The 55560-nt window shown below is 42.4% G+C and overlaps 1 protein-coding gene across 1 annotated transcript; it reads right to left on the bottom strand.

The window, feature by feature from the left end:
• Positions 1–15904: 15904 nt before the first annotated feature.
• On the bottom strand, positions 15905–36043 carry si:dkey-157g16.6 (uncharacterized protein LOC561837 homolog). The gene is made up of 3 exons (XM_036533572.1): positions 35991–36043; positions 34104–34246; positions 15905–17979 (listed from the first exon to the last, which is right to left on the bottom strand). Exons 2-3 carry the CDS (start codon positions 34126–34128, stop codon positions 15905–15907), a joined length of 2100 nt encoding a protein of 699 aa, XP_036389465.1. The 5' UTR covers positions 34129–34246; positions 35991–36043.
• Between the last annotated feature and the right edge of the window lie 19517 nt (positions 36044–55560).

The raw sequence follows: 55560 nt of genomic DNA, 5'->3' as shown, positions 1-55560 counted from the left end.
CAAAGACATCAAAACTATGAAACAACACAAATGGATTTGTGCAGTGACCAAAAAGTTTTAAGTTTCAAATCCATTTGTGTTGTTTCAAAAAACTTTTCAGGCTGATATTTGAAAGCTTTTCATTTTTTTCCGGTGTGAAAAGAAATAGGCTGTGACAACATGTACTTAATTACAAACCCTCGGTCATATGTTTTCAGGCATAAAGTTAAATAAAGAGCAAAAGATCAAATGAAAATTCTTTCTCAAAGATAAAAATAAACTGAAAATTGCAATAACTAAAATGACCACATTTGGCATTACAGATTATCTGTGAGGGTCACATTTGAGCTGCAGCGTGTGTGCGAGGGAGTTCTAATGAGGCGGTGTACGAGAGAGTGACAGGGCCTACTAAAAAGGGAGCTAATATTGACGTTGTGGGTAAATTTCTCAATGGTTATCTTATTTTGGCTAGGCAGCAGATGCCTATCGCTATTTCAAAAGCATTCAATTATCGGACGAACGATGACAATCATTGAAGAAATACAGTGAATTGATACATCATTTAGGCTGCATTTTCATCATGAAATATAAAATATAGTATGAAATATCAAACCTTAAAACTAGCCTGTGTCCACACTTTTTCTGAAGCTGCGGGGAGATTCTAGGAGCCAAGGATTCTAGGAGCTAGGAGCATTTGCTCGTAATTCAATTATGTGAAAAATGGACAGCTCATAGAAAAGTAGGGTACCGTGTGTAAGGACTGTGATAAAGTTAGCGAAAATACTGTGAAGTGCAAACTGTGTGCTGCAAATTTTTATTTTAATAACTTGACTTCCATGATGATGATGAATCCAAATGAAGAAACATCAAAGCGGCAAACGGGTAATTTCAGCTTTGCCGCGACGTTCCGACATAGGCCTACAGTGCAACCGCAAGCGAGCTAAAGTTTAATTTTGTTAACGGTTGTTTAAATGACGACTGTAATTCAGAATGGCTGTACTTTGATGACGTTTGATTTTTAAGGTCAGATAACGTCTGTCTCGGCCACTAAGGGAATTTTGTGGAATGTTAGCCATACCACTAGCAGTTTTTCTGACAGAGGAGATGCGTCGGGATAGTACACATTGCTTTAAAAAATGTTTATTTATTTATCTATTTATTTTTTATCGGGAATTTAGATAAAAATGTACCGATGACTGATAATCAAAAATTTGCAAATATCGGCCCCGATTATCTAACGACCAGATAATCGATTTATATACACTATATGGACAAAAGTATTCAGGCGCCTGACCACTACACCAACAGGGACTGTTATGACATTGTATTCAAATACATATAATTTAATATGGAGTTGGTCTCCCTTTTGCAGCAATAACAGCTTCCACTCTTCTTGGAAGGCTTTCCACAAGATTTTGGAGTGTTTCTGTGGGAATTTCTGCCCATTCTGTCAGTGCTCTGCCCCCTTAGCTGTGGTGTTTTTGTTTTTCCCTGTCCATGTGCTTTTGTTTTCCTTGTGTTCTAGCCCTGCCCCACTCCCCGCCTGGTCTCCGCCCACCTGATTGCCTCATCGCCTTCACCTGCCTTCCCACCTGCATCCCATCTCCTCGTCACCCCAGCACTATATTTTCCCTGCGTGTCTCTGTCTTGTTGGTAGTTCGTCACAGTGTGTAGCACCTGTTATGTCCCTGCCGTTGTTTCTGTCTGCGTGTTTTTCCTGTTCTCGACCCTGCCCGCATCCAGACCTTGTTTTTGCCTGCTGCCTTGCCCTGATTGCCTGATTGTCTGCCTGCCTGGTTTCTGACCCTGCCTGTTCCTGTTCCTGGCCCTGGTTTTGCCCACAGACTGCTCTACTGGTTTTGACCCTGCCAGTTTTGACTCGCTATTCTGCCTGACGATTTCAATAAAGAAGCTTGGTACCCGAAGCTCCCGTAGTCTGCGCCTGAGTCCTTGCCTGAGCCCTGACACATTCATTCTGTAGAGCATTTATAAGGTCAGGCACTGATGTTGAACGAGAAGGTCTGGCTCACAATCTCTGTTCCAGTTCATCCCAAAGGTGCTCGATGGGGTTGAGGTCAGGGCTCTGTGCGGGCCAGTCAAGGTCTTCCACACCAAACTCATCAAACCATGTCTTTATAGCCCTTGCTTTGTGCACTGGGGCACAGTCATGTTGGAATAGAAAAGGGCCTTCACCAAACTGTTGCCACAAAGTTGGAAGCATAGCATTGTCCAAAATGTCTTGGTATGCTGAAGCATTAAGATTGCCTTTCACTGGAGATAAGGGACCTAGCCCAAACCCTGAAAAACAGCCCCATACCATTATCCCTCCTCCACCAAACTTCACAGTTGGCACAATGCAGTCAGGCAGGTAATGTTCTCCCGGCATCCGCCAAACCCAGACTCGCCCATCTGACTGCCAAATAGAGAAGCGTGATTTGTCACTCCACAGAACACGTTTCGGCAGTGTAGCATAGTGGTTAAGGAGCAGGACTCGTAACCGAAAGGTTGCCGGTTGCCGGTTCGATCCCCGCTGGGCCGCTGCTGCTGTACCCTTGGGCAAGGTACTTAACTGACAATTGCCTCAGTAAATATCCAGCTGTATAAATGGATAACATTGTAAAGAACTGCAACCTATGTAAGTCGCTTTGGATGAAAGCGTCTGCCAAATGAATAAATGTAAATGTAAATGTAAAATGATACCCCTGCTCCACAGTCCAGTGTCGGTGTGCTTTATACCACTCCATCCAACGCTTGGCATTGGACTTGGTGATGTGAGGCTTGCATGCAGCTGCTCGGCCATGGAAACCCATTCCATGAAGCTCCTGCCGCTCAGTTTTTGTGCTTACATTAATGCCAGTGGAAGTTCGGAACTCTTCAGCTATGGAATCAGAGCATTGGCGACTTTAACGCACCATGCGCCTTAGCAGTCGTTGACCCCGCTCTGTGATTTTATGTGGCCTTCCGCTTCGTGGCTGAGTTGCTGTTGTTCCTAAACGCTTCCACTTTTTAATAATAACACTTACAGTTGACCGTGGAATATCCAGCAGGGATGAGATTTCACGAACTGTCTTATTGCAAAGGTGGCATCCTATCACAGTACCACGACTGAAGTCACTGAGCTCTTCAGAACGACCCATTTTGTATCACAAATGTTTGCAAATGGAGACTGCATGGTTAGGTGCTTGATTTTATACACCTGTGGCAAAGGGTCTGATTGAAACACCTGAATTCAATAATTAACAGGTGTGGCCAAAAACTTTTGTTCATATAGTGTGTGTGTGTGTGTGTGTATATATATATATACAGCCTATTACAAAAGAATTTTTGTATATTTTTTATGCATTGCTTCCTGGACAGCACATCTGGAATGAATCCAGCTGTGCAGGGTGAGGCAGGGGGTTGGGGCTGTTGGGCTGAGGGTTGGATTAGGGGGCTGGTGGGGGGGGGGGTGGCGGATTGTGCTAGCTGATGCTTTGGCCCTGGGGGTCCGAGAGTCCCTGACTTCAAAATAGGCCTGATTGCAAACAGCTGGCCATCCTAACTCACCCTGTGTCAGAGCTCTCCTCTGATGTCAACCTTGTCAGTATCAAGGCTGGGTGGGACAATGCAAAGGCAGGAACGATGGGGGTGGGGTGGCCGTGCCTTTCCCATGCTGCCATGTGCAATGTGATATGGGGAATGTACCTTTTATCCCATAGTTTATGTTGTGTATATGTTTCACATTTACATCCAGTAAACCCTGGGGGTTAGGGGTCCAGGATCTGATCCTAGACTTTATTCTCCACTGGTTGTGTCTGTTTTCATTCAGGAAGAAGAACTGTGCATTTGAGTGGTACAGAGGAGGTATCCACTGGCTCTGGCACTACCTCTCTCTGTGTGTCAGAAATTAAATTCATTCACACTGACTAGGTTTACTGTTTCTTAAATCCCAGAATGCTCAGATTTTTAATATATAATATAATAATGTCTCATTGTGGAACTGTACACATCCTGTCCCCGTACTGTCGCTATACTTGCTGTATGCACTTTTGTAAGTCGCTTTGGATAAAAGCATCTGCTAAATAAATAAATGTAAATGTAAATAATGTATAATAACATTTGTAGAGCACTTTTCAATTGCCTTTCTAACCTTACCTTTCTAAATATGACAAATGAAAAAAGGAAAAGAGGGTGTTAGTATTTGGTATTGAAGTGGGATCTAACATTAATTTGTCATGTATATTTTTAGATGGACCTGAGGACCTAATTCAAAAAACCTTGTAACCTCATTTTAACCAGAAATGCTAAGCAATTCTAATTGACCCATGTGCAAGGCAGTACATTTATGTTTGAAGTATACACATACTGTAATTGTAGCACACTCTGATGGCAAACTAATTGCAGTTTAACAAACGGGTTGTTTTCACACACAAGCTAATGTGTACTTGAATATCCAAGGGGCTTGGTGCTTGAAATCATCTTCATTTTCAGACATACAAGTACCTAGCAAGGTAGATTGAATGATGCTCAATGTATATCTGTTGGTAAAATCAGTTTACCATGGAACCAATTTCTGTAGTCTTTTCCAACTCTCCAGCATGGGTTTTGTTTAAATTGATAAGAACTGAGATTGGGACTTGCTGTGTTTGTGTGCTTGAACAGGGAATGCAAGCAGAGACTGTTTGGAGCACCGCTGGAATGATTGCATCATAAATTTGATTCTCATTCTTGGAGAGGGTGCGTGTTTGAAGAGAGGCTGCAATGAACAGACAGAATTGGCTGTTTTTTTTCACTGGAGTTTAAATATCTAAGATACATACAGTCACCAAAACATCTGCAATTTTACAATTTTTAAATCAAGACTAACAGATCACCCAATCATGTAGACACCCACATTTCCTTTGTTATGGCTACTAATGCATGAACTAAACTAACCACTGTGACAAAGATATTTCATGTGATTGGAGTCTGACTGAGAGAAATTGTGTGCAGTCAGAGCACAGTATGGTTCACAAGAGGTTCAGCATATTTTAGTCAGCTTCAGGTGCTTGGCATAGATACAGTTTACATTGAGTAAATACCAGACAACATGTATGACTCCATCTATTGTGAATTAAATAGAGTGACAGATATAGTTCAGTTGAAAGGTCTCCCTGGTAAATGGTGAAGTCACAGCAATGTCTCACCCAGATTCCAAGGGATGACATTTACTGTTTTAACACACTGACTTCCCCAAAATGTGCTGAATAGCTGCTGATTGAGGTATATATTCTGTCAGAGGAACATGGAATAATAGCAAACCTTTGCTCTGCCAGCCATCATGGGGGGCATGTATGTGCTAGTTTCACACCTCAGAGATTGGCATAAGGCCTTTACATTTTGAGCCACATCCTGATCACTTGGATCTGACTCCATACTGTGTTTGAGCACACTCAGTGACTCACTGCCCTTAGAGATTGCTGTTTCTTCTTCCTAAACACAGGCAGCACTCACCATATCAGAACTATGCTGAAGAAACCACTGACATCAGCATATTAAGTATTTTTTATTTAGTGTTTTTTTATTTGTAAGGAGGAATGACTGGCTCTTTTAACAATGCCTTATGTGAGAGAATGTGGGTAGAGTGAGGGTGCAGCAGGTGTTAGAACATGTTCAACTCTTACTCAAAAGAGGAACTGGAGGACATGCAGAAATCTCTCTTACAAGCTAGAATGTCTCCAACTACTTCCAGCATAAAGGTACACATGTACAGATCTGCCACATGACGTGCAATCTTTAATCCAATAGAAATTCTTACAACAAAAGTAAAAATAAATCTTACATTATCATAACTTTCATGATAGAAAGTAACAGATGTAAGATGTGCTAACTTATATGAGATGATCGCTAGGATGTTGCTAAGTGGTTGCTAGGGTGTTGCTCGGTGGTCTCTACGCTGTTGTTAGGTGGTTGCCAGGGTTTTACTATGTGGTCGCTAAGCTGTTGCTAGGTGTTTGCTAAGATATATTAGGTGGTTGCCAGGGTTTACCTAGGTGGTTGCTAGGAGGTTGCTAGATGGTTACTAAGGTACATGAGGTGGTTGCTAGGGTGTTGTTGGGTGGTTGCCAGGGTGTTGCTAAGTGGTTGCTAGGCTGTTGCTAGGTGGTTCCTATGGTATATAAGGTGGTTGCTAGGATGTTTCTAGGTGGTTGCTAGGGCGCTGCTGGATGGTTATTAAGATACATGAGGTGGTTGCTAGGGCATTGTTGGGTGGTTGCCAGGGTGTTGCTAAATGGTTTCTAGGTGGTTGCTAGAGTGTTGCTAGGTGGTTGCTAGGGTAAACAATATGGTCGCTGGGGCATTGCTAGGGCGTTGCTGGGTGGTTGCCAGGGTGTTGATAAGTGGTTGGTAGGGTAAACAATATGGTTGCTGGACGTTGCTACGGCATTGTTGGGTGGTTGCCAAAGTGTTGTTAAGTGGTTGCTAGGCTGTTGCTAAGTGGTTGCTCAGTGGTTGCTAGGCGGTTGCTAGGCGGTTGCTAGGGTAAACAATATTGTTGCTAGGGACACACCCACCTTTGGTAAGTGTTGGGTCACATGACCCAAAACAGCATATCAGGTCCCATGGCTATTGCTCAAATGGTGACCGAGTGGTAAGACTTTGAAAAATGAACTGAAGTGAATGGGAGGATGGAAGGAAGAATAAACGAGTAAAAGATGAGTGCGGGGTCAGTATGGGTTTCAGTGAGTGTTGGGTGGCATGACCTGAGCCAGCATATGAGGTACTATGACCGTAGGCCGAAAGGTGACCGAGCGGTAAGACTTTGAAAAATGAATTGAAGTCAATGGCAGGATGGAGGGATGAGTGAATGACAAAAAGATGAGTGCGGGTCAAGACGGTCTTGGGTGATTTGTCCCGAGGCAACATGTGAGGTATGGTGGCTATGGGGTGAAAAGTGACCGAGTGGGAAGGCAATGAAGTGTGAGGGGAGTGATTTTGAAAATGAATGGGAGTCTATGGGAAAAAGGGATGAAAAACAACAAAAACCAGAGAACAAGTGCGGGTACGGCTTAACTGTATACAAGCAACCCGACTGGGGTCAGACTGGATGGGTTACAGTTGGTTTGGGGTCGATATCTCAAAAACTGTGGGAGGAGAAGAGGGACAAAATTTGGTGGAATAAGAAGAAGAAAAAGGAGAAATATAGCTGCAAGCAGCGATACAGGGGCCAAGCCCAATCAAGGAATGTTAGCTGAACTTTGACCTGATGGTGGTGATAGAGGGTTGATTTGCTGACCACAAAATGAGTGGACAGCTGGGACTGTCCTCTATGAGTGTACCAAAATTCATAAAAAGCGGACGAACGGATCTATGGGCTGCCATAGACTCCCATGGCAGATGTATAATAATAATAAATATAGCTGCAAGCAGCGATACAGGGGCCAAGCACAATGAGGGCCTGTTGTGCTACAGTACCTCTTTCAGTAATCAAAAATCTGATTGATCTGACACTATGCCTCAACTGCTGTGAGGCATAGTGTCACTGTGCTCTGACTCAATTTTGGTGAAGATTGGAGAACATTTGTGGGAGGAGTAGCAGAAAGATTGTTTTCATTAAAATTCAAAATGGCAGTCAATCCAACATGGCAGACATTGAAACCATTATGTGAGTGTAACTTGGCATGACTCTCATTTCTCATGACTGAGAAAATTTTTGAGCGGTGTAGCGAAAAGACTGTTTTCATTAAAATTCAAAATGGCGGACAAGAAAATATGAAGGAAATGAAAATTTTACATCTGTTCAACTTGACATGGCCCAAGGAATCAAAAGAAAAAGGAATCATAATTCCATACTAAAGACATCAATAGTTAAGAGCAGAAATTCAATTATTTTAGTTATAATGACGCAAAACGTCTTGGACACTCTTAGAACTCTGTAGGAAGTCCATATACCAAGTTTGGTGTGAAGACACAAAAGCATTGCTGAGATATGACCTCACTTCCTGTTTGGTGTCTTCGCTGTCAAACTCATTTACATGTTACGGACGAACACTTTGGAATATCTAAAATATTTGGATAACTTTTGTGAGGCATGGTCTGAAGATGATATGTACCAAATCTGGTAAAGACATAATTTGTAGGAGGAGTAGCGAAAAAACAGTTTTCGTAAAAATTCGAAAACTGGCGGAAAATCCAATATGGGGGACGTTGATGGCAATGGGTGTGTTGGACTCGGCTTGACTGAAAGAATCTAGAAAAAAAAGAATTTTGAAAAAAATCCGACAGGGTCAGGAGTTATGGCCAAAAATGTTACCTGAACTTTGACCTGATGGTGGCACTAGAAGGCTTGATTTGCTGACCCCAGAATTTCATAAAAATCATACAAACAGATCTGTGGGTTGCCATGGACTCCCATGGCAGAAAGTATAATAGTAAAGAATTCTAACAATTACAATAGGTGCCTAGCACTTTCAGTGCTTGGCCCCTAATACTGTAATAATAGGAAAACTAACAAAAACAATAGGGTTCCCCTTAGGGTTGGCCCCTAATAAAACTATCAGATAACAATAGTTTGCTAATTAATTAATTGTGTCATCCATCTAACAGAGCATAGGAGAACTGGGTCTGAGTCTACCTCATGCAGAGCCTGCTTCTTACATAGGAATTGCATCTGATGCAGAACATACTACTGCAGAACAGGGGTATAAATATGACACATCCAAAACATGAAATAACAGAGAGAGAAGAATTATTCTAGCCCTGTTAGCTGTCACATACTGACACCAGCAAGCTGTTGGGAGGAAAGGAGACATATACACTGACTGATATATACATGTCACCGTTGGTTAGAATTGAAACATTGTGCAACTAAGCTAATGCATATGTACATGTGTGTGCACATGTGTGAGCACCTGATTGTGTGTGTGTGTGTTTACCTGAGAATGGGTATATTATTGTGAGTGTATGTATGTGTGTGAGTGCTTGATTGTGTGTTTGTGGGTAGTTTTGTGTGTGTGTTTGTGTGTGTGTGTGTATGTGTGTGTTTGTTTGTGTGCATGTGTGGATGTCTGATTGTTTTTGTTTGTTCAGTGCTGCACCCTACCTGAAGAGGGGTGCTGATATAGCAGAGTGGGGAGTAGTGTAGGAGGTGTGATCTACAGGGCTATCATTCTCAAAGAGGAGAACTCACCATTTAAGTAAACAAGGCGGCTGGCAGCGTCATTAGTGTCCTTTATTACCCCATTACCCCAAACTCTTCTCGCCTAATTACCTCCCATTAGGAAGGACAAGAGAATAATTGACTAACTTTCAGACAGGAGCCTTTCTCTGGAGCGCCTTCGTTATAGCGGTGGGTGGGGAGGCATCTGAAGGGCATGGTTATGGCCGGGTAATCACAGACATATAAATGGGTCTTTAAAAACTTTGCGAAGATTCTTAATTTCTTTGAGAGTTGAAATTTTCCTCACTCAGAGACAAGGGCTCTGGATTATTGGGTGTTTGAGGCTTGTATTTGTGTTGGGAACAGCACAGATTCACCATTCTTCCCCTCATTGTAGATGAGGTTTAAAGAACTACACATTGTTCGTTCCGTTTTCTGGTAGCAGTATCGAGCATGTAAGATTTAAAAACGATTTCCAGTTAAACTGGAAAGTGCACCTCGCCAATGACAAAACCAAACGAAGCAACACATCAATAACATAATATTTGAAAGAACAGGTACCGGCGACTACAATGGATGTTAAAAGCTGACGTTGTTAAGCAAATCTGTCGCTGAGCACAAACTCCCGGCAGCGGTCTGCGATCATTACGGACCAAACCTACAACATGCCTGCAGATGGAAAGCTTGCAGAGCTATTTCACTGGATAAAAAAAGCAAAACAGAGCCGATACTGGTAATGATCGACGAGGCGATCGATGACAAAGTATAGCACCAGGACGTATTGTTTTTAGAGGAAATCAACGCTATGTTATTAACGTTATTATTATTATTATTTTAATAATAATATCATTATTATTAAAAATGTCGACAACGCCACATGCCTCTTTAGTAACCTTCTCCAGTAAAGCGGAGCCTGTCACATTCCCTCATACACATACAGACACACGTCAAAAGCTAGGGATGAGGAAATAATTTACTTTTTTTTTTTTAACTTAATTTAAAAATCAAAATAATGCGCTTAAAATGATCGTACATTTGCGGTAATTTGGAATCATTGGATAGGGTGGCTCGGCAGTTTGTGCTCTGATCTGCACCCGACAAGTCGGTGTGCAATAGCCAGCTGGCCTACCATCTTCGCTACGTCGGACATTATATTGACACAAGCGCAAACTTGTAGCAATGTCGCCGCTTGTGGTAAATATACATATGTTCAGGTACGTCATGACTACGTTTACCAATGTATGTTTGTTAGCACTATGCCAGTCAATTGGTATTTTAGTCATTTCTTGCACTATTTAAGTGGAAATAGCATTCAACTTTGTGTTGCATTCAAGAAAACCATCCAGATGTAGGCCTATTTTCTAGTAGTTGCATATGCCATCTTGCTAAAGTGTAGCAATTTCCAGTGACCCAAAGTAAGATTAATTTATTAGTATGTAAACTTTTGTTATTGATTTTGAAATACAGCATCAGATGACATTTATAAGTTATGAAATTGCTGTTCATTTTGATTGAAGCCATGAAACTTTTGATGAACAGCAATGAAAGATGAACAGTGCTGTGGGAGACCTGAGGTTTCCTCACAGTAATGCACACTGTGAGAGCCATCGTCTTGGTGGGGATAACCCCTGCAGATGGCAGGATGAGCATGGGGGCATGAACACACTGCTCTGTGCAGACTCATGTGCAGAGTAGGCTAATCAGTCTGAGCTTTGAGGCTGAGGTCACTCTTCAGTGGGAGGTGGCAAGCAGATTGCACATTGATAGTACAAAGAATGTAGAATGTAGAATGTGCCCCTGGCACTGGCGCTCTGCTCAGACAGAAAGGCCTGGATTCACACCTCTTTTGGTGTGTACAGCGTAAAAGAAAATATTTTGAGTTTAATCATAATTCATGTTGATGAGTATGTGCATGTGTGTGTGTCTGTATGTGCTTTTGGACAGCTGTTCTGCCTGTGGGGAAAGCATAACTGTGGACACTACAGTGTCAAAAATAAGTATGGACCCAGCCTGCCCTCAGCGCTTGGAGGACTGAGAATGTGCCGTGGCTCTCCACCGGCTCTGTGCATTCCCTCTCCCAATGTACTAATCCTTCACCGCCAAGTCAAGAAGTGTGCTTATTGAATTAGGGTGTTTATGACACAGGAAATGATTTTAAAACATCTGACATCTGTGGAACGATTGCCCTTCGCCCAGGGGCTGGAAGGATGAATGTCAGGCCTGGTCGCGAGCACCACAGTAGAGCCGTGCATGTTTATTAGCTCATTAATTAACAGGACATCGCTAGCACAGGCTGACCAATGGATTTGGATGTCTAATACATGGTCAGATCTGCTGGCTGAATGTAAGAGCAGTGCTGTGAAATTATTCTGCTGTTCAGTCTTTCACGAGTTTTGAAATGTCTTTTTTTCCCCAATTCAAAACCGATTCTTCCATCACACAAGAACTAATACACAGCTCTCTGGACTGTCAACACGGAGGTGTGCAGTGTAATAAAGAGGAAATTGTTTCAGTAAGTTTGAAATATCAGCGTACAGAAGAGGCTCCAGCACGAGGTTTAAGCAGCAGTGGTAGTGGATTAGGAATTGGTCTTAAAATACAGACATTTTAGGTTTGGGTGGTTATCCCAGGTGGTTATCTGCTGTCTGCAAGCTGTATCAATGGGTGGTGAAAACATAAGTTTAAACCTGGTTTAAATACTAACTTGCAGTTGGCCCTGGTTGGGGGGGGGGTGCTTCTCCCTGAAATGGGTCTGTGGGGACTTTATGTGTCCATGGCACCACGGGACTTAAATCTCACCAGCAGTTCAATTAGTTAATTAACCCTGAGTGAGTTCACTGATCCTAACATTCAGGGACACTAAAATAATGAGAGGGCGAAGAATGAGGACACAGAATGAAGCACCCTCAGGTGATCATTGTGTTCCCCCACTCTGCACAATTGCAGATCCTTCAACATGAGGTTGAGATCATCAGCACACAAAAAGAGCCCAAAGAGGCCTGAGTCCAAGAGTGACATAATCTCTTTAATTACGTGTAATACTTTTCTCTTAAAATAGTCTCTTCTGAGGTAGACCATTGCAGTTCAAGAACATTATCATTATCGTCATTATTTTAAAACAGACAAAAACAAAAGACATGAAATAAATACTTTCATGTAAATTATTTCGCAAAAATGAGGTAGAAATGGTTACAGAGAATGTACTAGATACAAGAACATAGGTACTGTTCTAATAGAGTAAAAACAGCAATTAAACTCCATTCTGTTGGACAAACTGTTTCTACTTTCTTAGTACCTTATATTTACTGAATTTACAGTCAAAATAATTTACAAAAAACCACCTTTGTATATTTGTAATTGATTTCAAAATGTCATAGAGTAATGGTGCATGGAAGATGAGCAGGCATTGCTTTCTCTCTTCATCTCTAGTGTGCATAGACCCTTACTTATATCTTCGTAATTACATTATTTCCCAGACTAGGAGAATCAGGTCAGCCACACTAAAAGCTCCTGCCTTTTCTAAACGATCTTGCCATTTGACATGTCATATGGGACAGGGACTAGTGCACTTAATTGGCCTTAAGATAAATGGCAGTACTTGGTGATTTTTCAAATAACATTGGACAACCTGAGAAAAGGCAAAAAACAGGAGCAGCAAATTGTGGTGTTAAATATCAGATAGAAACGAGTCAAAGTGGGATGAGATTTTGTGTACATGATAAGCCTTACAAATAAGAAACTTTTTGACTCATTTCAGAAACAAAGTCCTCTGATGCTTAATGTAAACCAGGTGATTCACTGTTTGATTACATTTTTTTACAGTGTAAACTATTTGGGGATTTTGTGTTCTAACTAGTAATATGTCATATTAACATGTCCTTTAACATCACATCTAGGTTTTCCTGCCACAAAACACACCAGTTCTTGTATATACATTGCTTGTTTTTGTGTATTAGCAATGTAAACCTGACTGCTTAGAAATACATCTGCTGCTTGTTTCCTTCAGAAAATCTGCCCTCTCTACCCTACTCCTTCCTCCAGAGAGGAAGTATATGGCGTATATGGCTGTTTCCAAAGCAGGAATCAATATGTGCAGCAGGGGTCATTTGAATTGACCTGGCAGTGTGGCATGAGTGAAGTCACCAGCTGTACTTGGTGGGCTCAACAGTAATATAGGGTTACTGGACATCAATCAGGGAGGCAGAACTCCAAAAGGTTCAGTTTGGGGAGGCATTGCACACCACATGGCCACTGGTGCATACAATCAGGCATAATCTATCAAAAGGGGCTGGGAAGTAGGGGGCAGGGCTATAGGGGAGGAGGAGAACACCCTCTGTTCCACCTAAGTACCTCTTCCTACACACAAAGTGATAGAGAGGCATAATGCTCTGGTCTCAAGATAAATGACAAGATACTTTTTGGTAAACATTAAATGCAGAATAATCCACATTGGCACATGCTATTTCTTATGGATTGTCCACATGGTTGGAGTGGGGTGGGGAGAAAGGTAAACAGACTAGTTTCTAAATATAGGATTGATTATTTTCAGTGATTTGATTGGCTATTGGTTGCATGCAGATCATTGCTGATTAAACATCTTGGTCTGTCTATAAGACTGTGTTCAGGGTTTAGACAGAGGATGGTAATTTTGCAAGAGATGGCATTAACACATACAGTTTTTCATGTATGTCTCGTATGTATCTGTGCACACATACGTCTTGTACATATGCTATATATTCTATATAAGATACACAGACCTATGCAGATAAGATAAACAACACAGATAAACATGTGATCATCCATGACACTTTCAAACAATTTGTCCAACAATATGAAGCTTAATAGATCTGCCATCTACACATAATGAGGACAATCATAATTCCACCAAAAATCTACAATAGAAAGAAAAATGCATAAGGAAAACAAAAATATGTGTATATGTAATTAAAAAACATTGGATTTGTTGCTTCAAATATCCTTTGAAAAATACCTGAATTACATTCAATGTACAGTAAGCCTTGGTAGCAACTTCAAGTTTTGTTTTTTTTTTTTTTTCTGGCAAGGTGAGATCACAGCTGTAGTGTGTGCACAGGCATGTGTCAGGTCTATGCCTCTTCACAAAGCTCAGTACTAAGACCCTAAGGTTACATACATTCAATTTAAATTTCTGAGGTAAAGAAAATCTTCCTGAGTATTTGAAAAAAGACTACATATCCTAGCCAAAAAATAATAAATTCAAAAGAAAAAGACACCCAGAGACCTGAATGGCCTGTGTTTCAGGGCTGAGAGAAGATCCTTCAGGAAAACTGCATCAAATGTGGAATGTGTGATAGATTCTTCAGGTACATGTTTTGTGTGATGGTTTCATTGCTGGGGTAAAACTTCTTCGCTCCATCTTGCATAATGTGTATCTGCTTGTTCTATACCATGAAAATTTTGGATGTATTTGATGGTGTTTCATAAGTGGTGCTTAACTGGGTGATTAACAATGATTAATAATTTTTATCTCTTACAGTTATCAGTAAAATGTATGGTTATTTGTTGATCTCTGGAGTTTTGGGCTGCATATGACGCCTTGCTGCATGCCTGCTGGGTGACAGTGCTTTCGCTCCATCTTGCATAATGTGTATCTGCTTGTTCTATACCATGAAAATTTTGGATGTATTTGATGGTGTTTCATAAGTGGTGCTTAACTGGGTGATTAGCAATGATTAATAATTTTTATCTCTTACAGTTATCAGTAAAATGTATGGTTATTTGTTGATTTCTGGAGTTTTGGGCTGCATATGACGCCTTGCTGCATGCCTGCTAGGTGACAGTGGTTTTGAAAAGAATGCATGAATGAGGTCACAGGGTGGGTTGTATTAAAGGTGAACTCAGGTCAAAAGTGAAGACTTGACATGTTTCAAGCATCAAGCATTTAGAAACTGGTTGTGTTCGGGGTTTATACGATGTGGTTTTGAATGCCCAGCCCTGTGTGAATACTTGACATGTATCAAAAATGATCTTCAATTTCATCAGTTTTAACTTTTAACAGGAGTTCTCCTTTAATTCCATTGGATCGGTCCTGGTGAAAATAGTCAGCTTTAACTGCAGTGTCAGTCTGGAGAAAGGCTATGCTCTGAACTGCTTCTAAAAAGGGCAGATGTGACCATTTTGGGAAAAAGACAATGGAATCACTGTTCTTTTTTTGGTATAAAATATGATTTTGGTAGATCCAATGGCCTTTTCATTAGCAAAGGATAACCAAGGCCAGCATGACAAAATAACTGTTAAAAGCAAAAAAAAAAAAAAAAACAGGCAATGCCTCGGGAGTGGAAATAAATAGGATCCTGAGAGTAGCAATAATTTGGGATTTTTCACATATCTGTGATTAGCCATAATCTAGAATAGTCACACATTTAACCGCTTGCCCAGTCCAAATGTTTGAGGATCCAGGATCAAGGCTAATCTGATATGGTGAAACACCCCTAAAAGTCATTCAAACATGCTGTCAAATCAGCCCATGGACCACCTTCCAAATCTTTCAACCAACCACCCCACACACCACACACCACCCAAAAAGGTCCTTTTTCAGCTCTTTGGGAAAAATAAAGTTGTATGTACATTTATGAGGTGATGTGGTTTAACAGATTAAATCTAGCGTGGCCTCCTTACTCATAACACACCATTAACCATTTTTATCTTGTTTTTGGCTGCAACATAAGTACTAGGTTAAGAGAACACCTGCACAATGACCTCTCCCAGACTCTGCACAGGGAGCGGGTAGCAATCACGCCGAGACCTCCTCCCCTCTTCTCTCCTCTCTCATTGGCTGTGCACCTTGCTCCACTCCATGCAGGTGTCAAGTTCCTTGGCTGTGGCGTGTGGCCTCACTTTGCAAAAGGCGTTCTCAAAGTCCTTGAAGGTGGGGGGTGTGGTGGGGTTGGGCAGGCCATGCATGGGGGCAGGGGAGGAGGCAGAGGCGGAGGCGGAGGCCTGCTGGCAGAGCTGCAGGAGCTCGGGGACGGAGAAGCCCTCGGTGCGCTGAAGCACAGCGCCCATCTCGCACTCACTCAGGCAGCAGCCGTGTGGGGCCAGTGCCTGTAGGAGTGCCTGCCTGCGTGCCCCTGCGTCTGGCAACCCCACGTAGTAGCGCTTGGTAAAGCAGCGGTGTGCTGCCTCCTCCAGCAGGTCAGGCCGGCGCGTGGTGCACACCACCACCACGGGCCCGGCCACACCCCCCTGGGCTGTCTCCAGGTAAGACCACAGCTGCTGCCGCAGCCCCTCCTCCTGCAGCGCCTCCAGCTGGCTGATCAGCACCACACAGGGTGCCCGCGCCCCTGCCACCAGGAACAGTGTGTGCAGAATCTTCTCTGCCTCCGCCTTCCATTTAGAGGTCAGGGCGGTGCTGCTCAGCCGGAAGAAAGTGGCGCCCAGCTGGGAGGCCACGCACCGGGACAGAGAGGTCTTGCCCCCGCCCTGTGGCCCGAACAGCAAGATGGTTCTGGGGGGGTGGCGGGCTGGCCCGGGCCTCAGCATGGGCCACAACAAGTCTTCTTCTAGGGCAGACTTCACCTGGGTTTGTCCGAGCAGCTCACCCCATAGCGGAGCAGGGTTGCGGTCCTGCAGCTCTCCGGTGACCAGCTCCAGCAGTCGGGGGTCAGCGCTCTTCAGTAGCTCACCTGACTGGGCACAGGGGGCGGGGAGCTTGGGGCCCAAGTGGTGCTGTGGGTAACTGTGCTCTCCTCCTCCATTCTCACCCGTCATCCTGGCGGGGGGGCTGTACTCACTCGCCCCGCCATAGGGGGGGGACACCAGAGGCTTCAGCCCACTGTACTTCCCCAGCTCATCCCGCCCCAGGCCAGACTGAGAGGGGGGCTTGCTGCGTTTGAAGGCCTGTGAGCCAGCGCGGCCCGTCCCAAATCCATTGCTGTGGCACTCCTCTTTGTTGCCCATGCCGTAGGGCGAGCCCATGCCAACCTTGGAATGATCGTATCCATACTTCCTGTAGCGGGAGCTGTCCCCCTCTTCCTCCTCACCTGTCATCTCAAAGGCCTTTCTCTTCAGTGATCCCCCTCGCTCCGTACCCCCAAGGTTCTGATTTTGGTAGCCGTAGCTGCCTCCCACCACTGTGGGTCGTGAGGGCAGGGGGGTAGGGGCAGCCAGGCCAGAAGGAAGGTAAGGAGCGGAGGGGTGGGTGTAGCTCGGAGCCAGGCTGGGCTGGTGAGAGTAATTGCTGGGAGGGTAGTTGTAAACCGGGCCGGGGGGCGTGTAGCTGGGCACCAGGGTGGTGGCGGGCTGCAGGGGGTGCAGGGAGGAGGGGGGAAGTGCTGAGCTGGGCTGGGGACAGTACCCAGATGAGAGGTAGGTGCCATTGTAGGCTGGGGGGTAATCATGGGAGGGGGGGGCACTGCATGAATTTCCTGCTGAATACCCTGGGTCTGAGAGGGAATTATTCACTACTGACACACCACCTGTGCCCAACACGCCTGCTGCCGTGCCCACCACCTTGGCCCCTGCCAGGCCCTCATGCCCAGAGGGCGGGACCAGTGGGTACGCCCCCTCGGTGCAATGCGACAGGGGCCATGGGTCCAGCTCACTCTTCTGCCCATTGAGAGCACTGAAGGCTGCGGGCTCAGGGTAGGTGCCCACAGTGGGGCGATCGTAGGGTGAGTCGAGAGTGCTGGAGTACTTCTCTGCATAGCGCTTCAGCAGGCTGGAGGCGGTGAGGGCGGAAATGTCCTCGTTGGCCCAAGCATAGCTGTAGCTGCGGTTCCGGCCAGCATAAAGATCGGGCTTGTGAGCCGGGGAAGAGGTAGTGGAGGAAACGTCCAAGTGCTGCTCAGGCCACTGTCTGACAGACTGGGCATGCTCCGGGGTCCAGTGCATCTTCAATAGACCTGAGAGAGGGACAGAACACTTAGAAAACACAGGGCTACGCCATCACTCACTACCACAATTCATAGGCAGTAAATGGGAGCTATTTTACCCTTCATGGATGGAAAATGCTGGGTTTTGTGTTGGGGTTGTAGAAAATTCTCTTGTGTTTTGGGGCTGTGGTGGATTCTGTTTTAGTGTTGAAGTTGTGGTGGATTCTATTTTGGTGTTGGTGTTGCAGTAAATTCTCTTTAGAGTTGGAGTTGTATTGGATTCTGTTTTGGTATTGCTGTTGAAGTGGTTTCTGTTTTAGTATTGGGAGTGGTGGTGGTGTTTTAGTGTTGGGGTTATAGGAAGAACAGATGGTGTTTTAGCAATCTGGCTGAAAGAATGAAGGATGGTATTTCGGTGTTGGGGTTATAGGAGAGACAGATGGTGTTTTGGTGTTGAGGTTGTAGGAGTGACAGATAGTGTTTTGGTGTTGGGCTTGTAGCTTGTATCAGAGGGATTGCTTTTTGCCCAGAGGAAATGGAGCCAGAGCTTGTGCTGTTCCCCTGTCTCTCTCCTTCTCTTGGATGGTGGTAAAATCACAGCGCTTGCATCTGCACCTCTCCCACAGGAGCTATTGTTGTCACCCTGTGCATGTACTGCTGACCCCTAACCCCACCCCATCCGTGCACTCATTCTCCAAAAACCTCAGGGGCCTTCAGGCCAGAGGGGGGAGGGGAGGGAGAGGGGGGGAGGAGGGGTTGGGAGGGATGCAAAATTATGCTCTATTCAGTGTTTCCCATTGAATATTGAATATCAAGGGACTGGAATGCCTTTTCCACTGGCCATCTCCAACACTGTGGCCCTGCGGTTCATTACTATCGCTTCATGCCATAGGGACACAGGGCAGAGAAATGAACATCAGGGCACAAAAATCCCTCTGCAGCTTCATTCCCTCGATCTCTCCCTGTCTGTCTCTCCCCCCTCCCCCATGTCCTGCAGAGGTCACAGCATCATAGCCTTGTTTATTGTTGTTGGTTTAATGAGTCCTGCAGCTCAATGCTCAGCTCTTTCTTGAGACAAGTCTTTAAGTGGTGAATGAATCAGAGGGAGCCATTTCCCTGCTTTATCAACAAAAAAGCAATTTCGGACTTAAATACTTATGTAATTGTAAGATTTTAAGATTGATCTTAGGAACCGCACTGTAACAGGGGATTACTGTTGTGAGTCTGTGTGTACATGTGTGCATGTGCGTCTGTGCGTGAATGCGTGTGTTTGTGTGTGTGTGTGTGTGGCTCAGGGATTGGTCATTTGAAGAGGTTTTTCTGATTGCTCTGCGCTGCGGGTTTAGTGTGACATTCCAGGCATAGCAAGGCATTATTGGACTGTCAGGACTGGGCCTGGGGTGAGGAGCAGAGTGGAGGAAGGAGTGGTAAAAGAATAAATGTCATTCATTCACATGTTTTTCCAGTTCACCCTTCAGGAAGAGAGTGAGGAACTGGTGTTTATACATCTGTCACTTGGTGCTTTGATTTTTTTATAAAGCAGTTTTAAAGCAAAACTCAACATTCTACATGTCTTTCTTTCCCTCTGCTTTTCTCTCACACTCTTCCCTGTCTCCCTCCACCCACCCATGTGTGTGTTCAGATTATGCTTGCTAATTCTTCAGTAAAACCGCACTGGCAGATGGTCACTGAATTATCATCCCCTTCATATTCAAATCCTGCTCCACAAGCTCCCAGATTCCCCACTTATCAGGGGGACTCCGCCCACCATCTCTGCAGCTTTAAACAAATGCAAACACATGCCCAACATACCCTGGACTCCCACAACGCCTGACTAGAAGAGTTTGCCATTTGATTTAGTGCAGGTGCTGCAGAGAGTAACAATGAGATCACCAGTCCATCTGGGCATTGCAGAGCCATAGAACTGGTTTTGAGGACTAGTTCAGGGGGCTGGTTTGAAGGACTTGTTCAGAGTGCTGCTTTAGAAAGACAGCTTGGGGAGCTATACTGGAGGGCTAGTTTGTATGGCCCAGTAATGGAGACGTGTGTGACGGAGATGGATGAGAGCCTAGGGGGCACTGCCGACTTATCAAGCTTGACACACACTGTGGTGGTTTTGAGACTCTACAGAGGTCTAGATCTTGACAGCCATTGTCATACCTGCTGATTTGGGTATGAAAGGCAGTGTGGTATCCTGCCCCATTTTATTGAACAGGACCAGAAGGTTGCAGGTTTAAGTCCCAGATAGAGCAGTGCTGTTCTGCTTTTAAGCAAATTACTCAGTCTCTCTGGTAAATATCCCGTGATATAAACAGAAAACCTGTGAAATGTAAGATATGTACAATAAGTTACCCTGGATACGGATGTTTGTAAAGGGATCCAAACAACCAATGTGTAGTGATAACTGTGTTCTTATTTACATTAATACATTTTACGCAAGTTATTCTGGATAACGCATTAGAAACAGGTTCAACAGCACACTTACCATAGTTCTGTATGCACTGTACCCAATACAGAAAAACCAAAGAACTTTATCATGGAGATATGATCAATGAAACTTTGGTTAGAGTCCACGTGAAACATCTGGGTCAGTTGTGACTCAATTGTTCTCAATTTCTCAATTGTTACTGAGAAACTGTTTAGGTAAATCTGATACGATGACAGGTTTCTGCAGAATGTAGGACACAGTGGCCTTGTATGTGAGCTGGTTTTACCCTACAATCTTGCCCTCTCTATTCTTTAGAGAAAATACCAGGAGTGCCAGAGAAAAAGTCAGGAACCCCACAATAATCTGGATGAGGCCTTAATCTGCAGCACATCAAGGGTTAAATCTGTCTGAACGCTTAATTAATTCCGCATACGGCAAACGATGGCCAGATTAGAGCAGTGCAAGCAGGAGATTGCAGATAGACAATTAGATCCCTCTTGAGGGACTGGGGCCTTGTAATCAACAATGATGATTCTCATAATCACAGAAGATTAGAGCTAAAAAAAACAATTGCAAGAGGAGCCGAGAGAATATGCTGTTGTATCCCTGTAAGAGATAAAAGTGGGCTGTCTACAATCATGCCTTCTACATATCAGCAGGTCATACTACTTATATAGTGATCACAGCATGAGGAAAAAGGGCCATACACAAGATGTAAGACATGATACTAAAGTAATTACGAGGGATGGTAACAGAAGAACCATCAGGGCCATTTCTCATCCCACCAGAGCTCAGGATGGGTGTGCTGCAGTGCCACGCCCATCAGGCCCTAGCCCTGCCAAATCTGTCTATAGGCAAGCTAAGGGGAGTCAGTGCAGGGCCTGACACACAGAGATGCATTGCTGCTTTAAGTAGAAATTATAACTTAGGGTTTGAAGCAACACAGTAGATATTCCCAGTGCGAAAGCACTGTAAGACCCCGCCACAGACAGCTGAGAGAACTCTGTCTCAATTTAGGACTTGGGACCTTGTCTAAACTCTCAGCATCCTAAGACTTACCCCAATGACTGTCCCATAGCTGATGTGCTTATATGCCCCTGGGAGACACATTCATTCTTAAGTTTATTGATCCTTTATTCATTCATCTGACCGACTAATAGCAATATCTAAAAAGTATGTTGTATTTTTTCTTGGAATGATTTCATTCCAGTCTTGAATATGCTGCTTACAATACAACAGGGAAACCCTTACACATGCACACACAAATGCACACACCCACATACACAGGCCTTGTTCAGATGCTTTTCTCTCTTCTATATCCAAAGCATCCTCACCGGGGTCGGTGTAAATGGGGCAGGTTGGCAGAGTGTCACGTCCGGGGGGTGTGAGCATGTGTGTCCCAGGCCCACAGAGAACAGATGTTTCTCACTGACAGTCCCTCTGTCTCCGTGAGAAATGGCCATCCAGCAGGCATCACCTTCCTCCATTAGCCACCCACTCCGTGCTCCAGAGACAAAGGCACAGGGATCCTATTGTCACAAGTCTCCCTAATTATGGAAATCTGGCTAATCTATTCTGTGGCACTTTGCTGACAGCTTTTGTGCAGGCTTGTGATTGCTGAGGGACTTGTGTGTGCCTCTCTGTCTGTGTGCATGTGTGCATGTATGTGTGTGTGCCTCATGTGAGAGGTAAAGCCAGACAGAACCAGAGGTCCTGAAATTTGAGACCTGCAGGAAGCCCGCTGGAGCGAGGGACTCCATATCACTGCTCCCCTGGGGGTCCCGTGTCCCTTCCCCACTGTCTTCCTGTCCCCAGGACTATAATCTACATGGATGTGACATGCCTTTTGGGCTGGCCATCTATTAAACAGGGCAGATTGTCAAGAGGCTGCTTGTAAACAAGAGCTGGCTGAATCAATCCAATCAGGAGATGGGCGTCATAAAGACGCCCCTCACCCTCACTGCCCCATTCTTCCTCCACCCCCCACCAGAGTACAAAAGAAACGACCCCACACCCAGAGCTCTCACCCCCCACCCCAGCAGGCCAGTAACAGTGCTTTTTTTATGTAAGGGTGTACTTACACTAGGCGATCCGTACCATGCCCGAGAACGTTTGACCCTCAAAGTCCAGTTCGTTTGACTAATGTGATCGCTCCGTACCGTGCCTGGGTCTGCTTGAAGATGTGGGCTCGGGCACGGTTCAGTTGGACTCGGGCATGGTACACATCAGTGTGATCGCTAACCATGCCCGAGCACGGCACTCGAGCATGACGTCAATGATGCGACTGTCCCATTTAACAAATATATCCGTTATAGCAACAGTTAGCTGGATATCTGTTAGTTACACGCCCAGTCATAATAAATCCTTTAAACCATCATTTGATTAGCTAGCTGAGATATAACAAGCTGGCTACCTCCAAAATGATCTTTGATTGGTTTGTTCTGTATATCTATTCCTAAAAGTAACTCTGTGGATCCCCACATTAGCTTGATTACTAGCAAGCAAAATAAAACTAACCATACTTTACATGGCCATGTAAGCATTGCTGTTGTCAGGGGCTTAGTCAGAGTATCACAAATGAAACAGCCAACCTGTTAGTAAGTAGCTAGTCTTCAACAATCGTTCAGATAGGTAGCCTGTTAGCTCACTAGCTATGTTTGTCAAATCTATCACTAGATAGCTAACGTTAGCTCCCCAGCCAGTTAGCATCGATTATGCAATGCAGTGATTTTCAGTTAATCGTGCTACACGTATAAGAAGATTTTTATGGAGGCAGCTGACGTTGAGGGAGGAATTTGGAGCTTTACTCGCGACTACAATTCACATTCATCAATAAGGTGAGAATCAGACCCGTTATTAACTCAAATATTCTTGAATGAATTGAAAAGTGTACTATTCAAGTAGTAATAGAAGATGTTTGTTGTTGTAATGATGACAGTAGCGCACACACAAGTAGTAGCCCTAACTGGTTAACATTAGCTAACATTATTGTGATTAAGCTACTGTAATCTGACACAAAATATTGGCCTGTCCTTTAGCATAATGACTGAAATGTCAGCTGCCTCCGTAAAAATCTTCTTGCAGCACAATTAACTGAAAATCGCTGCGTTGCATAATTGATAAATCTATAAGGCATGTGAAAGGGCCGTGTGTCACCGTGCCCTAAACAACTCCAAATAAGCCACAAAGTAAGTACAATCATGAACTCCATTGTGCTGTGCGAGAGCACTCTTCTTCAACAAAAAAAGTCGCATCATGATGATGTAAGCATGCTTGGGCCCGGAATGTTAGGTGCAATGTGAGCACAGGCCGGTGGGGGAGTGGGGAGGGGGGACAATCGTGCTCGGGCACGGTACAAGGCAACCGGGCCTAGTGTGAGTATGCACTAAGAGTGAGCGTCAGCGCTGTCCTTTGCCCCTTTTCCACCAAGGCAGTTCAAGGGCCGGTTTGGAGCCGGTGCCTAATCTTGAACCAGTTCTTCGCATTTCGACAGCCAAAGAACCGGCTCTCGGCCAGGAAAACTGGTTTGACAGCGGCACCAACACTTTGCTGGTCTAGAACCAACAACTGCTTACGTCAGTGCCTGGGGGCAGGATTGTCGTGACCAACAAGACCAACTAAAACTTTGTGACCACCATTTTTAAAAAAAAACAGAGCTAGTGTAGTGTCTAGTCTGCCTAAAAAGAAGAAGAAAATTTTATTTTTCAAATGTTTCACCTTGTTGCCAGCCAGCTATGTATTTCTTAGCTGTTTAGTGAGCTACTAATTTCTCACATCAGTATTACGAACATAACATTGATGGCTAGCTAGCTAGCTGTTGGTCAGCTAACATTACCCAAGCAGGCATAACTACTAATTTCTCACATCAATGTTATGTTCGAAGTTCGTAACATTGATGTGAGAAATTAGTAGCTCACTAAACAGCTAAGAAATACATAGCTGGCTGGCAACAAGGTGAAACATTTGAAAAATAAAATTTTCTTCTTCTTTTTAGGCAGACTAGACACTACACTAGCTCTGTTTTTTTTTAAATGGTGGTCACAAAGTTTTAGTTGGTCTTGTTGGTCTTGTTGGAGAAATTAGTACCTATGGTTGCTTGGGTAATGCACACAAATGCGATGGACCAGTCGTGTTTGGATGCCAATGTAGGCTCGCAAAGCCAGGAGCAACACTTGACGATGACGATGATGTAGTCCGCCATCGTTATTGTGCTTGGCGCTAGCGGGAAAGTGGAGACATATACAGACATATATAGTGATGTAATGACGTGGCTCTATGGTGGCTCTCTAGCCTGTGGAAACGCAAACCGGTTCTTAGAAGGTTTGCAAATTGAACCAACTCCGAACTGACACTAACACCAGCCCAGAACTAGGACCTAGTTTGCGTGGGTGGAAAGGGGGTACTTGTCAGCTGACATTGGAACTGCTTCAGTTCTTAAATAATAGGGCAGAACAACATCCTAATCTGATGAATTTGGCCCAGGTGATGATGGTCTGATGTCAATGCTCAGGGTGCTATATGATTTTCACAAGCACCATACAAGAAAGACCTCCTGTATTGCTACAAATCAATCCACAGTGTTAGCCATGTTAAGCTGAAACGCTGGGATTTCAAATAAAATAAATAACATCACAGCACATTACAGGTAAAGGAGCTGTCCAACAATATGGCTTCACCTTCCAAGTCAGAAATGGCATCAGGATACAACCTTTTGGTTGGCGGCTTAGACAGAAGCTGAAAGCTTTGCTAAGGGTGGAACATGGTAGATATCAAGGTAAGGAGCATCCAGAGACACATCAAGGCTCCAATACCAGGTCTTTCTAAGCACAGAGACCGAAAGCACGGACGCACAGCTCAAGGCCCCCTCACTTTGGGATTGATAAGTTGCCTTGTCATTTGGCCCCATTTGGGAAAGCCAGCTTTCATTCAAGCTGTCCTCCACTCTCAGTGAGTCACAGCAGCAAGCCGTAGCAGCAGGGTCAATGAAGTAATTAAGAGCCAATTAGGTGAGTAAGGCCAGGGTGGAGGTTTGAAGGGCTTCAGTGGAAATGATTTAAAATGCAACCATGACTTACAGCACTCACAAATCATTTTTACTGCTGTTGCTGTTACAGGGTTTAAATGCCTGCCAGAACACACTTGCACACTCCCATAGGTACACACACACACACACACACACAAAAAAAACAATGACAGTGATGCTCAAAGTTGCTTTCTTCCATTTTCTGTGAAACACTACTGGGTGTCAGATCCCCATTTGCCCCTGCTGCAGACTTTGAGGATTAAATGGTCAGGATGTGTTAAACCAGTCGGCCCAGCAGTGCTCTTAGTTACTGCCTCCTTGATAAGTCATAAGCCTGCCTATCACAACATGGGGAAAATACAGTGCACATGTTCAGCAGTATTTCCAATCATCATCACCCTGAGAAAGGCTTTTACATGGAGTTAGCTACATTACTCTCAAAGGTCAGTGGTATGCATAGTAAGGACACCAGGAATAATTCTCTTATGAATAATCATTTGGCTGTAGACCCATGCTACCCAGAGGTAACAATGCTTGTGTGATCACTTTAGAGCAGTGTGTTTAGAAACAGCTGTATGTTTATATCTTTGTTGTATTTCCATTTTAAATACATATCCCCCTATTCCTTACCTACTCTCCTGTTCTTGTTGCTCCTCTGACATATGCTTAATGGGTCTTTATATTTTCATGTGAGTTGTTCTGGAAAATAACATCAGTCAAATGAATAAATAGGATGCAGGTTGATATCTTGGGAGTGGCATAGCTATATTACCAATGAGCAGTTTAACCTTAACAGCATCTGTGCATATACTGCTGCATGAAAACCACAACATCTAACAATGTAGCGTTGTGAGTCACCCTTGGTATAGGGCATCGACAAGCAAATGAGTGAAAGCAACTACAGCAATGACGGTCACACTCCTCTCTTTTACTTAGCCACACCTGTGCATACTGCCAGACTCAGTGCAAGGGAGGTGACCACAAGGAATGTGATGGACACACCTTTTTTCACCCTAAAGTTAGATTATCTGTTCAGCTGATGTGAAGATTCATGCTATAGTAGTGCAGGAGTATAAATCTAACAACCCTCATGGACCAACCCACAGATCCACCCTGAAAGAGTGGTCAAATAACTGCAGTATGGCAAAAACAGTGCAAAAGCTGTGGTTATCATGAATGCATTGTCACAGGTGAATTTTGGTCAGAACATTATGTCAGACAGAATGGGAAAAGGCGAGACACATCTTGATTGAACAACACTTCTGTTGCTGCACACATCCTCACTCTGAGTGAGGGGGGCCATAAAGCCAACACGAGGACTTTAGTCCCCTCTGAACACAGCCTCTGCTGTTGGAATGCTTGGAATTCAAACTGGGGTCTATTTCTGAAGAATACATCCTGCAGAGAGAGGTGCTACGACTGCAGCCATCCTGCCCTGTGCGAGAGTGGACAGACCTGCACCAATAGAGGGAATGTTGGCTGTGTTTAAGCTCCACTTAATCACTGCCACGCTCAACTGACAAAGGTGGTCTCACGCTCACATTATCAGCTTACTTGTATTCATTTTGAAAAATTGTATGGTCAATAATTGTTGGTGGGGAGGTTCTCACGTGAGTGAACAGCCCAGACCTCTCAACTCCCCCAACAGGCAGCTGCTGGAGCTCGTGTTTCAGATGGCCGAGGATAGATCTCTGCATATTACAGTGTCTGTTGCACTCAGGTTTGATGGCACTGATAGTCTTTGCTACATTAATCAGTATTCTGAGGAGTGTACTGCTGACAGGTTACAGTGGAGAATGATGAACTGTCTAGCGGTAACCCTTACCGGAATTTCAAATAATTTGTCTTTGCTTGCAAAGATCTTATCTCTGTCACGAGCATGGCTGTTTGCTCTGGAAAGGAATGCCATTGGACTGTCATTTGGAGACAGTGGACATTATTGCAGCCAGGCCCAATATAACTGTGTACTTGAGTGTGTGTGTGTGAGAGAGAGTGTGTGGCATGTGTGTATGTGTGTGTGTGATGTGAATTTAGCAGAGATAGAATGGGGGTGCTTATAGCTAGCAGTGGGTTCCCCCGGCACTCTCCCTCCTGGAGCGCATGATTAATACTCTCATATAAACAGGAACACTTCAGGAGGGTGGCACTGCTCGTATCTTTGGTTAAAATAGGACCATAGTGGGTGAAATAGGGGAAATGTGAAGTGATTTATGAATATTTTGGTCACAGCAATGCCTCTGGTGGTTAGCTCAGCCTTTCATGACCCAGTGGACCCCTGAAGTGAGAAAACACAAGTTTTTCTTTTGAAAATGGCCACAGATTCACAGGGACTTCACAGTCACTTGAAATGCTGCTGCTGGTGGAACTTTCTCTCCCATGCATTAGTGACCAGACAATTCTGTTGCCGACCTGACTGTGCTGTGCTATTTTGTCTCCCCAACATGTGCTCTCTGAAAATGTAGCGTTTCTTGGGGTACATTCCCTCAGATGGCATGGCAGGCATTAGGTGTGAGCCTTTCTGCATGGTTTGGAATGGAAAATCCCTGTTACTGTGGGCTGGGGTAAAAGGGTGTAAAGGGTGAGCAAGGTACTTAAAACTGAACTACCACTGTAAATATCCAGCTGTATAGATGGACAATTAATCATCCGAAGTTACATTATTAATATTTAGCAGACACTCATCCAGAGAGGCTAACATACGTTACAGTTTTTTTACAGTGTTATCCATTTATACAGCTGGATACTTCCTGAGGCAATTGTGGGTTAAGTACCTTGCCCGAAGGTACAGCAGCAGTAGCCCAGGCAGGAAATGAACCAGCAACCTTGCGGTTGCAAGTCCTGCTCCTTTACCACTATGCTACACTGCTGCCATTGCGGTGGGTAAGAGTGCCTGCTAATAAAATGTAATGCAATCTCTGTATCTCCTTCCCCTTTTTTCAGCCTGTGGCCCCTCAGCTCTCTCCGCCAACCAAACCAGCAGTGGAGCTGTGGTTATTTATGGGTTATCACACCTGCTGCCCATAGCACTCCCACACCCTGCTGGTCCTGTCAACCTGAAATGATTGTGAAACTTTCAGAAATGCTCTGCCCTCCTAAGAACCAAAAAGCTCTGGAAATCACTGCTGATTTGCTGCATTACTTTCTTCCAGAAATCATTTGCACTGCCCTGCCTCGCCATCAACAACCAATCTATCCCAATGATTCAGTCAATTCGTTCAACTTCATTTGACACAGCGCTTTTGACAAAGATGTTGTTTCAGAGTGCCTCACTGGGTGTGTTTCATAGAAACAATGTAAGTTGCAGTGACTGTAACATGGCAGGAAAGAGCAGCAACACTTTGATAATGTAGATAAAACCACTGACATTAGAAGCAGTTAATTAGATGCATTTGAACTATGCTGGTCTATGCCTGCCATTGTTGACTTGTCCTTTCATTGTGAATATTCATAAAGGCCCAAATGTCAATGGTGAGTTAAACAGCACAGACAACACCAGAAGCTCCTATTGCAAACAGGAACCTCGTAGACATGGAAGCATGGAGAAATAACAAACCACAGAGCTGAGTGTCCAGTTTAAGGGTCTCTATCAGTCTCCCTCTCAAATACTGGGGAGTGGAATAAGGCAAGCTAAAGCCCCAGTGATCTGCATGTGATCCATGAATTAGTACATTTCCAGTGAAAGTCATTCAATATATAAGAGCCTCTCATTTTAAAAACAACTTCCCCCATCCCCCTGTGCTGGTTATTCATGTCCAGAAATGGCTCACTCCCCTTAGCCCCCTCCTTTACCCCCTACCCCCATTCCCCTTCAGAAAGAGGCAGGGGCTCTCTCTTCCGTGGCTGAAGGCTGGGCTTGGGTCATTGTGTCCACTAATATATCAAATAACAGCTGTTCCGAGGCCCTGCGAAGACCAATCACCTCCCCCCTTCCATCTGTCTCCCTCTTTCCTTCTCCATCTCCCTTTCTTTTTCCTTACGTCTGTCCCCATGTCCCTGTCTGTCCATCTCTCTGGTTCCCATCTCTCAATATCTGTCTTTCCCTCTTTACCCTCTGTCTGCATCTTTTTTCCCCTAACTCTTTCCCTCTTATAACTATCCTTCTTTGAAGTAATCAGGGATTCAAAATGGCTTTATTAGATTGCAGAGGTTGTCAAGTGTTGCTGAGGCATTTTAGAAATAAACATAGAACACTCTCTACTCCCTCTTTCAGAATAAAACAAAAGGGCAAGACTCTCTCCGCCTGTTTCTCACTCTTTCTCTCCCCTCCTCTTTCTTTTGTCTCTTTTGTTTTCTTTTCCCTTTGCTTTAATTCACTTCAGCGGTCCTAAATTGGCAGGGAAAAACCATAGTACCAAATACAAATATAGGACCACATAAAACAGAAATATATGCATACTAATGATTATGTCTACATATACACAACCAAAATGAAAATAATATATAAAAAGTATCAAAATAAAATAGATCATCAACAATCCTATGTTATAAAGATTCATAACACAAATGCTCACAGTTTCTTTCTCTCTGTATCTTTCTTTAGTTCAGTTATCTGTTCCCTCTGACTGTGTCCGACTCCACTCTCCACCCCCTCGACCTCTTTATTGTCTCAGAAACTGTGCCAAGCCTCTGATTTTCTGTGTGTAAATTCACACCAACTGCCCAGCACAATTAAACACTGTTTTCATTCAGGCTGAGGAGGTTTCCACCTGAAATTTAAAACTGCCTACATGCCAGAGGGCAACCACCTTGGCCTCAAAAGGAACAAATTAAACATGGCTGTGCTTTATTCATTTATTTATTGATCTATTTGGCCAGTGACAATTATACAATTCCTCTACCCAGTTATTAAGACTTCATGTTGCAATGCTTTGGCAGTCTTTGTGCCTGAAACCCCCGTAAAGGTTTATACTCAAAACCTGTTCTATAATTACTTAATTGAAATCTTAATTGAAGTAGAGTTTTTTTGCACAAGGACTTCTCTATGATGAGAGTTGTGATACATGAAGATGGGGGGGGTGGGGGGTGGGGGGTGGATGCAGCTAAATCTGTCACTCGAAACTCTGCCCCCTCACAGTGCACAGTCGTGGTCCCACACACAGAACTTCCCCTACACCCTCCCCACCACCACCACCAGCCTTGTCTTGCAGGCTAATTAAACCCCATTCACACCCCTCACTAACAACCTCCACTCTCATTCACATAAACACTTCAGCCAGTGCTTGTGTTTATCCAAACGCCTGCTGCCCTGTCAGAGGTGCTTTTCCCCGCTCTCCCTGTGCCAGAATGTTCCCCTCTTTGTGTTTCATTCCAAGCCCCTTTTAATAACCTAACTGACGCCATTGCAGCCCCCCCAGTCCTTGGTGACCACAGGCCCTCAGGAACCAAGTGAAGTAAGCTCATTTAGGGGTCTTTAAAATCCACAGGGTTTTGGCGCTCCAAGGGGCATGCCCCATATATTTGTGTCCATGTGGATCCTGCTCCAATGACGGGGGGTGGGGATAGTGGTGGGGGGGGGGGGGGGGGTAGGGGCGTTCAACGAAACACAAGTTAAGGCTGCTGGCCTGGGACTGATTTAAGAGCCTGTTTGAAGTGCAGATTACAGATTCCTCAGTCTAAAGTCCCTACAGGAGTATCCATGGCTTTGGGAATCTCTATCGGATTTCCTCTCGGGTCCAAAGCCGCCACATCTCAGCTTGTGGTCCCCTGCATCGTGCTGGACAGGCTATGTACAGCATATGTGAGAGAGACAGTGTGTGTGTGTGTGTGTGTGTGTGTGTGTGTGTGAGACTGTGAGTGTGTGAGGGTACTTGTGTGTGCATTTGTCTGCACATGTGTGTGGATGGGAGTGTATGTGGGTATATGTGCATGTGTAAGTGTGTGTGTTGTCTTTCAGCATGTATATCTGAGTGAACTTTGTGTACTTGCATGTGCTGTTGTCTGCACATGTGTGAGTAACTGTGTGATTAGCACTCATTTGTGTGTGTGTGTGTGTGTGCATATGTATAGATGGATTTTCATGGATTTCAAACACTAGCGCTGTAGAAACAGGAGTCAAGATAGCATGCGGGAATACTCAGCCCTACTAAAAAGAAAATTCTGACACAGAGGTGACATTCTTCACATGTATGGTACATAAGCACACCCCTGTCTGCTGTGCTTGTGAACAGCCTATGGTTATTAACATTTTTTTGGAAAATGAAATCCTGGTGTGTGACACTTTGGGTAAGAGAGGGAACTTCCTGCATCACAGCTGTACATGTACAAAGTACATGTCAAACAGCCGTGTCTGAGGTGACATAAGTTGTACCTCCCAATGTGAAAACACTTTTCCCTATTCCACAGCAGTTTCTCCTGTAACCTCCATGGGGACTAAACATGCCAGAACTTTCCAACACATAAAGTGGTGCTGAAGAACCAGAGGTAGATGACTCCCAAGACCTACATATTCAATGCCTTTGATAAAATCCCAGCTCTCAGTTTGTGATTAACACTGCATAGGAATGGCAGGCAGGGTGTTCAGATTATACTGTAGTACCAAACATTCCATCAGAGCATTGTGACATTCTCAGATAAAGGGTATACACTCCTGCCACACATGAACGAGACACTAGACACTAGACCCTACAGGCTTTTCTAAAAGCATAAACATAAAAAATGACTCAAAAGTCATGCTTCAAATCCCTTTAGAAAAAAACACTTATCGTCTCAGAATACTGGTGTCAAGCAAGTTTCCTATCCAGGAGAAATAATATTTCTATGAATTTGCACTACTGAAACTATTATTAATTAATAGCAAAATTTGGTTGCAGTCTGATTGAGGTTGTCCACAATTTTAATGGCAATCTTAAACATTTAAATAAAGGATGTTTCCAGCTAAACAACAAAATTAAACAAAGATCTTGATATTTTAATTTCTTTAGGGAAAAAACAAAACAAAATGTAATAATCTATCTCTGCTGCAAGTTTCTTTTTATCCATGAGACTCTCATTTAGCTACCTTCGAAGGTTTCACCTCTTCAAGTGCATTGTTTCTCTTGCAAAGCAGAATTCAGAGTAAGCAACTTGTATGCTTTTCATAACATAAGTTCAGTCATTTCCTCTCCATCAACATTGTCTGATGCAATTTTTGCTTGGACCTTGTTAAGCAATGGGTAGAAAAAATGACAACAGATAGGTTTCTCTTCCACATCTTATCCCACCTACCTAACAAATCACGCTTCACCTGACCAAATCAGATCCAGAAAATAAGTGCATCAAAACAACGAACTGAGATTACAGTTAAAAATATATTTATATCCTTTACCTTTAGCTATCTTTATTGACAATGTTTTTTTTGCTCCAGGTGTGAGAGGGTCATTGACTAAGAAAAAATGTGGTTGGCTAAATATACCAGAGCATTATGTAGTATGACCACTCACCCCACAAAAGAATGCTGGCCATGGCATCACTCTGACGGGGGAGGAGGGTAGGATATGAATATGGACCCCACCCCTGCCTCCTCCTGTTACATCTTACTCTAGTCAAGCTTATTTCCATGACAAACTGGACTGTTATTGTTGGCTTCGCAGGATCTTGACTGATTTTCTGATCAGAACGGATTAGATCTGATTAGAACAGAGGGAAAAGGCAATCTTGCAGTCCACTTTGTTTACATTGGTCATAATTTGGAGGTCCTAGGTTATGACCAGTGCATTCACATGATTCAGCTACTTGCAGGGGAACATTGGGATCTTTGTTGTGTTTTATTTTTAGTAATTAATATTTTATTTAAGATAATATTTTAATGAAGTTGTTTACACAAATCTGCCTTTTGATTGAGACTAAACAAAGCAGCCCTATAAACCATGCACCTCACTCAATAAGTGAGTGGCTTCCTCAGTGGCAAGCGGCAGTAAAGACATTTTAGCACTATAGGACAAAAAGGCCAGCAAAATAATTACAGCTGTCAAACTGAAAGCTTGTTCAGTTCTTTTTTTTTTTTTGAAAGCATTGAGTAAATAAAGTATTCCAGGGCTGAGTTTTGATTGGCATTTAGCAGACACACTTATCCAGAACAACTTATATCGGTTACATTTTTTTTAACATGTTACCCATTTATACAGCTGTATATTTACTGAGGCAATTCTGTGGTGAGTACCTTGTCCAAGGGTACAACAGCAGTGCCCCAGGGAGGAACCAGCAACCTTTCAGTTACAAGTCCTGCTCACTACCACTATGCCACCCTGCCTCTCATACCACTGCACCCAACCAATACCCAACCAATACCAATCAAATTCATGGATTTTAAACTAGGATCACTACAGCATACCATCTCCCTTTCTCTTTCTCTTATGCAAAGCTACTTTGTGTTTGATTGGGTTTAGCTGAGTTGGGCTGGCCTAAGTTCAGTTATGAGGTGTGTTGAATTTTGTGTAGCAGTATCTCTGACTCACACACACAAAATACGCGCATATGCACACAAGCTGCACACTCACACGCTAACACCCACGCACGTATCTGTTCAGGGCACTGAACTTACACAGTCACGTGTGTAACCAAACAAACAGTAGTCTCACACAGGAGCTAATTTACATTGAAACACCCCTAGCTTTCAGCAGTGATGCACTCCAATCAAAATCCAGCTTTCTCAAGTCCCACGAAAAACAAATGTTTGTTCTACTGCAGATCCCTGAGTGTAAAGTGCTGAGTGAAGATTTAACTTACTGTAGGGGACAACAGGACTCAGCATTATGCACAGCTTCTTTGTGGAGATGGTAGTTTCTCAGCAGTGAGCCCCAGGTCAGCATCTCTCCTGCTGCACTCCATAGCTGACCTGGGTTCCAACTAAGACTCCACAACATTCAGCCCTGGAAATGAAAGCATGGGGACACCACTTAAAGTGCTGCACACCTCTCGATACAAATGCTCACACAGGCATGCATACACAAACACACACACACACACATAAACGCATACAAATGCACATATTTACAATCTCTCCTAATGAAGAGATTCTCCTCTCCTCAAAAAAGTATTGATCAGAGGCAAGGCAACAGCAGACTGACCACAGACCAGAACAGTTCTACAAAGGGCTTTCTAAATCTGCCACACAAAAAGCTTCTAGCTAGCATACCATTGCATAGCACAGAAGGCAGAAAGGACATCACTTTCCTGATCTTATTCATTACACTCTTTTGATGTGTACATGATTACAACTGCAAGAGTTTTACCTGCATCTATGGCGGTGTTTGAAATAAATTATTATTTTTAATGATAATTAAGAGGGATTATGTTTTCTTTTCTAGACACGTTAATACAGTGTCATGAAAGTGTCATCTTTTCATATTTATGTTATGAAATTATTAATACTCCATACAATTCAACAGTTCACCCACCTCATATTTTCTGTGAGAACAATAAAGTCTTACATAGTTATATATATTTGCATTTGAAATGCAAATATATATTTATATATATATTTGTTTGTATTTGTTATTTATTTATTATTGTAGTTATAGTCAGTGAAAAGTTAAAACATTCATCATTAATAACCAGCCTTTTTTGTGCATGTAAACCTTAAAACTGACTCAGCACACATGTGGCAGAACAATAGTGTACAACCAAACTATGCCCACTTTTAGGATTTTGTAGAACAATGAAAATAGGTTAATAATTACTGCTCAACTACATTACTGTATGCATATAGTGGACTGAAATGAAATGTTTGCTTTATTATTAACAGTAGGCAAGCTAATTAGTCTTTAATTCATCAAAAGAATACTTTATTTTTGAAAATAATTTTTAGATTTTTTAAAAGTTGGTGGACTGAGGACTGAGAGCACTTGCAAACATTTATATTACGAACTGAAATATTGCAAATATATCAATAAAACTATGTACATTCATATGCATGCCAAATAGTCCAAGCACTGAGATTGAATGAATGTATTTTGACAGACAGACATACACTAACAGCACTACTGGCCACTGAAGAAATTACTTTTCCACACATGAATGTGTTGGAAATACAATAAGAAAATATGTGTGGGTTAAAAACAATGACTACTGCTTATGTTTGGGTTTCTAACCTCAGAATATTCTAAGCACACCTTAACGAACACAAACCACAAGCCACAGAGTCCCACAGAAACCATGCACTTTTACACAGGGTTTGTTCTGTCCCACAGCTTGTAGCCCACAGCCTGCATGTACAACTTTTCACCAGAGTCCAAGATTTACAAAAGAAAAAGGAAAAAAAGACACCATGCACAACGTGTGCGGCACACAGAGGCAGCTGGAACTCATCAGCATGCAGAGAGAGAGAAAGAGCAAAGAACAGAGGGAAAGAGAAAGAGACACACTGGATCACGGAATGCACAGCCCAATGGAGAGGGCTTTCTCTAAAAAAGCCTAGTGTGAGTACACCCTAATTCTGCAACTTTAGAGAACAACACAAAATGTGAAAGCCCCTACTCCCCTCACCCCACAACCACGCATATACACACGCAGATACACACTCACATACATGTATACATACTTCTACTGCAAAAAAAAAATAAGGCAGCCTACGCAGAGAGCGGCTGCAGAGGGAAGGGAGACGGCTCGCCTTACCGCTTCATGCCTGCATTTCTGTAAGATCTGGATGCAGAATAATCCCCAGTGCTAGAGACAGGCTGGTGCTGTGTGTAGTGCTCTGATTTTCCTTTTTTACCACATATGGGACCCAGTGCTCTCTCTCCCTCTCCCTTACTCTCCTCTCTAAGTGACAACACAGCACACAGAAATCCCCTCCCCCATCACTCCCATCCCCCCTCTCTCTTTTTGTTAAAACTATTTAAGCGGGGGGGGGGGGGGGGGGGGATTGACCAATCAGGCACTGAGCAAGGGCTTGTATCCCCTCGCCTGGCTAGAGAGGGGGGGAGGAAAGAGAACAGAAGAAGAGGAAGATGTGGGAATTTTTTGGTGCAGTTTTCATTTTCATTTCTTTGAAGCTTCTGTGGTTTGTATACACAGGCATATGCTAACATCTGCGTTAAAGGAACAAATATAATGAAGACGTATAGTCATGATGGGAGAGGTTGAGACTCATCTCCAGCAGAAAAATAATATATCAGTACTTTGTACAAATACTGAAGGGCAAACTTTCATTTCAGCCTTGACACAGTGTTGACTCTCCTGTGGCTTGAATTACACGGACTGTCCTCTGTCTTAGTCCCCCGCACAGTGTAAATCCCCTCTTATTCTCACTGGCCATGTTTGCACTTACAATCATTTTGCATTATTTATCAGGATTATTTTGTAAATGTTCAAAATACAAGACTGTAAAAATAAAGAAATACCAAATAAAATATACTGAAGAAGTCAGAGTTTGATTACAAATGAGATGGAACATATTATATCATACATATTCATCATAACAGAATATCAGTAGGAATTTAACCATCAAACTTAGTCTGTTTGGATTAATGAGTTTAATAATTATAGAAATATAACTGTATACTGTTATATATTGTGAAAGTTCCTGGCTTTCAACAAAGATGTTGAGGTACAAGTTTGAATAGGAGTGGCAAATGGAAGCCTCAGAATGCAGAGGGCAGCATCAGATGTATGATGTGTTTTGTGATGTATCTGCATGTCATGGTAGGAATGCAACTGTAATCAGCAAATGTCTGGTTGAAATAAATAAAATGAAAAGCATTACTGCCCAGTTATGCAACTGTTAGGCTAATGCCTCCATGATGGTGTGCCTATGCATGTTCACATTGTTGCTTATTCCAGTTAAATGTCTGCTTGTAAAGGATAATTATAAGTGACATATTTACAAATGCCTTTGCTGAAGGAACTTATCTGGAATACTGAATGCACAAATTTGGAATTCTCAGACTTTTACATAAACGGGATTACTGTGTTCAGAAGTGAAACTATACAAGTTTGTACACCTCATCAGACCAGGGTTTGCTGTTCCTTCACTCTACATGACCAAAGATCCTTGCTTCCTGTTTTTCTGTCTCACCATACTTTCCTTCAGCCCCTGAAATATGGCCCTGGCCCATCTACAATGCTGTTTCTCCAGCTTGTTTAAGGCCCTCAAATGAATAGACATGGCTTAGAGAATCACCATCACTAAGTGTACTTCTCTTACAACAAATAAATGATCAGCAACAGATGTGTGTAATAAAGCACTAAGCTTATGCTAACTTCATAATGTCAAATCTAAAATCAACAGCATTTTTTTTGTTTTAAGCAACTAACGAGCAAAAAAATTTACAACAGTATCCCTGCAGTAGGGCGTGCTTCTGTACCTTTGTCCCCACCCCCTTCTGGTGATGAGGCAGGCCCTTGACCCCACCCCTTTCATCCAGTAGGGGAGGCCCATGCTACAGACCATGCCTCCTCCCTGCCACAAGGCAGTATGTCACAGCTGTGCATCCATTTTTAGATCAGTATGGTGTGTTGCATGCCCACATTGGCTCCTCGCATTTCAGCAGGCTATAAACACTCCCAACAACTACCTCGACCAAATCTCCACCAAGTCACTATGCAATTTATATCCTGGCTACCCACACACCTGTGTACATACGCACATGTACACATACCTTTTCATACCCTAAAAGGCATGACTGAAAATAGAGGGAAAGGCTATGTATGAAATTCAGACTTGGAAGAATCCAGTAAATGGAATGCACTGCAGAAGTATTCCTGTTCAATTTCTTCTGGAAAAGGCAGAGTACTCTGCCCTCAATCCCGCCCACAAAATGGGAGTAAATATGCTTGCCAAGGGAATCTCAGATTTCTCGACTGAAAAACATCCTTGGTCTTTTCAATACATACAAAGTATTTCTCCCTGAAGCAGATGTTTCCAGATACATGTACAGTAGAATAGCAGATCATTCACTTGCTTTGGTTCACTGAATTTTGTTACAATTCTTGTTTTGCAATTGTACATGAATAAACCTAAATGTATTCCTTTTTTGAATATTCAGGATGTAAGGAGTTGAAGTGTTCAAATTCAACCGAAAATAAAAGTGCTTGGTACTCACCATTCACTTGAAGAATTGAAGAATTCTTGCCATAGTTCTGTCTTCACCTGACTGTGCTTGTCCAGGCAGTTAGGTATTTGTGTGAGCTATAAGCACAAAAACCTTTTTAATTTTTATTTAATTTTATTTTAACCTTTATTTTGGATCAAAAAAAGTTTCTGATATGTCTCCCAAAGAGAAGACTAGAATAGGAAAAATACAATATAGTACACTTTGTCATACAAAAACTCTCTCCCACTCTCACACACACACACACACAAACATTTACACACCCAAACACACTACTGGAGTTGGGTGTTTTACTTGATTGGAGCTGGGGCAGAATTTGTTCACTGTGTTAATAAGACAGATAGATAGTTTAGAATGTAATATGCTGGTGTGCAATTTGGGACACAACCACTGGTGTAACTATTGATGGTACAGCCAGGCTCAGAGGCTGTCAGGGGCCCATATAGGATGGTGACTTTTTACTACTTCACTATTTGTAGGTGGGCCCTCTCACACATTGACTGTTTCACACAGTCTTCAAAGTAACCATTCAACAATATCACCAAGCTTCCAATATATACCACCTTCCCACCTTGTGTATCACATTTACGGTTTTGATTTATAGGCTTTTTACATGTATTTTTATTTGTCCTTATTAAAATGTTCCAAAACTACATGTTTTATTAAAAATAAATATGATTTCTATCCCCAACTTATTTCATTTGGTTGCTTTCTTCTCAAAAGTTACGACGGAAGAAGGCTTGCTGGGAAACGCTAATTTGTTTGTCCCATGACCTTGCTCCCTGTCATTTGTGACAATTTGCGTGGCATTTATCAATTTAAATTACATTAAATGCTCATGACACATCACAGCTTTTGAGGTCTGTGTTCTAAATGTTATTGTTCATTGCACTCAACCTAACCTAAAAGTTTATTGTCAGTAATTTAAATCTAACTAAATTTAGCTCCGTTTTATAATTTGAATTTTGTGACACCAGAAAGCTATATTGTGAAACATTTAAGAGAAAGCTTTGGGATAACTTGCCACTTAATTGTTCAAATTGCCATCCTTGTTAGTTAAACAACCTCATGCTGTAGCTTTCGCAATAGCGCACAAACTACAGACAATCTGCGCTGTTTTGCGAGCATAATCATTTACTCTGTTTACTCATTGGTGCCAATTATTCTGTGAATTATTTGTTTTATTGTTAATCAAGGAGGATAAAGGGGAACAGGTTGAAAGTAATAGATTTAAAGGTAATGTTTCAACCTCCCCTGTTTCCAGCTCACCAGCCGCCACTGGTAGGAATAAATATGGAGGGCAGTGTATATGCAGAAGTATCCTTCTAAGTCATGTCCTCTAAATTTCTACACTGTGGAAACTCCATCTTTGGCATTTTAGGTTTATGTTGATAACTGGCTGATGGGGGGATGCGTTGGGACTGTGGAAAAGATTACAAGTGGAAAAAACCTCACCACAGCTCCCGCTGTGTGTGTGTGTGTGTACATGGGTTTGGAGATCATGTGGTTTATTGCAGGCTCAGTTGTTTATTGTTCTAGTTCTACCTCTAGCAGACAACTGAAAATTGGGGAGTTACAAACCAGCCTCAAACAGAGGCCTGATGGTATGGTATGAGGATGGTATGATCACAGGCGGTCGCAATGAGAGATCCCCTCTGTGTAGGTGTGTCACAGTGTCAGTGTATGCATGTGTGCAAGTATGCATATGTATGTAATGTATTTTAAGTCATTTGTTTTCTTTTTATTGCCTTGGTGCAAACTGCTACCACTGTCCTGATATATGAATAAAATATGAATAAAAGGTGTGAAATGTCTATGCGTGGCAGACAGCTGCTGTTAGAGCTGGAAGAGATCTTGTAGGGCTTGTGGTCTTCTCTCCACTCCGGCAGGTTTTTGGTCTTGTTCATGTCTGCTGCCAATCCACAGCGTAAATGTGTGACATCATCAGAACAGAAATATAAACATTCCATATCAGCCATGCGTGTTCATCAGGGGCCAAAGAAAGGGGTCAACACATGCCCACAGAGGCCACAGAGCCTAGACTTTCATGGCCTCCAGTCTCATCAGTTTAAAAATCAGGTGAACATGAAGCCACATGCACATTGTATCTTTTGCATCGTCAGAAATCTGTCAACAGAGGTCAACAGTGCAGGTAAGTGCAACTTTAAACAGCATGCAGCTTTGCAGCACAGAGCTCTATTGATTGAAGTGGCTGCATTTCCCCTGCCTTCTCCTGCACAGAATTATAAGAAGAGTCTGAAGACTGCCGGTTAAAGCCCTAATTAAAGACAGAGGTGAGCTAATTCACTTGAGCTGCAGGGCTGAGCATGGGTCACAATGACAGGTCTCCTACACCACACCCCCCCCTCCACAGCTTTTCTCCAATGCCCTGACACAGCACTGCATGCGTGTGTGTGGCTGTGAGCAAGTGTGTGAAAGTGGCTATGTGTGTGTGGCAGTGTGTGCAAGTGCATGTGCATGTGTGGGTGTGTACATTAATTGCAGAGTTGAAAAGATTTTAAAAAGGTTGATTTTAGTTTAGGTGAATAAAAAAGTGGCATGCAAGAAAACCACCAAAATCATCCCAAGAAACTCAAAGTGACAAAAACAAAGCTGTGACTAATCAGTTACATAGTTGTGAAACAAAACTAAATGGGGAAAATGCGCTAAAAGAGAGAAAAAAGAACACAGCAACACAACCTACACATTCTCCCAGTCCCATTGCAGGATATTCCAGTGGTATAGCATTTCCTCTTGCTATATAAAATTATATAATGAATCAGAGTCGGGCCAGAACAAATCTAATAGGGGGGCATTAGGGTAACCGCGGTGGGGGGGGCACAAACTGCCGTTCGAGAACTCATTCTATGATGTAAATGCTTGATAATATGAGTTTGCCGTCAACAACCAACACACCAGCCCAGTTCCAATTTCAAAACATGCTGCAAAGTTCACACACACACACACACACACACACACACACACACACACACACACACACACACACACACACACTGCATCTACATCTACACTGCACAAAATATAACCTACGTGCAAGCCACGTCTTTCTCTCTCTCTCACACACACACACTCTGCACTGTGAACGTCATTACAACGTCATTTGAAATAGACTATATCTATCCATTTCTGTTCGAAGTGCAGTATGATAGTTACTTGCTCTCACTGAAACATATTAGCACCAAACGTTGTCTGCAGCGTTATGCATGCGTATAACGTAATGACAACAAATCAAACAAATCAAACCAGTAGCATCAAAGTACCAGACCAATGAGCATACTACTTCCCCAAATGTGACCTTATGCAAATATGTGTCAGTACTCAGGCCTCCTAGCTGTTGTTTTTGGTTTCTCCCCATCTGTCATCATGGTCCATGTGCTTTTGTTTGTTGTTTTTCCTTGTGTTCCAGCCCTGCCCTGCTCTCTGCCCTGCCTCCGCCCACCTGATTACTGTGATCATCTCCACCTGCCTGCCTGCGCACCTGCTTCCCATCACCTCATCAGTCTAGCCCTATATCTGCCCTGCCAGTTCGTTTGCCAGTTCGTTACAGTGTTTTTTTTTTTTTTTGTTTTTTTTTTGCCTGTCTTGTTCCCACCTGTGTTTTCCTGTTTGGATTTTCTGGTTTTTGCCTCACCTTGCCTTGCCTGTTCTTCGACTTTGTCTCTGCCTACCATTCTGCCCTGCCTTCACGGTTAGACCCTGCCTATTCCTGTTTTTGACCATGCCTGTTTTACGATTGCTTTCTTGTCTGACGATTCTGCTAATAAACGCCTGGAATCTGAGCGCTTGTGGTCCCCGTCTGAGTCCGTGCCTGAACCCTGACAATATTACCAAGAGGGTGTGTTTTTTTTTTTTTTCTTATTTTTTTCATTTAGCGAAAAGGTTTTCACTTTTAATATGATAAATATAAATGAATTAATAAAACGACAAAGGCCTGGCCTACGGGGGGGGGGGGGGGGGGGGGGGGGTTACAATAACACAATAATTTGGGGGGGCAAGGCCTGCGAATGTCCCCCCCTTGATGCTGACTCTGTAATGAATAATGATGAACAACAACTATGAAGATGCTCAAGGGAGCTGAAACCTGATGTTTATTAAATAAATACATCAGTGACAGGACCTTTATGTTTATATTCATGTGATTTCTCTCCCAGTTTGTTCTGAACAGAAGACCAGAGTAATGCGCGAGTGGTGGACCGCTATCCTTTTGCCTGTAACCCTATCCGTCCAGCCTACTGAAAACTGGGCTAGCACATTGTGTTTGAATTCGGTTACAGGCAACACTTCCTTGCTGGCTGATGTCAGGAACTCCAAATATAGCTGCAGTCACAAGCTGCCTGGGGGCAGCCATAGGGCACTGGCAGCTAGCCAAATCCTGCCTTTGTGTTTATGGCACAGTTAAGAGGCACAGCGACACAGGTTCGACTGGGGGGAGCGTCAGAGCTGCGCTTCCTCTGGTGGAAAAACAGATGGAGAGATAGAGACGAGCCACAAATGAGAAAGAGGAGAGGAGTGACAGAGAGAGCGGGAGAGAGACTATTGCTTTTGCACTAGACCGTACATCAGTATGTAAATTATAGTCACCAAAAATGTTGCTAGTATATCATGTATTTCACATATGCAGCTCTGCTTTGGCAGTACTGTACCTTCTGATTTCATGCCAATTAAGCACAATCTGAAGCCAAATTTTACAGATACTAAGAGAATTTATTTTGAAATTAAAGTCAATTCACTCACAATCATAAAAATCAAAATAATTTAGGTAGCATGAGGTTGTCCAAAGCATACGCTACTCAAGAGATAAATACAGACACCAATCAAAGTCAATCATGTCTGCCCCCTCTATCTGAGGTTTCAGAGCAAAGGACGTATGAGAAATTGATTGCAATGATCTGAGTATTCAATTAAATCCATATCTGTATATTTATTTAAATAATACCTGCCTTGGTATTTAGTAGTCAGTTGTTCTTGATGGGTTAGTAGCCAAACTAATATAAAAGAAAGAAAAATGATCAAAGCTGGGATATTGCATTGTTTGGATTGGCACAGGAAGTAAAACTGTGACCAGGCATAGCATTAAGAGGAAATTACTGCTCATCAACAGAAATACAAGGCAAAAAGGAAAGTGTTTGGTTCAGCTACTGATTTGGTGTCCATCTCTCCGGGCTAGGTTCTCCCTGTGTTAAACTTTTATTAGTTGATACACCTTGCAGGCATGAAACCAATTGGAAGAGACATGTTATATGAATGAGACTCTGCTATATGCCAAATACGTATGCATATATTTTCTGATGCCATTTTTTTTTTATTATCCCAATTATTCCAATTAAGAGTGAAAATCCATTGCTTTCACAGGCAGGCTGATGCTACACACATGCGTGCTCACATACACAATTACACACAAATGCATACAGGTAGTCACACATGCACACACATTCCCACACATGCATATACGTGCCCGCACACGCACGCACGCACACATGCACGCACGCACGCACGCACGCACGCAGGCACGCACGCACGCACATTGTGTCATTTGTCAGATCCTGGCATTAAGTTCTTTTTCTTTGGTTGGCTCTGTGCATACTGTGGAACAAACCCCCAGTGATTCTAAATACAAAACAAGATCCATTGACAACTTCCAGCGTCCTACATACATTGTATGCATATACACTGCGGCATATTTCCTGAAGCAGCACAAATTTGCGTCTGTTTTATAAGTGTATTTCAGTCATGTTCCACCCTGGACTTTAATCTACAACCCTCTGAGCCTAGGTGAGCCTTCCTGATTTCTGATGTCTGGGTTAGAGGACAGCAGTGTCTGAAGGACACGCTTCCTTCTTCTGTCTCTCCTTAATTTAATCACTGTGACAATGTCCCAGTGCCAGTGGCCCAGTAATCCCCCTATAACTGAGTTCACCGTCACCCCCAGCCATTAATAATTTATTTTTCTCTACAGCAGGAACAACAGACCTGGGGAGGGTGCCTCCATTTTGGTATCACAAGCATTTCTGTAGCAAAGCTTAATCTTTGATGTGAAAGATCAATGCTTGTTATAAAAGCAGTATGATAAAAGTGGTATGGTATGGTTAACCATCAGCTGAATGTGTTGACATGGCACCTTATAGAAAGGCAGAGAGAATAGTTGTTCCGGGATTCTACGTAGAATGAAGATTGGGTACAATCAATTAAAGCATGTATTTTTGCACACATTTTATCCGTGTACTTTTGGTCATTTCTTGCTATGATGGTTAAAGTTCTCTCTTTGCTGGTCTCCATTTTCCTGGGCAATAGAAGCCTGGATTCATGTAGATGTAGAACCAGACAAAATCTATATAATGCATGTTATGTATGATGTCTTAAATACATACATTTGCAGTAATGGCTAAACGAGTGAAAAGCCACAGAACCTAATCTTATCCAATCATCTAATTTTTCCACATAGACTCTGAGAGCTGCAAGGTGACCAAATTTAATCACTCCAACAGCCAAAATTACTGTGCACTAGAACCACCTCTCTTTGGTGGACTGTAATTTATGATTGATAATACAAATTAGCACATTTTACATGAATGCATGCAGACAGACAGATAGACAGACAGACACACACACACACACACACCAACAGTGTTAGTCAGACACAAATGTGAAAAAAGCACACACTCCCACATGCTTGCAAAATTAAAAAAAAACACATTCCCATATGTGCATTCCTTCCCCACTACTGCTAAATGCACCCATCCCACACAAACAGCTTTCTCTTCTCTTCAATCATTAGCCCAGGTTGAGACATCAATTAGTGCCCATGTCCATGGGCTTCCAAGGTTAAAATGTACAGCTGAATGATTTTCAATCACACACACACACACACACACACACTCACAGAGTGCCCACTCATGCCTGCTCACAACAATTCTGTGCAATTTAGAGTATCTACCCTTTACACTGTCTAATTATGTCACGCTCCCTTCCTTCTCTGGAATTACACCCTCTCTCTCCTCAGGGCCCCCCTCTCCTATTTGGTGTGAGTATATTACAGAGCGGACTTAGGACACAGTGCAAGGCCTTGGCTTGCTAAAAGGAGGAGCAGAGCTGTGTTGCAGAGATGGTGTTTGAATGTAAATTGAGGGGGTGGCATTCTCTTTTCCTCATTTGTTTGTTATTATTTTTATTTGCCAGATTCTCTTAGCCAGAGTGACTTGCAGAGTAACTCGGTGTTACAGGAAAGCTCCATCGACAGTATATGATAATTGAAAAAACTTCATGAGGCCATATGCTGTATATTTAACAGGCAAGCCAATGGGGTTATAGCACTGATGACTGTGTTTTTGCCACAGTGCCAAACATATGCACGCATACACACACAAACACACACACCCACACATGCTCACACACATACACAAAAGCACAAACACACACACACACACACATAATACACACATGCATACACACAAGCACAAACACACACACATATACATACAAAGACACACACAGAATGAAGTGTGTAACTAGAATTTGGGTAGGAGAGGAATTGATTATGTATGTTTTTTTTTTTTCCTGGGGGGGAGGGGTGGGGTGGTGGTGGTATAAAACAGTAAAGCCCAACCCCAGGGCTCTGAGTCTTGGGAGAGTCTTTATTCCACAGCTCAGAGAACAGAGGCCACACTGCTTTAATGGGATTGAGATTAATTGCTGACAAATACATATTCAGCAATCCTCTTTCTTTTCCCCTGACTTTTTTATGACAGTGATTAATTGTTTACTGGAGGCTGCCTGCCATGCTGGGAGCAGTGTTTTTTGGAGAAGGGGGTAGGGTGGGGTGGAGTGGGGGATGGAGAGAGAGGAAAACAGAAAAAAAGGAAAAAAGAGTATTTTCCTGGTGTTTTTTTTCTCTTTCTAGATGCTCCCAGTAACTCCTCTGCAAACACAGTGAATACACATTGATGGATCTGCTACTGGTTGTAATAAGCACTTGGACAAAATTCTTCTTAGTGCTTTCCTCAGAATAGGAACCACTTTAATACATCCTTGCGTAAACCAAGCATTCATCTAACTGTAATTCAAATTGTTCAAATTTACATTATTTTGATAATAGCACAATGACCAAGGAAACTGAGCTTAGAGACTTTCAGTTGTTTTATGTCATGCTGTAATCATTGCCAAGTTGTGTACTGAAACCTGCATTGTGACTGAACCTCCCAGGAATGGGAGAAAGCCAGCCCTGCATTTTTACTATAGCACACTCTCATTCCTCCGCTTTTAATGTTCCCCATATAAAGAGCTGAAAGATCAATGCTTCTGTCGCAAACAGCATCGTCTGCATTGGTCTGCAGCCCAGTGGGAGCCCCACCCTCTTCCCCTTTCTCCAGTGGTCAGCTTTCACTGCAATCTTCCATGATATGCAATATTGGAGTAAAAACATGCTCCAGCAATCCCAAGAACAGTGCCATAACCCCACTGGAGCAATTCATTGTGCATGTCCTCATGGCAGACTGTTTTCACAGTGTAATATTATCATAATTTTTCTGTTATCTGTCCACCCCCACTAAACCAGACCAGGTTAATGAGACAAAGTAATCTGCCATTTCTTGTCCTTTTTACCCTATTCAGCTGCTTGAATTAACAACTACTTCAGTGCCCAGAAAAAGTGGACACAAGCCTTGAATGCACCATGTTCAAAAAATATCTGACTGTGAAAGAAACATCAATTTAGCTCAAAAACTGGCTTCAGATCTTTTGTTTAACAAACATGGCATAAGGCTGGAGCATCTGTGTCACTGAGGACCATAATCTGTCTTTAAGTCAGACAGAAATAAGTCTCAGCAGTGACACACTTTTTCCTCCCCGCCTCCTCCCCGTCCTTACAGAAGACAGCAACCACTATTGTTTGTCTCATTGTTATTAGTAAGTTCTGTTACAATTGATCATACCAATGCATGTGCATTCATGCTACTTTAGCTCTGGCCTGAAATTTACTGCTGCAGACCGCATTCTGGTGAGCATTGGAATTACCTGTTGTAGAGGTAGAGTAGACACAGCAGAGCAAAGCGAAGAAGAGGTTGCTTGGACCTCCACTGAGACAGATAAATGCTCTTGATAGAGCAGCCAATGGGTTTAACGCAGGAGTTGTCACAGGAGTGAATAATGGGAATGCTTTTAACAGCAGCAGACCCATGCATGGAAAAGCCACATCTCAGTTTATCCTGGTCTCTGTGGCGTGAGGCAGACTGATGCATAGGTAATCCCTTTGCACAGGCTGATCACACACAATCCCGGGCTGGCAGGTGACCTACAAACGGCGGCACATGCCAATTTAAATGAAGATCAACGTACAGCAGTTGACTTGCTTTTACACAAATGATGTGATAACATTGCCTTTGTGCACATTACAGTAAATCATATCAGTAATAACAAAAATATATTCAGAAGTCCAGTCACTTTGGCATTTTAAAAATGATAATTATCTAGTTGCCCAGCAAATGTCCTCCCCTAGCGGAAAACTACTCATTGTATATTTTACATTGTACCCATTTATAGAGCTGGACATTTGAGTAAATCCCAGTTCATGTGTACACCAGCACTGACATACCCAGGATTTGAACCTGCACCCTTTTAGTCACAAGGTGATTTCCTTAATTTCTTCACACATGACCCCTGATGCTATGATGTGTTTGTGCACCAGATCATCTGATTATCCCTTTCATACAAGGACAGCAATCTGTTGCTTGGACAGCAATCTGTCCTTCAATTGCAGCCACAACCAGGATCTGCAGAAAATCAGACCATACTTCTCCAAATACACAGCTCAAGTTGTGATCCAGGCTCTCATCCTGTCACATCTGGACTACTGCAACTCACTACTTGCTGGCCTCCCGGCATATGCCATCAATCCATTGCAGTTTATCCAGAATGCAGCAGCCCAATTGATGTACAGCATCCTCAAGCAGGCCCATGTGACACCTCTCTTTGAGTCCCTCCACTGGCTACCAGTTGCAGTGAGGATCAAGTTCAAGACCTTGCTACTAACCTTTAAGGGACTTAATGGATCAGCCCCCCAACACATACAGGACATGATCAAGGCCTACAAGCCAGCAAGAGTGCTGCGCTCTGCTATTTCGGGGCGCCTGTGTGTCCCGAAATACAAGGGCAGCATCTCTCAAACCCGCCTCTTCTCAGTACTGGCTCCACACTGGTGGAATGAGCTTCCTCTTGAGATTCATGCAACAGACTCCCTGGGCTCATTCAAGAGAAAGCTGAAAACTCATCTTTTCAAGCTGTATCTCTAGTATACCTTGCTCTCTATCTATCTCTATCTATCATATCTATCCCTATTTTCTATAAAAAAAAAACAGGTTTAGCACTTAATTCAGTATCTTACTGACTTCTTGTAATACTTCCCGATAGCTACTCTTAGCATAGTGATGCACTTATTTGGAAGTTGCTTTGGGTAAGAGCGTCTGCTAATGTAATGTAATGTAATACAAGATTACATTGGTCCGCAATAGCACAAGATGATGCACTGAACAACAACAAAAGCCACTGTTAACTACAGCAATGTAAATTCACAAAGAGAATGATTTTTATGCTATCATAAATATCCTTTTTCCAATCCATTTTTCATTACTGCTATTATTACTGGTAGTACAAGAAGCAGTGGAAGTAGTAATATTTGGCACATGCCCTTATCTACAGCAATTTACAGAACACAGTGATTTACAAAGACAAACAAAGAGCAGTGATTTAGGGTGCACTTTAGAGTACTGGTGACTCTTCCTTGCATTTCTTCCCTGATTCTTTGGTGACACCCATTGAAGAGATGAGGAAGAGATGCTAGGGAAAAGTAGGAGGTGCCTGCCGCAGTGAGAGAAATGGAACGTCCTTGTTCTACTAAGCTTCAGTAATTTTGTATGATGTTTATCAGTAATCCCTTCCCTCTTCACAGAGCATATGTGTTTTTTTTACATGAAATGTATAGTTAATTTGTCTACTTTGCAAGCAAAATTCTTCATCAATAAAATGGAATTTTGTATTCAACACCAAGTTATAATGTCATTGAGACCAGACAAGCAAGGACATCTTGTCATGTCTCCTACAGAAATGGAATCTTTAAGGTGGTGACCAGTTATCAATTTCAAGGTCACAGATGATATAAAGATGTAGGAATTGAGGAAAGGACACAACTTAGCATTTTTGGGATGCAGCCTGAAGTGTAGACAGGGGCATGTTGTGGAATCACTCTGGAAAAGATAGAGAGGATTCACAAAGCTAGTGTAGACATGCTTTGCCTGAAGTTCACAGGATTGTGTGAACAGCACAGAGGAAATCTTCTCCAGAGCTATGTGAGAAGAGACCTTCTTCTCAGCATCAGTCATGGAACTGCGGTGGTTAACTAGCTTTTTATTGCTGGTGAACTATCCCATTGCTGCCTCTCTTACAACACTGGTTAAATTTATTCAGTCACCAGCTGTGCCAGCTACACTTAAACTAAAATGACAAAATTGAGTTTTGAGATTATTATTATGTATCAATGCAGTATGCTGAATAGCTGCAACATGGCTATGATATGTAGTAGCACTAGACCTGTAATCCACACTACAAGTAGTATGATATATTTGTGTTACTCCAAAAGTGCAATGCTGTTGAGAGATTTTTGAACAGAATCCAAGCCTAGTTTTTTTGTTCATGTGTGTTTTCTTGAACTGTTGCCAGGAAGTGGATCTCTCAAGGCATGGATACATGTACTCACTGTATGCAAACCAGTGGGGGCTGGTGAGCTGGAAACAGAGAAGGCTGAAACATTACCTTTAAGTCTATCATTACTTTCAACCTGTTCCCCTTTATCTTCCTTGATTAACAATAAAACAAATAATTCACAGAATAATTGACACCAATCGTGTAAATGGAGTAAATGATTATGCTCGCGAAACAGCGCAGATTGTCTGTAGTTTGTATGCTCGCGAAAGCTACAACGTGAGATTGTTTAATTGACAAGGATGGCATTCATCGATTTAAATTACATTAAATGCTCATGACACATCACAACTTTTGTGAGGTCTGTGTTCTAAACGTTATTGTTCATTGCACTCAACCTAAAAGTTTAAGTAATTTATCGATCTAACTAAATTTAGCTCCGTTTTGTAATTTGAATTTTGTAACACAAGGAAGCTATAATGTGAAACAATTAAGAGAAAGCTTTGGGATTACTTGCCACTTAATTGTTCAAATTGCCATCCTTGTTAGTTAAACAACCTCATGGTGTAGCTTTCGCAATAGCGCACAAACTACAGACAATCTGCGCTGTTTCGCGAGCATAATCATTTACGAATTGGTGTCAATTATTCTGTGAATTATTTGTTTTATTGTTAATCAAGGTGGATAAAGGGGAACAGGTTGAACGTAATGATAGATTTAAAGGTAATGTTTCAGCCTCCCCTGTTTCCAGCTCACCAGCCGCCACTGATGCAAACACACACACGTGCAAGGGCACACGGATCTTATCAACACCTTATTCAGGAGAGGCATTCTAAAGGAACAAATTCAGGTCAGCTGCATTTTAAGCAATATTCGTGTGAGTTTCACAGCTGGAATAAAGGTTTTGATGACTGTAGGTGATGACAAAATTGTTTAAAATGCTTCTAACAAATACCACAGAACACAAAATATTAGTGAGTAATCTAGGTGCTGTTGAGTATGGTGGCAAGGCTGAGCAAACATAAATTGAGACTCCACAGAGTTTGTGGCAGTTGGCGTTTCACTTGTCCACTGTGTACTATTGATCTGAGTCTGGAAAAACTTGTGACTTAAGCTTACCCTGTCCCTGCTGAATAAATTGCACTGAATAAATCACATTATTGACCCTGCACTTATCAATAGAGGTAATGACAAACATCTGTCCCCACTCTCATTGACATCGACAGAACCTTACTGGAAAGAAACCAATGCTAGCTGTTCCCAGATTGTCAATCTTTTTAGTTTAGGCCTAGTCTGCATCAGTGATGGAAATATAGCCAAGACCCCATCTGAGGTATGCAGCAGTGCATTTTGGAGAGTGAAGACACTATGGCAACCACATGCCACCTGGCAAATGAAAATAAAACAAAAATAAGATCAACCCTAACCGTTTGCAGACAGATACCTCTGGACTCCATGTCATTTGCACTGAATGACAGATGAAAATGAATGCTAGTATGCTAACATAAGCACTGGAAACTTATTATAACCTTGCATGAAGAATTTCTTTCCCAATACATGGAAATAAATACAAAAATAGGTATTAAGATTATTTGTAAATATTAATTATTTGTAAATATAGCATGTATTACTTACTGTATGCATGCTTATTAGTATTGTAACTGTAATTAATATTATTATAGTTTATTAGTATAGTAACTGCATATATTTAGTATGTGTATAACTGCATACTACATCTGATTTACTGCTAAATTAAGTTTCACATCCATACAATAAAACATAAATGCTTGCAAACACAAGCCAGGATTAATGACAAAAAAGCACCACATAACCCCAGGTTTCAAACAAGGAGGTTCTAAGAAATGGACGATTCTACAGCTAAGCTTACATTGTATCATAGCAGCAATGCAGAGATGTTGTATTTGTTTCATTTTAATTCTTCATAATTGATAGTTGGGCACTGATAGCTAGGTTGACAGATAATTTAATAATAATGTCACAATCAAAATGGTACAACATAAATGAATGGCAAATGGTCTAAAAAGGACTCATTATATACTTATCTATGTACATTTTTAGTTGTTTATTTGATCATTTTAACAGTTTTACAGTTATATTTAATCTACTTTAGGCAGATAGCCCTTACATTTGAGGAGTAAATCATGCACTTCCAGTTTTCCAGTGTGTGTGTGTGGCTAATATAAAGGGAAATGACAGCAACAAATGCAAAAATGTCATAGTGATACATATGTCCTGTACAATGACAATAAAGCTCTCTTATGTCCTATACCACAGTAATAAACAAACAATAAATACCCATAGAAATATGTTACGTACAGAATTAAGACAGATGAACAATGTAAAATAAAGATAGATACGAAAGGTGGAGAGAAAAAGATGTTAGTAACAAGCCTCAGTAATTGCATAGAATGTCCATATAGTATAGGGATGTCTGTTAAGAGGGAGGGTCAAGCAAGGCTAAGAAATTAATTCCATATGTCAGTATAATGTTAAGAGGGGTTTTAGAGTGATGATGTTAGGTCTTAATTTGCATGTTCAAGCATTGCGTGTTAGTTGTCACAATTGTTGTTTGTGCAGTATGGGTGTTCACTCTTCAAGATGGGTTTTAGTGATTCTATATATATTTGTGAGTATATGCTAGATTCACTAAAACCCATCTTTAAAAGTTTGTGTTTGGTGAACGTATGAATGTGTATTGAATTAATTACCTGTATATTAGGGAATTGGTGAAGAGTCAGTCACAACCTTCCTCCACTTCAATAAAGGATTATGTTTATGTGCTATAAAGGTTACTTTCCAGTCTATCAGCTGAGACACAGATATTATTGACATAAAGAAGCAAGGGTTGTACAAAAAAGTTAGATATCTTAAAACTAATTACAGCAATATCTTATTAACTACAGTGGGCCATCTGCAAATTCCATGGACTACATGGTCACTCATACATTTACCATTTTGTCTTACATTATAGCAGAGATTTCTGCATCTAGTGTCTGGTGCAGCCATGATGACAGAATCAGCCAATGAGCCTGCAGGAACTAGATGACGTATAGGTAGAGGTAAGGCAGAGCCCTTCCTCCCTGTAACAGCTACCACACCACATCATTCTCCTCTCCGCCATCCTCATACTCATCAGTATGAAGATCACCCTGGACTTCAACACTTATCATTCACAGTAAAGAACACTCAGTATTTCTAATTATGTTAGCATGTGTTTAGTATACAAACAGCAGTTAGTACTGTCATTAGGCTCTGATGAGTGTCAACCATTATCACTATTTGCCTAACCCCATTTGCCTTCCCATTTATCCATAGAATTGCTGGTATTCATGAGGAATTGCTATATTACAGGCAGGGAAGAGATTGTCGTTGAATTATAAGACACTGCAATGCCTTGTGCTGAAGTGTATGATGTATGATGAAGTGAGAGATGCCTTTGTTTATGCATAATGCAAATATAAATGCTGTTTTATTTATTTATTTATTGTAAAGTCTGGGTGGCCAAAATCAGGATGACTAAATAGATGCACATTTTTAGGGGTGGTGCAGCCCTTGGCTTTGCTTCTGGCCATATCACCATCACTACCAGAAGTGCTTCTATACTGACCAAACACACAGCTTGTTGTAGTTTGTTCCTTACATATTCTGTATGTATGTGGAAATCCCTAGTCTTGAAATAAAGGCACAATGAAACTGCTTTATAAACATATTGAGTTAATGCATGTCTGCCTATTTAAACCACGTTGTGGCTTCTCTGAATTTTTTCATCAGAGAAAAGCATAATGTCCTTATTCACAGTAAGGTTTTGGATTCAAAATATGTACAGATTACACAAACAGTATCTTCATATTGATGGTAAAAGTTTAGTATTTATCGGGTCAAAGCATCTCCAGTTTTCGAGATTTGGTCGGAACAAAGATATTCAATGGAATGGCGGTGGGTTTATTTTGTGGAGCTGCAGTCATAAAGTTGAATGAAGAGTGCACAGGTTGCACTCCATTTATAGGACACGCTCCGTGCGCTGTGTGTGGGGTTCATAAACATGGGCCTCTCCCCTCTGCTCCTCACACATGGCGCAGAGGGGAGGGCAGGCAACATCTGCACTCTTCATTCGTACAATATCATTATGACAAAGGTTTAGGGCCTTCTGTGGCCCCACTCCCATCAATTCACTTAGGCACAGAGGAATCACACCCAAACACACGTGCACACACACAGGCACACGAGCTTGCACACAAACACCCGCTCACACGCACACAAGCACACAGTACACTACACAAGCACATGCAAGACTGTATGTGCAGACACAGCGTGGATGCCAAATATACACCTCTAAAAGATTAGGTTTCATACCAGACAACCCCTCTGTCTCAAATAAATGTTTTCATTTCATGTACAGTCTAAGCAGCATTATATAGGTTTGTACATATTCAAATATGCATGTGAGTGCAAATACATGCATGCATCTTGCAGACTGAGCAAGGATGTTGTGTTGTGTCAAGTTGGCATTGTCCAACTCACAAACCAGTAAGTCATGGGTAGAACCCATAGGTGGAAACATGGGCTGAAACCCCAGGCAGGTGACCGAAGATGTGGCAAAGGCCAGTTCAGTCATGAAAAGTGAACACCTAAAACAAATAAGCCACAAAAAATTAGTTTTTTTGTGCACTGAACCATATTCTTAATTTCCTGGCAGAGCAAATGGAATATTCCCTCCTGTTTTCCTGCAAGCCTATTACCCAGGGATTTGTCCTGTAACAGATTAGCTCTCATGGTAGCTGAATGGAGTTGATTAGCTGGACAGCGATTTAATGGGATTGTCCAAGAGGCAACAATAAATCAGCTTTTGTGATTAAATGGGATCTCCAGTAAAAGTCATATGTCTCACAATCAATAATTATTGAATGTTACTCCCCTCTGTCTCAAAAAGTGAGGAACAAAACAGAAATATTGGACAAACTAATGATCACACCAACCACAAGGAACTGATCTCAGGTATAGCTGAGAGAGGAGATAGGACTGGGGAACAATAACAACATTCCAGTAAGACAGAGAGGGAGAGAGAAGATGGGAAAGCAAGAGAGAAAGAAAAGTGGAGAAAAAGAAAGAGAGAAAGGGAGGGAAAGAAGAGAAAAGAAAGCAAAAGAAAGCAAAAGAGTACAAAGTTTGGAGGAAATAGAAGAGACAGACAGAAAGAGAGGTGTGAGAGGGAGAGGGAGGGAGAAAGAGATCAAGGGTTAATGAACGAGCTGAAAAAAGCAAAGCAAGATGGTGGAAAAAAAATGTTGAAAAGACAATTCGAAAGACAAACAGAAAAATGACAGGGAATAAAGTGTAGAGCAAGTGGATAGAGAACAGGAGCCAGCTTAATCTGTATACCACACAGCAAGTGTTTGAATTAC

The sequence above is a fragment of the Megalops cyprinoides genome, chromosome 7 (genome assembly GCF_013368585.1).
Source record: "Megalops cyprinoides isolate fMegCyp1 chromosome 7, fMegCyp1.pri, whole genome shotgun sequence".
NCBI lineage: Eukaryota > Metazoa > Chordata > Actinopteri > Elopiformes > Megalopidae > Megalops > Megalops cyprinoides.
The sequence above is the reverse complement of the archived record's forward strand: the minus strand, read 5'-3'. Positions and strand labels throughout refer to the sequence as shown.

What these genes read in the sequence shown, in the direction of transcription:
- si:dkey-157g16.6 (XM_036533572.1), bottom strand. Translation starts at nt 34,128, where the DNA reads ATGCTGAGTCCTGTTGTCCCCTACA. An exon ending in GAGTCCTGTTGTCCCCTACA is followed by an intron (nt 17,980 to 34,103) that starts GTAAGTTAAATC and finishes TCCCTCTCTCAG; the next exon opens with GTCTATTGAAGATGCACTGG.